The 72089-nt window shown below is 31.5% G+C and overlaps 6 protein-coding genes and 1 pseudogene across 9 annotated transcripts; all 7 read right to left on the reverse strand.

The window, feature by feature from the left end:
- Window positions 9173–11970, reverse strand: LOC109342431 (annotated as a pseudogene).
- On the reverse strand, window positions 15243–24134 carry LOC109343637 (kelch-like protein 8). Of its 2 annotated transcripts, none has more exons than XM_019582031.1 (12): window positions 24059–24134; window positions 22530–22701; window positions 22260–22441; window positions 21233–22147; window positions 21056–21133; window positions 20162–20462; window positions 19855–20054; window positions 19294–19370; window positions 17984–18085; window positions 16967–17153; window positions 16724–16814; window positions 15243–15407 (listed from the first exon to the last, which is right to left on the reverse strand). In XM_019582031.1, the coding sequence occupies exons 2-12, from the start codon at window positions 22699–22701 to the stop codon at window positions 15403–15405; spliced, it is 2310 nt and encodes a 769-aa protein (XP_019437576.1). In that variant the 5' UTR covers window positions 24059–24134; the 3' UTR covers window positions 15243–15402. The 2 variants fall into 2 exon arrangements, with proteins under 2 accessions (XP_019437576.1, XP_019437575.1); XM_019582030.1 differs by lacking the exon at window positions 24059–24134 and adding an exon at window positions 23914–23998.
- Window positions 33855–37383, reverse strand: LOC109343638 (cation/H(+) antiporter 15-like). The gene is made up of 3 exons (XM_019582032.1): window positions 36979–37383; window positions 35481–36479; window positions 33855–35225 (listed from the first exon to the last, which is right to left on the reverse strand). The coding sequence occupies exons 1-3, from the start codon at window positions 37282–37284 to the stop codon at window positions 34017–34019; spliced, it is 2514 nt and encodes an 837-aa protein (XP_019437577.1). The 5' UTR covers window positions 37285–37383; the 3' UTR covers window positions 33855–34016.
- LOC109343639 (wound-induced protein 1-like) lies at window positions 38297–39084 on the reverse strand. Its single transcript, XM_019582033.1, has one exon. It carries the CDS (start codon window positions 38829–38831, stop codon window positions 38496–38498), a length of 336 nt encoding a protein of 111 aa, XP_019437578.1. The 5' UTR covers window positions 38832–39084; the 3' UTR covers window positions 38297–38495.
- On the reverse strand, window positions 49716–55838 carry LOC109343641 (branchpoint-bridging protein-like). Of its 2 annotated transcripts, XR_002107240.1 has the most exons (3): window positions 53442–55838; window positions 50183–50683; window positions 49716–49931 (listed from the first exon to the last, which is right to left on the reverse strand). XR_002107240.1 is itself a non-coding variant. In XM_019582034.1 (2 exons), the coding sequence occupies exon 1, from the start codon at window positions 55751–55753 to the stop codon at window positions 53480–53482; it is 2274 nt and encodes a 757-aa protein (XP_019437579.1). In that variant the 5' UTR covers window positions 55754–55838; the 3' UTR covers window positions 49716–50683; window positions 53442–53479. The 2 variants fall into 2 exon arrangements, 1 of the variants encoding a protein (XP_019437579.1); XM_019582034.1 differs by having other exon boundaries at window positions 49716–50683.
- On the reverse strand, window positions 59739–62615 carry LOC109343642. The gene is made up of 2 exons (XM_019582035.1): window positions 62445–62615; window positions 59739–61710 (listed from the first exon to the last, which is right to left on the reverse strand). Exon 2 carries the CDS (start codon window positions 61635–61637, stop codon window positions 60033–60035), a length of 1605 nt encoding a protein of 534 aa, XP_019437580.1. The 5' UTR covers window positions 61638–61710; window positions 62445–62615; the 3' UTR covers window positions 59739–60032.
- On the reverse strand, window positions 63446–67722 carry LOC109343643 (alpha-soluble NSF attachment protein 2-like). Of its 2 annotated transcripts, XM_019582037.1 has the most exons (10): window positions 67681–67722; window positions 67438–67634; window positions 66656–66705; window positions 66474–66546; window positions 65674–65753; window positions 65323–65474; window positions 64708–64867; window positions 64580–64627; window positions 64313–64393; window positions 63446–63799 (listed from the first exon to the last, which is right to left on the reverse strand). In XM_019582037.1, exons 2-10 carry the CDS (start codon window positions 67580–67582, stop codon window positions 63719–63721), a joined length of 870 nt encoding a protein of 289 aa, XP_019437582.1. In that variant the 5' UTR covers window positions 67583–67634; window positions 67681–67722; the 3' UTR covers window positions 63446–63718. The 2 variants fall into 2 exon arrangements, with proteins under 2 accessions (XP_019437582.1, XP_019437583.1); XM_019582038.1 differs by lacking the exon at window positions 67681–67722 and having other exon boundaries at window positions 67438–67672.

Below are 72089 nucleotides of genomic sequence, written 5' to 3' on the forward strand. Positions count from 1 at the left end.
GGTATCAGAGCCGATGGTTCGATGGCTCAACAGAGTATTGAAGCGACAAATGGTTGGTAGATCCATGAGGGATCCTTGTGTCGAAAGTCAATTCACAATTGAGAGGGAGATGTTGGGTATTCCAAGTGTGAATGAAGAAGTCCCACATTGGGCAAGAATGGATGAGTTAAAGAGCATATAAGTGGATGGACCCATAGACCTAATGGCTTAAGGTTTTGGGTCAGGATGTGGTGTCAAGCCCACTTATATGCTTCTTTTACTTAGCCCATGGAGGAATGTTGTAACTCATGGATGAAGATCTCCCAACATGTTTCTCCTTACAAGTGTTGTTCTCAAGAATCGAACTTTTAACCTTTTGATAATGATCTATGTTAAGTGCCAAATTATTAATGAAATGTATATGACTTTTAGGACACTTAGTGTGTATTTATGTTGTAATTATGTACAATTCCCGATAACTTAGTTAATGTTGTATTGTTTAGGAATTTAATTGCGTTGTGTTGGTTTCATGTTAAGAAATGATGAACAAAGGTGAAAAAAGGAGAAGAATGGAGTTTCTGAACAGTACAAGCCTCACCCAAGCGAGGGAATGGTCGCCCAAGTCACAATTCAGAAAAAAAATCATCAAAAAACATTGATGTCCCTCGCCCAAGCGAGGGACTATCGCCCAAGTGATAATTGGGGCCCAGGCGAGGTGTTCAGGCGTGGGAATGACATCTTCTCTCGCTCAAGCGAGAATCCCTAGCTTGAGTGAGAGACTAGCAATTGGAACTTGATATAGGTAGTTACAGATAGCATGAGAGAGGTATCAAAGCACTTTCTGAAGCATTCTTGGAAAAAAATTGAGAGAAACATAGTGGAGATTAGGATAGAAGTTGTGGGAACAATTCTAATTCGTATCTCCTTATATAATCTTATGATTCGAGCATTGTAATGGCGAGGATGAGTGAATAGTTCTCGTTGTGGGTTTTGAAATGTAATCTTCTACCTTTGTACTTCTGGATTCGATTCTATTGTAATTGTTATTTGATTTTGAAATTGAGAGAAACATAGTGGAGATTAGGATAGAAGTTGTGGGAACAATTCTAATCCGTATCTCCTTATATAATCTTATGATTCGAGCATTGTAATGGCGAGGATGAGTGAATAGTTCTTGTTGTGGGTTTTGAAATGTAATCTTCTAACCTTTGTACTTCTGGATTCGATTCTATTGTAATTGTTATTTGATTTTGGAAAGTTTATCCCGTTCTTAATGCTTGAATTTACTTTGCTACTAATTTATTGTTCTTGGGTTCAAGTTTAATTTGGAAAGTTAAACTTGATACCGAATCTGGATCATCTTCCTTCAAACATCATTTCTCTAGGAATGGACAATGATGCATGGATTGCTTTTATATTGAACTTAATGCTAGTTGATCGGTCAAATATCCAAGGAATTGGTGTTTGAGTGATTATCTAAGGATTTTACACGCAAGGAATTGATGTGAATGATTTGAAGAAAATGCGCATCTGAATCAGTAACTTCACCAGTTACTTGGAATTGAATCTATGGATGTCAATGAGAAAGAACGATGCATTTCGATCCCAACTTATTTTAAATCTTTTTAGTTTGATTTATGATTTTTCAAAACCAATTACAAAATTTCACAAACCAACTCTTGTAAATATATACTCAATTCATTTTTATAGGAATTAGTGTAAATCCATTCTGCTTCTTGAGGATGATATCTCAGTATTTTGCCGGACTTTAGTACTTGACGATACGGTGCGCTTGTCATTCCATAAATATCTAACAATCTAATTAGGTCTTATACTACTAGATCAACACTTTATTGATAGTTATATCATGTTAATAAAAGCTAGCCTATCGCCAGTGGACATTATTTTGATTGTTTAAAAACCGTTAGATTGTGAGAAATAAATTACTTCAAAACAAAGTGAGGGTGATACCGATCAGAGAAAATAATATATATATATAATATTATAAAATATTTTATATGGTTAATATATCATTTAATATTTATAATAATTATGTTTACTAAAATAATGGATGATATACTGAAGCTATGTAAAAATGTTATGCTCATGATATAAAGATATAGAACTCAATAGATTAACATAATAAAAAAATTCATATAACCTGATTTGATAGGTGAACAAGAAATTAAGAAAGTGGATATTAGACAAAAGTTGGTAGAGTTGTTACTGACTTTATCACATTATTAAGAAGAAACACATGGGAAGTGCAAAATTGACACATTAGCAGAAAGCAATTCCAATTTTCTCAATAAATGTATTCATCTTTAATTATTTTTTACTTATCATCTTGGGTTGTTTTAATTTCGTGAGTTTCATTTTCATGGTTGGTCATCTTTGGAGAAACAATTTATGTTTCACTTTGGATCCTCGAGAAACTTTTTTTCCTTTAATTTTATGTGACAAAATTGTTATTTTATTATATATTACAGGGTATAAATGTCACTTCATACTGTTTTGTTTTTTCAACTACTTGTTATTCATTAATGTAGGAGGAACTATTTCATTGATCAATATTATTGGATATTTATTTAAATTTGAATTTCATTTTGTTCATTAATTAGCTATGGAGTAACACTGACATCTTAATTTGTAATCTATAATTGCAATGACAAACATAACATTATGGTTTCAGAAGTCTTCAGATAACATTATGAATGTAATTATAATTAGAATAAATTACACTGATACCCATGAGTTTTAGTGAAATTATATAAATTACCGCTCATTTTTCTACACCTACACAAACCTCCCTCATTTTTAAATAAGTGTAATTTTGTGAACAAAAAATGTGATAAATGCAATTAAGTTAAACAAAACATATATACTGTGGAGACAAGTCCAAATGATATATGAGTCGATACCTCTTCATTATTTTTGGTTCGTTACGATATAGTATAAGAGCAATTTAAACAATATTTTTTTAGAATTGTTGGTGCATTTTGTAACCAAAAATAATAAAAATACATTAATTTGTATATTATTTGGATTTCTCCTTGCAATATACAATGTTTTGTTTAACTTAATTGCATTTATCACATTTTTTGTTTAAAATATTACACTTATTTCTCATACAGTGGTGATCAGTGTAATGAAAGTATAAAAACTATAGGAGGTTTGTGTAGATGTAGAAAAGTGAGGGATGATTTGTGTAATTTCACTAAAACTCATGGGTGTTAGTGTAATTAACTCTTATAATTACACTAGCCATATTTCCCATAACTCTATAATGGGAAATATAAAAAAACCACTAATGGTGTAATTTATATTTCCCTATTTTGCCATTCACATATTTTTATTTTCACAACAAAAATCATATAATCATGTTTCAGTTTTTTTATATTCTTCTACAATAATTATTAGCATGGTATAATTTTCTCATTCCTATTTTACACTTAACCCTTTTTAATTTGTATGAAAAATATATTATCATATGTAACCACCACCAACGTATTAATCACATCTCACCTTACTTTGACAATTAATACAAAGATAATGAAATATAATATAAAGTGCAACAAATAAAAATTACAATATAAATTACATTTAATAAAAGTAATATTCTGATTCACCAAAATAAAATATATAAAACTTAAATCTTTAATATCTTGAAGTAAAATTGTGGACTGACACAATAAACTCAAATTAACTAATAGCAGCCACAATTTAATAAGACAATTAATATTATTATATATGTAAGTATAAGTTTTTTCCTTTAATTCCACTCTTACTGTTTTCACATTCTCAAAATAATTAAACCATAAACATAAGATAGAATATACTACTCATGTTTAATTATTATTAACTTTTAAAAAATAATATAAATGAATAGTAAATAATATATTGACTATATATAACTTTTTACACTAAAAGTGCATAGATATTAAATTAAAGATCCAATGTAGTTGAAGATAAATCCATCATGTTCATTTGAGAGCCACATGTAGTATCCCAAAGTTAGTACCATCATATCTACCCTTTTTATTTTTTATTAGTTAAAAAAATAAAACATAAATTTAATATATATTAATTAGATTTAATATGTATACACTGACAGTGTAAATGTTTTTTACACTGTCAGTCAATCATTCACTATTGATTTATTAACCAACGTTAACTTTCAAACAAAAGTAATACAAATTAATGATGGCTGATAGTGTAAAAAACTTTACACAATCAATGCACTGATTTTAAACTCATATTAATTTCATATTTTGTGACCAAATAGAATAAATGTACACATTGAATGATATACATGGGACAAAAGATTAGTTATGGTACTTATGTTTGTCAAATGAATCATTCTTAAAGATCACGCTAAATATATGCACTGATAATATAATGATTTATACACATGTATTTCATCATTTATTATTCATTTGAATTATTTTTCTTGAAAAGTCAAGAATAATTAAATATCAGTAATGAATAATGTAATGACAATTATAAAACTTATACACGGTATATTTTTTCTCTTTTACTTTTTGTTAAATGCACGTTATAGTAGTAATGAATTATGATAGGTTATGAGTGTGTCTTATAATAAATTGAATAAAAGTAGTGGACATGTGAGTTAGAGGTAAAAGGTCACTCTCATCATGTATACATGCACGAACCCACACGATCGTTAGTGGGGCACGTGCCCCACTATCTTTGAATTTTTGTATATTATATATATTTTATGTATAAATAAAATTTAACATTACGGAATTTATATATTTTAAAATTAAAGAGTATTTACCTTTTATTGATGTATCTCTAAAATAGAAGTAACAATTTATAAGAATAAATTATCATTATATATTTTGATCATTAAAATCATGACATATATCTTATTTAATATTTTCTATAAAAATATTTTTAAAAAGTAAAAAATATCATATGTGTATCATAATTTTACCGGCTAGATATTTATTTTCATAATCTATTTACTGAATTGAATAGAGAGTTGCATTGCATCATTTATAACACGTGCAAATCCAAGAGACTCATTTTCGAGGGAAGCAAATTCGTTTGATTCAAAATAGCCAACTTTAAAATTATTTTAACCATAAGTGTACAAGCTTTTATAGTTAACTTTATACTACTATTGGTAACGTATATTTGAAATTCATTGTTAATTACATGTTGCATATACATTTTTATCTTTACTAATTAATTGTTGTGGCATTATGCTATTATTATAGGATTTTTCACGGTTAACATTTACCATTTATTTGAATTATTTTTTAAATGTCAATAATAATTAAATATAATACATTATCAATACATATATTTTATTTTTTTAATCACATAAATTTAAATATATGCCGTCTTACTGTTTAAAATTCCTAGGTCACATGTTGTATAAACTTTTGGGCTGCATGCAACATTTTTTCAAAAAATTAAACAAACTTGAAATCGATGGAATTATGTATATCTCATTAAATTAGAAAATTCTGTCTGAATTACTATTTTTTTGGTACTACAGTCTAAGAGTTTCACATTATCCTATGATTAAGGAATTAATATAATTATTTTCCTAACAAATGATGCTATCAAGAATAGAATATTTAATATATTGATATAACAAATTTTATACCAATATATTGTTTGTCGTCTGAATTTGTATGTAATGGATTAAGTATATATGTATAAACTTTTAAACGTTAATGTTTATATAATTTAATAATTACTTTAAAAACAAATTACATGATTCCTTGGAGGTAATATCATACTAATATGTTTTAGAGAAACAAAAAATATGTTCTACTATCATTATATTATATAATATTTATATTTAATTATTATTGACTTTTAAATTTAAGTAATAAAATGAATAATAAATGATATGTTAATTGTATGTAAATTTTTACACCGATAAGACATAAATATTTCATTCTAATTATTAAATAATTTGTCTTATTATTATAATAAAATAATCAGTTTAAAAACAAATTACATGGACTCCTTGGAGGCATGACTGTAACACCCCAATTTGTAAATAGTAACATATATAATTTCAAGGTATAATTTACTAGATAATATTCAAGATAAAAGAAATTTGTCAAAGAGGTTTTATGATTATTCTTAATCCTCATAAAATGTTTAGTAAGTAAAATTCCTAAGTATATTAAACCATTGTCTCTCAATATGATATTAGATATTGTCTTTTCCAATAAAATCAGTATAATGTTAAAATACCAAGAAAGTGAGGATGTATCACCAACTAATCATGCTAGAGTATAAGGGTACTAATACAATTACACAAAATAAAACTAAGGCCTTTAAGAGTCATAGGTAAACTACACTACTTTAGCTACTCAGCTGCTCCACCTACAATTTTTTTATACATACAAACAACATAGAGGGAGTAAGACATTAAATCATGCAAAAGCGACGAAGTGGATTTATAAAGAATCATAACATTAGAGCAACACAAACAATTGCAATGTCATAATTAGACAATATACACAACAATTATTATCTCTACTCATAACAAATATGCACAATGATGAATGATGTTAGTGTATTAGTTATTGAAATGTATACACCACGATTAAGTAATCTCTCATGCTATGCTCATGCAATTCCACCAATCAATCACCATCATTGCTCGAAGGCCAAGACCCTAGTGAGAAAGCAACCGAGAGTACAGATATCCTTAACAACAGCAAGTAACAATATCAATTATTTTCCAATTATCTCTATCAGAAGTGCTTACGTGGTAAGCCCAGTCCGTTTCAGGATTCCTCTCTACCGATCATGAAATGCGCAAGGGGGTGTCAGAAACTACTTAGTTTGCATGTAAGACTATCCTGGTCATACGGTTTATAAGACCGGACCCTCACTGGATCATCCACCTAAGTAATCCCTCAAGGCTTCTTGACGAGTCACCGTTAATGCCGCCCCTATCCAATTCTCAATGATATTGCTATCATCGTATCTTTTCATTTTCTCCAACTCCAACTAAAAATGCAATGATGTATGCACACGGCTCAAAGTTAGTCCACTAAGTCTTTTTTATTAATATTATCTCAATTTCAATTTCCAATAACATCACCTAAGTTAGTGGTCTCAGCCCCAATGCAATTTTTATCATCTAAATGTCCTCAGGACGAGCTCAAGACATAACTTGGTGTTCAAAATAAATGGGTAATGTCCCAAGGTCACTATACTTTCAAGTGTGTGGATAGCCATAGTCTCTCAAGTATCTGCAAATAATTCTCATTCACATATGAATTTAATCATGATCACTATCACCATAGTAAGTCAAACATATACATTCAATACTAATTGTAGTAGTCTAATAATATTATAAAATCATATCAGTAAGCCATCAATATCAAACATATAATCATTCAATCAAGACACAATATTTTAATATTCATAACTAAAATGACTAAATGAGGAAGTTCATAACAATCACGACAATTGACCCCTCATTAATCATTTTAGTCTAAGGATCCTCCAACTAGTGAGTATCATTGGAGACCCCAATGCTACATTCTAATACCACTATGTCTAATGTTTCTCCCTCACCTGAGTTTACGTAAGCTCATTTGTCAATAAATAAACTAGTTCCCTTGTCGTCTCCTTCAATCTTGGAATCTTTTCCCTTCAACATGCCAATCACAATCAAGACACAAATTAAATTCTAATTTACCTAAAACTAACGACTATTCTATTATTGATCAACAATTTTTAAAGCACAGCACACACATATGGGATTTAACTGTAGAACAGTACAAATATATAAAGATATATAAGTACTATAATGTATTTGCTTTAGAACTTTATACCAAATAGTACCTAAATAACAGAATAAATCACATTCGTAACCTGACATTTGAAAATAAGCTTCGTTAAAATAATTGCACTATCATAGACCACATACATCATGAATTTATTCAATATAAATCAAGAATTGTTTTGGGATAATTAAATGCAAACTCTTAGTACCGAAGTTGAAGAAAAACTCAGTCATATATTATAGAAAAGGAGTTAACTTTATACAATGGGAAAAGGGAAAGAAACAATAATTGTTTCCATACGTATCAGTCATGCAAACATAACAAATTCATGAATTATTGAATTCAAGGGGGTTGCAGTATGAAGAAAAAATGATTACCTAGTTAAATTCTCTTTCTTCTACCGATTGCAGTTATGATAAAGATTAACCAAATAATTATGGGTTGACTATTCACAAATATATCTATTTTCGAATTAGTTGAAAATTTGTGGTGTTACAATGACCACACTATAATTTTTTTATTAACAAAATTAGGGATTTTGTTGATATGACACTAAGTATTAAATGATTTTTTGGGTAGGGTTAGGATAAGGAATGATAGAAGTGCTAATAAAATAGACTATAATATTTATAAAATATCAGCATATACACACTTAATATATTATTTATTTATCATTTTTAATAGTAAATGATGAATAAACATGAATTTTTTATAACGTAATGATAATGTATTAAAATCATACAATGTAAGTGCATATATACTTTTCTCTCAATAAAATATGGAAAAAATTAGGAGTAAAATATTTATGCATTATCAGTGTAAAAATTTATACATAATCAATACAACATTCACTATTCTTTGTATTTGTGTTCATTTATATTAATTGTATTTAAAAGTCAATAATGATCAAATATGAATGACACTACAACAAATTTTGTATTTAGTGGAGATTTTTTTTTTGCGATTAGCGGATGTTTTTAAACTCCACAATATAACTAGCTAAAATTTCAAAAACCTCCACAGTTATGACCGCTAGAAACATTTTGTGGAGGTTTTAAAAAACCTCTGGTATCTACACCTTTGTAGTAGTTTATTTGTGGAGGTTTTTAACCTCCACTGTTTGCGCAGGTTTGTAACCTCCACTTTTTGCGAAGGTTTGTAACCTCCATTGTTTGTGGAGGTTTTTAACTTGCACTGTTTATGGAGGTTAGAAACCTCCACTATTTATGGAAGTTAAAAACCTCCACTATTTGAGGAGGTCTTTGTAATGTTTAGTTTCATAATTTTCACAATTTAATTTTATAATTTTCACAACTTTAATCTCATTAATTTATAATTATTATCTAAAAATACATTACTAAATACAAATGTTCTTAACAATAATAAAATTTCATTGGAAATAATCAAGGTAGCGTAACATAGTTGAAAGAGTTATAATCTTTCATTCATTATAAATCTAAATACACCATAAAATCTCAAAAAACTAAAAGTAGTCTCATATGACACTTTAAAAACAAAATACATAACATAAATCCTAAATGTTGCTGGATCCAGATGATTTTCTTGCACCCAAAGATCTATCAGGCATATTTGCATCATCATTTTCCTGAAATAATAAAATGAAAATATTTAGTTGGAACAATAAAAAGATATTGTTAATTACCGCATCATTATATATATTTGGTTCATATAATATTGCATGTCCTATGATTATGCACACTTGAGTAATACATTTCTATAGATGCAATAATGTTAACAAAGACAAGATATTATATCTGCAATATGAACTTTCTTCTATTCAAGTAGAGAGTGAAGTTTTTTTCTATTTTATTGTGTGTAAGTATATGGGTTATAGGTTAGATAAAAAATCAAATAATATAAACAATCTGGGTAAAGCAGCCTAAGAAAAAAAGTTACTGAACAATAGTTTATAGAGCTTCTTAGGAGATTCAAAACTAAACCAAAAAATATGAGAAAGTTGATTCTCCAATTATGAGCTTTCAACAATAGCATATTCTTTGAGGTTTGACCTTATACCAATGAATACAATTGATCAGGGAGGCATATGCATAAACAAGTTGAATGCAAGAAGAATGGTTGGATTATGATTCTTGAAATCTAATGCAACAACATATTATCTCCTATTTATATACCAAATTTCATTATATTCAAATTAGGAAAATCAAACAAACAAACAAAATTCTGAATATAAAAATGATACTTGCACATACATGTGTAAAGAAGTTAGTCAATTCTTTAGGGATCTCTCCTTCTTTCATTACGATGTAGAACTTAAATGTTGATTCCAAATTGTTGCATCTCTCTCGCCAATTGTTAGAAGATGAAGATGCGACAACAAATGATGAAGAGTGGCTCAAATCAGAAACTCGAAGTCTAGTATTCCTATATGTATTCGTAGAAACTGCTCTCATGCCCATGATTAGCACTCTCCCAGAGTGATCTGGTCCCATCACTCTACCAACTGAATCATGGGGAGAAGCTTTAGATTCATCAATGTTGGTTTGAGTCAAAGCCTCTTGAATTTGTTCCTACATGCATGCAAAAATGTTATGAATTGTAAAAAATTGAAGATTAAAATTCATTGCATGCAAACAAGATTACTTAATTAGATTGAACTTACAACTACATTCCTTGCCGCTTCATTTACAAATGTTCCATCCTTCCTTTTATGAGTGGCAACATATAAGTTTCCACGACCTGGTGGTTTCTCATTCACCATCTAAAATATAGAAAACTTAGTTCAAAATTGAGCTTTTCTAAATAAATAAAAAGTAAGAAGTGAAAAGTCTAAATAAATAAAAAGTAACATCATAATGTCATTACCATCTCACGCCTTCTTCTTGAATTAGGCTTAGAACCACCAATATGTAGAATTACTTGTTTCTTTCGAATTTCTTTGTTTTTCCTACAAAGTTCCTATGAAAAAACAATTACATATTCACACAGTAATCAAATAAATAGCTATAGAAAAATTCAAATAACCAAAGTAATGTCAATTTATATACCATAGTTGATGGTCTGAGACGAGAGTGAACGAAACAATTCCATTGATCTATGTCTACGCCAATTGGAACATTTCTTATGATTTCATCTCTAGTCTTGGCTGGATCAGAGAACTCATCCCATAATATTGGCCTACTTGCACACCATTTTCTCCCAAGACTAAGTTTACAATATCGTCTTGAAATGCGTTCACTAGTCCTAAAACAAAAGCGAGGCTTCCAAAAAGTGACATGAATTTGTCAATATCAATTTTACATATAAACATAAATAATATTAGAGATAAAAATTTACACATGTATAATTGTTATACCTTTATGATTGTATCAAAACACTCTGTAAAATAAGTAGAAGGTATACCACTACGTCCACCAAACCACTTATCATAATCTATTGGAAACAACTTCCAATCAAATGCCAAAGTTCCAAAAATCCAGCAAGAAGGTCTTGCACATCACCATAGGCTGCACCTTGCTCATCAAAATCCAAAATGATACGTAGCCCGATAGGTAAGTTATTCACTTCTCTAACTTTGACCTTAATTTGCTTGACAACTCTTTCCAAGTCTATAACAATAAAATAGAATATCATGTGAGATGTTAGATTATTAACTCTTGAAAATGAAACCTATATGAATGTAAATATATTATATCTTTCACTTTCTTTGGTCCCATCCTCTGTTATGGACCAACTAGTTCATGCTTTTTATTGCAATACATATATGCTATAAATATTGATAATAAACCAAGTAGTTAGATTGTATTCTATGTGTAAATGTTTCTAATTTGAAAGACTTTGGAGCTTTAAACAGTCACTAACCCCACTACAATAAATACAAAGTAAACATGATACATAAATAATAAGCCTATTATTATTATAAATACAAAGTAAATATAACACTTGTACTTATTGCCTCGACAACCCAATAATGTGTACACTCACGTCCAACATGATCTGTCAATGTTTCAACTTCTTCTGGGACTTCCGGAGCTGACACATCAGGAGCTTGTAAGGAATGCACTGGTGGTGCAGTGTCATGTGTCGCTTGGGAAGGAGCTTGAACTGATGGTGAAGGGTCTGTACGATTTATTGTTGATGAAGAATGAGTTGGATCTTCTATTGGAGATGCAACACATTGTGATTGAGGTGTTGATTTTAATGGATTCTGAAAACATTTCATTTTTTGACATGTCTCTATATTCATGTGAAAAAATAGAAAATGAGATAAAAACAATTAGATAATAATATGACATAATAAGTAACATCATAAAGGAAATGAAATAACAATAGCATTAACTACGTAAAACAATTACCTCTGAGAAAGTATGATAGTAAATGATGCATTCAAGAAAGAGTGAAGTTTTCTAAACTATATCATCAATTACATGGTTTGTTGCCAATTGCACATATTCATCATTTAAAGTACAAAATTGGTCAAGGTTTTGCTCTTGGTATGACTCATTTTCATATGCATTATGTTCTTCTTCTTCTCCCATGTCATATAAGTCTCTCGGCTTTAGGTGCACAACAACACTCCATCCTCCATTGACCATATCATCTACATAATACACCGTTTGTGCTTGAGATGCTTCAATGTAAGGTTCATGTTCTTCACGATCACCATTATGAATTAATCTATCAAAACTAACACAATTAAAATTCCAATTGTCCTTTTTATACCCTCTATCTCGTGTAGTATTTGCCCATCTACATTTGAAAAGTATAACCCTAAACTCACCATAATAGTTAATCTCAATGATATCTTCCAAATTTTCATAATATGGCAAGTCTGCTTGCCTTATGTTCCCATTAATACTACTTGAAATACATGATGTGTTAGAGGTTAAGAAAATGCCACTATTTTGCGTTCTCATTCCCTCTTCTCGAGCCAAGGTTCGAAATTATAAGTAGTAAATCTTCTTGCAATGTCTAATAGGCCACATGCTAGAAACTTTAGATCCTTAGACATTGAATTTATTGTGTCTAGATTCATAATCTAAGTTTTAAAAAAATGTAAGTTAGAATTAAAAGTTACTATGTATGGCAAATAAAAATATAACAACAAGTTGTTCACTCATCCTCCTTCGAAACCAATCAACAAATTCTATGTTGACTCTCTTCTCTATATCTGTAGTAGAAGGTCTCCTTCCCCTTGAACTCCTTTTTATGAATTCTCTAAACTCACTATTTAAAAAATTATGTTACAATCAATGAAATAACTATTATATTTCAAGTAGTAAATCAATTCGATTTTATCTCATTTACTGACTCCACAAATGGTGTGACAATTGCACAATTTAGAAGCACATATCGATGAGCTTGAAGTTTTTGCATCGGAGTTAAAGTGAACATTGAGGAATCTCCTATTGATTTACCAACTTGTGGGAAGGTAGAGGACACAAACAAATGATTTTTATCACTTAGGTCATCACAAACACGTATTGGTCTATTGAACCTTGTCTCTATATCCTCAATGTATCGAGAACAAAAATTAAGAGACTCTTTTGCTAAGTAACCCTCAGCTATGGAACCTTCTGGTTGCGTCATGTTTCGGACAAAGGATTTTAAATGACCCAACTCTCTATAAGAACGATGAGTAATTAGAGTAAAAAAATGATATTTATAATATATATGAACATAATGTAGTAATGTTTTACCTCTCCCAAGTCTTGCTTCCTCTATGAGATGAACAGTTAAGTGAACCATAACAGTGAAGAATGATGGTGGGAATAACATCTCCAAGTGACATAGTGTAACCACAATTCGTTCTTGGAGTGTATGAAGTTCCAAAAGATTTAAGCTCTTACCACAAAAGACTCTAAAAACGAACTGAACTCCACTAAGGTTGCAGTAACATGGTTTGGCAACAAGTTATGAATTGCTAGAGGTAGCGATTGTTCCATAATAATGTGGCAATCATGACTTTTCAACCCAGATATTTTTTATTTTTCTTCATCAACACATCTGCAAATGTTACTTGCGTAACTATCTGGTACCGTAACACTCTTCAAGACTTTGAGGAATAACTTCTTGTTGTCACGGGTTAGTGAAAACAAAGCAAGGTTATATCTACCATTATCAACCGGCCAAAGATCAGACCTTATGCCTATTTCTTTCAAATCTTTTCGGGCTTTAAGATTGTCTTTTGATTTAGACTTATCATGGAGCAAAGTATATATGATATTGTCAAAAATATTTTTTCAATATGCATAAAATCTAGACAATGATGCAACAAATTAAACTCCCAATATGGAAATTCAAAGAATATGCTTCTTTTATTCCATTGCTTAGGTTCTTCTCTATATCTTTTTTCAGTACCATTCAGATTTGCTTCATTCCCAAATGTAACATTAATATTTTCCACCTCCCTAAGAATATCATATCCTGATAATTTGGATGGTGGATTTCGTTCTTCAGTGCTTCCATCAAAGCGAGCATGAATCAATCTAAATCTGTGATTTCTACTTAGAAAGTGACGATGATCCATAAAACACCACTTACTACTATGAGGAAGACGACAAGGTTCTGCATCAAAGTTACAAGTAGGACAAGCTAAACCCGTATGCATGTTCCAACCAGATAAAATGCCTAAACCAGGAAAGTCACTAATTGTCCACATAAGAACTGCCCGCATTCTAAAAGTTAATTGTAATGGGAAATTGATAGTGGAGGTTGAAAACCTCCACTAATTAAATAAAAACCTACACTATTCATTTAGTTAATTGTGTGGCACGCCTGTTTGATTTATTCGTGGAGGTTCCAATATCAAAATTTGGTATACCATGGTAGATTATACAATAATTGTGTAAAAATTTCGTGCATACAACTTTTTGTGAAAAATTACATGGGAACTCCTAAGAGTTTTATTTTTTATTTTTTAAGCATTCTGGATTTAGTTGAAGGAGCAATAAAGTAGTGGGAGAAACATTAGAATTGGATGAACATTACTTCTGCCCTTCTGGGGAAGTCCCATACATTCAGGACATCTTTAATAACAATGAATTTAGTCATCTTAAGGGAAACTAAAGATCTATTGATTTTTTTTGTACTATCAAAGTATCAGGAGTATTCCTCACCTTAAAGGTAAAAAATTAATCTCTTTCAAGATACATAACTACTCTCCTACTAATCAAATTTTTGACCTTCCGATATTTCAAGGAACTAATGGAGTATTACGATCACTATACCGGTAAAGACCTATTGGTCTGAGAAACAATTACACTCTGTTATTGAAGAACATACTTTGTATACTAGTTGCTTAAATTGTATTAAGTTAGCTATTCAAAGATTATGTATGCATCTTAGTGAACATAAGCAATCTGGCTTTACATATACTTGTAAGTTGTAACAAAACACTTAAGAAAATTTAGAATGAGCGCCGGGTAAAATAATTCCATATTAATTCGAACTAATCTATACGATCCGATTTTTAATAAGATTCCGGCTAAAAGCATAGAGGTTGTTTTCTAAGATATGTGAACCAGAGAATATAGGAATGCAAATCTCAGATCCAAATACAAAGCTAAGTCATATAGAATTATAGGAATCAAAGGTTGTCTTCATCACCATCAATTGTAACAGGAGCTGAAAACAATACCAAGCTTCCCAAGATTTATCCTACAGTAGACAATCCATGGCATTAGTAATTACATTGGTTACAAAGAAAAGTAGGTCTTTCAAAGTTCAAACCATTGATAACTATAATTTTAACACATTTTCTACTACCGAATAAATATCTGAGAAAACCTCTATCTCAAATCATGTCTCATATGTTATTCCACACCAATGAAAATGAAGCAAAAACAACATTAATAATGAAAATTTAAAAAATTTAATTGACAATGCATGATTTCATTGGAGTGGGACAACATATGAGACATGATTTAGGACAACAGATCTCTATTCGGAAAAACTAACTTAGCTACCACATGTTTGGTTGCAACTTATGCTACTTATATTGTAAACATCATGTGTTAGTAGAAATTAACTAAATGTATTATCCTCTAGTTAAGTGGTAGATGTCATTTATGTATACTTGTTAGGCAAGTTAATTTCTATGTGCACAAAGCCATTTTTTTACCAATCCACTGAACGTTTTATCAAAAACCCTTACCCAAGACAGTTTTGTTTTCCTTTCAAAAAGCAATCTCCCCCAGTATCATAAAGATATCCACCATATTAGACGAATAAATTGTGAATGATATTGACATAGGTTAACATGACATTTTGACATGATAAAAAAGATAGTCCAGTGCATGTGGATCCAACATAATGAGATTTGGGTGGTAGATGTACGCAGTTTTAACCTCGCTAATAAAGATAATAACGAAAAACAAAAAATGAATCACTAATCAAATTGAAATATTCTCAAAACTAAATGACTTCCAACCATATAATTAGCATTAGTTTTTTTATAAGCTATAATTAGCATTAATTAAAAATGAACCATATGCAAACCTCATTAGTCATTAATATCCTATGAGAATAAAGCTTGTGAATAATTGATGAGTATAAACTCTGTTCAAATACTATTACTTTGAAAATTAAGCAGTTAAATTTGACATACTTTGATATTTTTCCAGCAGAAACAAACACTTAAATTTGGGTTTTGCTTAGGCAGTTAAGATGGTAGTTCAGAAAGATACCCAGTAGTATCTAAGTAGTATTAATGACTTTTCAATATACCAACTTGAATGATGACAGAATGACCAAGAAGTTTATATACCAACTGGAATAACAAAATGCAGGGTTAAGGTTGCGTACATCTACCCTCTCCAAACCACGCTAAGTGAGAGCACCATGCACTGGGCCACCATTTTTTTTAATGACAGAATGAGCAAGAAGTTTATATACCAACTGGACATCGTGTGAATTAATCTCATTGGCAGCATAAGCAAGATACATTAAAGCATACTGTAAATCCGTAATCATACCTGATAAGGGCACAGCAGAAAATTTGCATCTTTTCCCGATAGCTTTCAGACAAGTGGGTTGCCAGCCATGAGCCTCATCGTAACGTTCAACCTACCATAGTGATCAAGAAGTATCATTCATGTTATTATTAATACGTTAGAGAAAGAAAGATAGTAAATCACTCATTAGAAACAATGATATAGTATATCAGAGTTATGACGAAAGAATCAAAGCTGTATGAAGGTGATGGAGATATTGCATACCGTGTCTAAAACAACACCAGTATCATTCACACCGCCAATGGCGAAAATTGAATTTCCAATTACAACGGCAGAAAAATATCCTCTTGAAGTGTTCATGGATTCGCCCATCATCCATGAACCAATACGAGGGTCAAATACCTCGACTGTTGAAACCATCTTTTCTCCATTGTAGCCTCCAATGGCATATCTGCAAAGAGCATTGTGTGTATAATTCTTTTGCATTTTTTACAAAAATAAAAGTAAATATCATGCTTGTGTGGCCTTGGTAGAAGCTTCTCAGCACCTTTACCTGTTTAGGCGCTAACACATGTTCCCTAGGATGGGTCATTCCCTTGTTAGGAAAGTAAAACAACAAGATTAGACTTGACGCAATGGTAAGATTGCTTCTTAGTGACCATGAGGTCACAGGTTCAATTGTTGTTAGTAATGGTTAGCATGTATTGGACTTTTTTGGCTGTAGCCTATAGGTCAGTCCGATGGACTTGTCGCAATGATAAGGTTGCTGCTTAGTGACCATGAGGTACAGGTTCAAATCCTGGAAATAGCCTCTCCGTATGCAGGTAAGATTGTGTACAACTACCCTCCATAGACCCCACTAAGTGAGAGCGTGGTGCATTAGGCCACCCTTTTACTAACATTCGCACTATTTTATGATAATTGCCCTTTTACTACAGCTTCTGTCCTTGTTTACTTACCAAGTTACCATATGCCCCCTTCCCTCTTCCAAAAAAATAAATACATAGATAAGTCCTTATTTGATGAGATGACAAGTCGGTTTCATGCAATCAACAAACTACGACATAGTGGCATGTCTATGTCCACCAAAATACAAGCACGACAAGGGCATTTTCCTTCCCTTTTTATTGTTGCATGCTATGAAACTCTTTCTTGCATAATTTAGAACCTAAGATGCTATTAAATGGTTTTTGAACTCACTTAGGTTCTAGTACTATTTGGGTGTCAACCTGATAGCCATAACATATGTACTAAACAAGAGGAAATAGAATACTAACTTACAATTTATCATTTAAGACAGTTAAAGAGTGGCAGCCTCTCTTTGTGGACATACTTTCAAGTCTAGACCATGATTTCTCACGGGGATCAAATCTCTCCATTGACCTGAAATAAAGGAGAACTAAGAAAACTGCTTCACAAAATTAGACACGACGAGGTTAATAATAGGAAGGAGTCAAAACCGGTACTCTAATATAAATGCTAAAGCTCTTAAAGACAATTTCTAATCTTATGATTCCATCCTTCAATGCAGGAGATATTAAAAAAGTTGAGAATTTGAAGGAAGGGAGATAAGGAACTGAAATATGATATATATATATATATATATATATATATATAGTCATAGTTAAATGTGAGAATCAAAGTACTCTACCTATATTTTCATGATTAAGAAAAGGAACAAACAAATATCTATCCTAAGTATAACAAAATCTTAGTAATGACCTACAGGCTACAGCTGAAAAAGACACAATTGTTGTTGGAATTTAGAACCAAACATAAACTGTACCATAATAATTGAAACACATGTTCTCTAACGTGCGTCCATGAAAATATGTTTAGGAATCTGAAGGAAAAAACAAGTTTTTATGGGAAAATTAAATATATCATCCCTCAAAATGATAAATATATCATTTCCTCATTAAAAATTGCAAGTTTGGGAATCTGTAAAATGTGCCCATGGACACAAAAAGAAAAACTCATAAAAATGATCATGATATGAAAGAACTTGAACATAATTTATGATAGAGCATTATAGCATTGTTCGATCCATGTAGCCGACCCCTCCTAATATGTACGAAAGAACTTGAACAAGGTTGGTATCAAATAAGCCTTTAGTAATTTTTGAGGAAATGACTACATAAGCATCCGTATCACAGTCATTCGAGAAGAAAGGTTATTAGCTACAATAGATCTGATTAAAGGTATCCCCAAGAATCAGCTCAATTGGTAGAGTTGTGAGCCATAAAGTATGAGAGAACACTTGGGTTCAAAGCCTGAATTTTCCCCGCCCCATAAAAAACATTGCTTATAAACAAAAAATATTTGACTGAAGCTTATTTTGTGGGAAACATAAAATTTCATTTCCCTATCAGTTTAATTCAACAATCATATATAATCACAGAAAATATGCCAATCTGTATCAAGTATGGGTATCATGAGATCATTTTCATTGCCTTAGATGTATACAACACAACTGTTTAGTGTTGGTAAAAATTACAATATTAGACTGGAATAACTCTAGCACATTGATGACAGTAGGTCTAGAAATTAGATGATAATCAATTGTTGAGAAAGAGTCAATAGATTCTTACTTCAAGTAATCAACTTCATCAAATCCACCTACAACATATATCATGCCATTAATTTCCGCTGCAGCTGGAGTAAGTCTCTGGCAGAAAAAAAGTAAAATGCTTAAGCACCAATTTACCATAGTTTAGCCATTGAAATGCACGAGCATTTCTGATAACTTATTAAATGATACATTGCAATCTACAAGTTGCACACAGTAATCTTGACATACAAGAAATCTGAAAATGCTTAAGGTTTTTATTTTTTAAGGTTTAAAAAACTGAATCACAGCATATTAGAATTTGATATTTGCAACATACAGTTCTAAGTAAATTTTCCATCACCAGCATTCCATGTAAAGTAGGGCCGTAGGGGTGAAAATTTCAGGGTAAAACTTTGTATCAATAATTGTATGACAAACTCATCTCAGAATCTTCTACCCCCAATAAGAGGAAACAAACTTGATTCAAAGAAGTAAAGGCATGGCTTCAACATCTCTAAAGCTGTATATTTAAGGAATAGATTATGTGCTTCTGGCACCAAATGTGACCAACACATAGTGCTTAAGAGGTGGACAATTTTACCTTATTCAACATTGACTGTGTGGGGATCCACCTTCCTATATCTAGATCAAATACCTCAACCTCAGAAAAACATTCTACTCCATTGCCACCTCCTATGGCGAAAACCTTCTCATTCAAAGAAATCCCAGCAAGACTTCCTTTCTTTCGATTCAGAGAAGGACGAGTGACCCATTGATTTTCCACCAGGTTGTATGATTCAACTGCAAAATAACAAAATCAGATCTTCAACACTTTAAGAGAGGAAGTATTAAGTTGAGCACAAAGAAGAACACAAAAACATCTCTATATAAAAAGGAAAGAATTATACCTGTGTCATGCCACAAATTATCATCTAAGCCACCAATAACATAAACTTCATCATTTAACTTCACGGTAGAGGTATATGATCGTGTGGAATTCATTGGACAAAGGGGTACCAATAAATCACGTGAAGGACAATAGCATTCCAAAGCTGACACATCGAATAACCCATTGAAACCTCCTATTATTAGAATTGATTCATCAATTTTTGATTCAGATTCTACAACACCATTGGTTTCTTGAAATGAGATATATCCTGATGTCTCCAATTGTTGTTTCAAGTACGTTATCTCTGTTCTTGATAGAACCTGAATTTCCAAATATATTGCTACATGAACACATAGGTAAACTAACACTTGAAATATTACAAACCATCCACAGCAACCTATGACATCCGCCCGCCCCCCAAAAATGGGGAGGGACAATTGGAAAGGTGAGGAGCAGAGGTGTTCCAAGGATTTTATTATAGGGAGGGCCAAGATTGAAGAGCACATGACATAAGTAAAGAAAAATGTAACTAACACATGCATCTTTATATGAAACAACCTTGATAGTCATTAACATTATCTAGTATAGACTACTTCAAACATCATAGAAGTAAAAATGTAAAAAGACATGAGAAAGATAAATATTACTAAGATTTGTTTACCTTTCAATAAGTACACTACCAATACTTACAAATATTTGAAATAAGGGGTATCATATAAAAAAATTATTTAGTAAAATTAAGGGGGGAATAGCTGGGGATGACCATAGCATAGACATGTCACCCCCTGCCGCTGCCACTGTCGGCTAGGATGAGCATCTTTATAGGGAGGATGCATTCAGTGATATTAAAGAAAGAAGTCAATCAAATGGAACTATTTAGAGCTATAAATCTCAATAATAATAAGATGCATACCAATTGCTTCCCCAATGTACTGATTTTCTGTTCCTGTTTGAACTGCTTTAGCTTCAATGTGTTAACTTCTTGTTGTATCTTTACAGACAACAGTGCACAAATGATACTAAATTAGTTGGTTAAAACACCACGATTATAAAAGTTGTAAAGAAAAGGATGGCAAGGACCGTAAGTTACCTTGTCTACAACAAAATGAACATCAGAGGGTAATTTGACATTAGAAAGCGAGTCTGGTTCAGACAAGCAACAATTTTCTATCTCAGGTTTGTCTGGCAAATAAGTATCACCCTCTGAAACTCCGGTCTCCAAGTGTTCACCTTCGCATGCCGCATAATCAGTGGGCAGAGTCTCACATAGAAAAGATTGAGGTAAGCCAGAATTATCTTCTTCTGCAACAGATGAGTATAGGTCCTCCATTTTCTGTTGCAAGCACTCAAATTGTTCATCCAATCGTTCAGAATCATCACTAACATCTTCTGAAGAATTGATTTGTGCATTCAGACCATATCTAATACAATGGGACTCCCACGTATTCTCCCACGTACTTTCCCATGTACTCTTAAACTGATCATCGGTAGGAAGATTTGCAATTTCAACAGCTTCTTCTGATGCTTCTTTATTGTCTTTTTCACTCAAAGACACGTGTTCCTCAGTCAAACCATGGGTATCTGAGGAGCTCTGCTCAGTGTGGACATGCTTTACATGACCACCATTTTTCAAGACAGATGAATACGAAGGACCACAATTATTTTTCAAAATGGACGAATAAGACAAACCAATACCACCGACAGAGGAACCCCCATATATGTTAGCCTGCTTTTGGCTAGCAACATTCAAATCCGAAGCAGGTTTCTCAGTAACGCCATCTTTTTGCCTTGAACTAGACACCAGAGTGCTCTTCTTTGTTATACTTCCTGGGAGATAAACACTTGAAGTAGCTGGTGAAGATGAAAACAACGAGATCAACTTATTTGTTTGATCCTCGTCTAATTCAAACCGAAAAAATGTTTGTGCATAATAGTTATCAGCAATAATAGGAGCAAACTGATTTTCTGACAAGGGCTGGCACCACATCCGAGTCTTGAACTTCACCTTAAAATTTTACGACAGAATAAGATAAACAAAAGTGACTTATAATCATCGAATACAGCTGATGCATGAAATTACAACCAAACCGAGACAATGACAGAACCCCATGCCATACCTGCGCTGGAAAATGAGTGCTACCTGAACCACCCTCGGTCCAGCAATGAGGATCAATGTTCCATCTTCCTGTACTTGCAGCTTCAAATATACCATATAGTTTCCTATCACTATAGTTGAATAAAAACAGAGGCAAACCAGTACTTATATTCTTCACATAAGAGATATGTCCATTTGGTAGACCTGTTCAAGAATTAAAAAGTTAATTTTCGGGATATAATGCAGTTTTGGGTCCAAGGTGATTGGAAACTTGGGGACATGATTAACTAACCGAACAACTGTTTCTCAAAGCATTCCTTGATTGTGCTATGCTTGCACCCGAAGATAACTCCACCTAGCTCGGATATCTTCAAATTCCTAGCACTTACGCTGAAATTCGGCGTTGATACAGGTTGTGACTTTTCTGGCAATTTATATGACTCAGTCTTCCTTCCAGCACCCATCTATTAAGGCAGAAAGAAAACACAAGTTTCAATTGTTACATTTTGAAATGGATTTCCATACAAAAAGGTATGAAATATGAAGAAAATTACATGCATGAAAATTTAACAACACATCTCAAAGTAACCCCAAATCATTAGATAATAAATTGAATCCCCGAAAATCAGCACAATTGGTTAATTTGCGAGACACAAAATGGGTTAAAACCTGAAATTAAGTTATGAATCTCTCTCCCTCTCGTTAAAAAATGTAAATAAAAAATGTTTGCTAGTAAGACATGAAGTGTGATGGCTCAAATCTCGAAAATGCGCTATGATCCTTTCACCTAGGCTCCTACGGCTCATAATGAATCGAACTAACTCGACATTCTTTCAGAACTTAACTCATTATTCAGCTTAATAAAGTTAGTTCATATAACAAATGAATTAAACCTTAACCAAAAATCAAGTTATTTAAATAAACCAACCGAACTTGATCGAAGTATAGTTCGACTCATTCAGTGTGATCAAATATGCAAAAGCAAGTTATCTATGAGTAAATAAAAATGCAAAGAAAGTAAGAGACATAATAAACTTTCAAAATTAACTTCCAAAAACATTCAGCAAGTGTAGAACAAGAGATAGGGACGAAATGAAATGCAGAATTACGAGTTTAACTTATTGTTTTTTGGTACAACCAAGAGTATTCTAACTTTTTGGGTAAGAAACTAATTTTTCCGGGGTTCGTCACTATCCTCCCAACAATTGTCGCCCCAGGAATGGATGTCCCGTGGGATCTAGTAAGGCTTCACACTACTAGATCAATGTCTTGTTGGTTTACGACTTTTGAGAACGTGTTTGTTTCTCCAGCAAATGAAAAAATGACGGTTTGAAAACGAAAACACACAAAAACAATAGTGATTAACAGTAAATGCGTACAATCACCGAAAATCAACGCTACAACATGAACAAAAAAATAAACAAACAGCATTTGAAATTCAGGAACTGATTTTCATTTTATTTTAAGCCATTAAAAAATCCCGAACAAGTATACTAACAATAAATATTTAATGTTGTCAGGTTGTTGTTTAGTGACCACGAGGTCACGAGTTTAAATTACGGCAACAAAATATTTGTTGCGAGTAAGACTAAGTGAGAGAGGAATATTATTTTCTTATATTAAATTTGTACAATCAGAAAGAAAATAAAAAAGAAAGAGGTTCAAATAGTGTGTACAATGTAGAGGAAAATAATGGGGAAGTGAAAGAGATGATGAAGAAGAAATTTTGTATACTATAGTTTTGATGAAGAGAGAGTTAGAAAAGATGAAGAGAGAGTTAGAAAAGATGAAGAAAAAAGAAAAGTGTGTTTAATTTGTTACGTTATTTTTTATTGGAGGTGTTTGTTTCAGCGGTTATTTGAGAATGTGAAAGAAGAGAAAATGGTGTGAGTGTTTGGAATAGTGGACTGAACACACATGCTACATTGCAGTGAAAGACTTGCTATCATTTCTAAATATGTATGGCATGGCTATTGTAGGTTGTCAAGTTACGTTTTTGCCCTTTTCCGTTAATGGAAAATTGTTTCTTGAAAAATTGTTTTTTGGTTTCATATAGGTATCCCGGGGAGACAATTCTGTCCGAGCTGGAAATATTCATAAGTACGTTAAGCTAACTCTTCCAGGCATTTTTTCATCCACAAGACTCGAACCTGAGACCTTGCTTAAGGAAAATTAAATATGTAACACTTAAACTAATGACAGTTGGAGTTTCTTGAAAAAGTTGATTCACTGTTTTTTTTTTTTTACTTTTTTATTATTTTCGGTAACATAGTTTTTTTTATTTTTTTGTCTCAATCTGACATTAAAGTAGAAAAGTTATATATTAAATTTAATTAGTTTAAATGGTTAATTATTCGATTGGATTGGTTAATTTTAAATATAAAATTGATATTTTTATCTATAAATATATAATTATATATAAATGTAAAACAAAACATTAGAATAATATTTTGTTTTTTAAAATTTCAAGTAAATCGTCTGGTTCACTGTCATGCTTTTCTAGTTTAATCGGGTTTAACATGTTTAGATCAGAACTTTCTTGGTTTATAATGGTACAACTACTCATATACTTAAGACCGCAAACCAAAATTATTTTTAAGTTCAGTTAGCGATCAAATTTGAATGTATGAGCACAGTTCACCCTTTAATTTGTAGTAAATGAAATTTGGCATTTATCAAATTTGTACACTATTAACATTGCTATAAAATTTACCTATTTTGGATACCTATGAGATAAATGACATTTAACATGATTAATTGTTTTTATTATTTTAATTTAGAGAAAATATATATACATTAATAATTTGAAAAAAAAATTCACATTTTTATTTTATTATTTATCATCATATTTAATTACTATTGACTTTTACAAATAAATAATGTAAAGAAATAGTGAATTATATATTGAACATATAAATTTTTATAATAACAATATATACATATTATACTCTTTATTTTATTAAGTGATAATTATTTTTAGTCTCACCTTGTATCTAATGATTCCTTCACTATAAACTTTGCATTGGGGAATGCACTTTTTCCTTCTCCTCCAATTCTCCTCTTCTAATTTTAGTTGCTTTTTTTTCATGGGTAATGCAAAAAAATTTGTATATGACATATCATCACATTATCATGAACAAAATATATGTTAAAGGGGTTAGAATCTATTCAGTCCTGCAAAGATAAGTATATGATAAACAATATGAAAAATATAGTATATGATAATTTTATTTTTTATATATAATGATATGACATTTTTATCATTTAATATAAATATAAAAATAAGGACTTATCTCTTAGATATTGGAGAATATTATAATTCTTAAATATCATTATATAAATTTAACAAAATGAATATCATTATTTGAATATGAACATGGGAAACATGTTATTTAGCATATTCTTGTACTAAACTTTCCAACAAATCCTTGCCGAAAGTAATATATGTTAAAATTAATATTTTATTATTTATTAATGATTAATTTATAAGTTATATATATCATTTCCTTGTTCCTACCAGAATTTGTAACATATGTAAAAGAAAAATATAGCATTACACTTCTCAAAAACTATATCTTTTATATCATGTTGATCGAGACAGTAAGTTCTTAAAAACTATATATATTGAAGGATTTAGTATTACTAGATAAATCTCTTAATATGTCACATAAAAAATATCGAAGGGTTCAATTTTTTATTGATTTTTAAATTAAATGATATAATAAAGTAAAAAGAATTATTTCCTCATACAACCCAATACTAAAAATGTATCCAATTCATTTTCACCTAGCTAAAATCATCCTCTAGACTCTCTAATATTCAAATATGAGATAAATGAGAATTTCAAAAAATTTATTTAAAAATAATTTAAATTTGATTAGTTAAAAATAATTTTGTGTAATATGTTACCATCTACATTTAATACAGGACTGTGGTACTTCAGATAATCTCACGTCTACTAATCTTTATTTGAATTCTATGGATTCACATCATGTTGTACAATAAATGTAAAGCTGCAAATATGCAACAAATTTTCATGTATTGTCATTCAATAAGAATCTTTATTTTTTTTGTTTTCTACATGTATCTTCGCACTAGAGACAATCTTATTCAATTTGGGAACATCCACAGATATGTGAGACTAACTCTCATAACATGTATTTTTCATCCACAAGACTCAAATCTAAAATTCTACTTAAAGGGAATCAAACATGTATCACACGAATGTGTCCTATTTCCCATGAAAGCTAATGGAGAAATCCAAAATGTGTTGTATACCACTATCACACAATACTACTATATTGTTTATTTATAACATAATAAAATGGATTGTAAAAGGATTAATTCAATTCCCTCTAATATATTGGTGTACAAAATATATACGCATGATATAGTTGGTGTAGGAAGCATCTATCAATAATTTGTTGATCAAGTTGTATAAAACATTGCTACATTTTTAATATAACTAAAAGGTCAAAGATCAATTTCTGAAAATAACATTAGTTAAGAAAAATAATCACGCTTTTCGAAAAAAATTAATTTCTTATTCGATAAAAATACCCTTAAAAATATTATAAAAAAGAAGTGAGAAGCATGGTACAAAAGTTGAAAGTTTGCTATTATTAGTGTGTCAAAAATAAAAGCTGATAGATGTAAGATAGCAGACATGACATTTGAGGCAAAAATAAAAGTTATTTAGGAGTCGTTACTGCGATCCACGATTTAATTCATGTTGCATCATATCAGTAATAAATACAAAAAGGTTTGTCAAAAACGTATTTTTTTTTCTTTTACTACAAGTTTGGCATAAATTTTCTATAAGGAGAGAGAATATTTATTGTCTTCTTATATGTCACCGATCATTATCAATCTCTTTTGATTGATCAAAATATTGTTAAAATGGTAGGAGCTATACATGAATAAGAAAGAAGGAAGAAAAAGAGAGAATCAAAGTCTTTATTGAAATATAATATTTGTCATTATTATCATTAAATTGAATGAATAAGAAGTAAATCAATATGACTTATTTATACAAAAGAAAAGAAGGAAAAAAAAGCTTGTAAGACAAGTAACTAACACAAATCTAACTAGTTAACTCATAACTTCCTAACCAACTATTATCTTCCAGAAATATCCTCTAATATATTTTTAATATCCACCTCAAGCTGTGAGTGAAAATTTTCACTCTACAACTTGGAATTGATTTGAAGTAATAACAACACTTATCCGCTCATGGCGGAAGCTATATTATTAAACACTTAATCATCCATGACAAAAGCAATATCTTTGCTTAACCACTATGGACAAAAATTATTCATCTAATGCTTAACTATCTATGACAGAAGTTATATTTGAGTTTAACCATCCATGACATAAATTATATATGAGCTTAATCATCATGAACAGAAGCGAATCAACCGTTGATGATGAAAGAAAGAGAACAGATCAGAATCTTGACCCTAATGAGATGCTTCAATGATGAATAAGAAAGAGGGGTAAATGATGAAGAATAAGAAAAGTATGTAATCTTGCATAAGATAAATTGGTTATGGTACTCCATTCTTGAATAGCTTGGGAACATCAAAAAGCTAGCTTATGTACTTGAAAAGAATTCTAATCTAACTTGATGAAAGTGCACTTGGTACTAGCGGCTCCTTGTTTGCTTAAGTGTTCCTTGCTATTTGAATTGGTGATATTGGCTAATAAGCACCAGCATATATTTCTTTTGATTTTCGACAAGACATAATGATGGTGATGATGATGAATGATCATAAATGTTGAATCTTGGAATGATAGAGCCATAATCGGAAGCATTTCCTTGTAAAAGACCTCCTTGAATATAAGCAACTAGTGTTAGAATTTCTGACAATTTATGGGTCACAAATATAATTCTATAATTGTGTTATGGCCATTATGTAATTAGCCAAAATATAAAATGACCCTCAAGAATTAATTTGGTGGCTAAGGACATATGTGTCATGAAATAATAAAAGTGTAGATACCTTCAGGCAATTTCTGATTTGATGAAGGGACTGAATCAGAATTATTGCAACTTAAGCAATAACCGTTTCGATTACTTTTATGGGTTATGGTCCCTATTTGTAGAGCAATAGGTTTTCTTGAGTATCTGATGAGGCAATAGGTGTGTTAAAAACAAGGACTTGTCCATAAGGAAAACACACTATAAGAATTGCATAAGTGAATTAAGAATCACTAGAGCATAAGACTCTCATCATCAGGAAAGAACACTCAAAACTTTGGCATTCTCATTCCCCTCTAGAGAAGCAAAAGGAGAACCATCAAGTGCTCTAACATCTGGAAGATCATCACACCTTCATACCTTCGAGATTCCAAATGGCTAATCAAGGTATGTTCTTCTTCTTCACCATGAAATCAATTGGGGTTTCTTCGGTCTGGATCATGGTTGTTCTATTTGGGTTTATGTATGGGAATAAACATTAGATTATGGGAACGAAGCCATTATCAAAAGGATTTCCGAAGAGGAAGAAGAGGAAGAAGAGGAAGAAGAGGAAGAAGAGGAAGGAAGAAGGAAGAAGGAAGAGGGAAGAAGGAAGGAGGGAGGAGGAGGGAGAGGGAATGAGGAAGGAGGGAGGAAGAGGAGGAAGAGGAGGAAGAGGAAGAGGAAGAGGAAGAAGAGGAAGAAGAAGAAGAAGAAGAAGAGAGCATTATTGGTGCAGTGTGAGAGAATATTGAGTATTCTTAATGATCTTCTTGATGGTTTTGTGGAGTTGGTAGTGGTGATGAGTGAATTGAAGGAGTTTGAATGGTTCTTTGGTTCTTGCATAACAAAGAAAAACTTTCATCGTGTCTGCAGAGGAGACTCCATAGAGCAAGATTCCACAACTCCATTCGTTCAAAGCGGAAGCGATCGAATAATTACACTATAATACCATGTTAAAATGGTAGGAGCCATGCATGAATGAGAAAGAAAAGATGAGCAAGAAAGAAGGAGGAAAAAGAGAGAATAGAGAATCAAAGTCTCCATTGAAATATAATTTTTCTCATTATTATCATTGAATTGAATGAATAAGAAGTGAGTCAACATGACTTATTTATAAAAAAGAAAAGAAGAAAAGAAAGATTGTAAGACAAGTAACTAACACAAATCTAACTAGCTAATTCTTAACTTCTTAACCAACTATCATCTTCCAAAAATATCCTCTAATATATCTTTAATAAATATTACCAACTTATTAAATATACAAATCAACTATTATTATATGAAAAGAGATGTATGAATCAAAAGTGTAAGATTTTCTATATTGTTATTACATTATTTATTATTCATATTCCAAAATAAAAGTATGATAAATAAATAATGGATAATGTATTAATTGTGTATAAATCTATAATGATAATATATAAATATTAGACTAAGTCTTTGTTTGTTTGACAAGAGAAAATGAGAATGAGAGAAATCCGCGAGAAAGAAAAAAATGAGAAAGAGAAAGAAGAGAAATAGATTAGATTTTTGTGATATTTGGTATAAGAGAAGAATGAGAGAAAATGAATAAAAATAAATATTTTCTTCTCTTTCTCTTTTGTTTGGTTGGATAGAAAATGAGAAGAAAGTGGTGATATTGTGGTTCAAATTACAAAAATGTATCTAGAATAGAGAAAAGAGGGAGGAAAATGTTGTTTTATTATTAATTAAAAATAAATGTTATAATTTTAAATTATAAATTTTATTATAATTTTAATTAACATTTTTAATTGATATGGTTTGCGACATAGTTTAGGACACAATTTGAGACAACAGATCATTGTCCAGCTAAAATCTTTCTTTCTCTTCTCACTTTCTCCTCATAAGTGGAGGGAAAGAAATTTTATGGGCTCACCACTTTTTTCTTCTCTCCCTTTGTTAGATGCCTCTCATTTCTATGCCTTAAAAGAATTTTATGACTATTTTATGACTCTCTTTAATGACATTTTATGTCACTTTTATGGCTTTGTTTCCAAGCATCCAATGCTTCATATCCAAGATACCAAGACTTTGCTTGCCTATAAAAGGACACATATAGAGAGCTTCAAAATCATCTTCACAACACACAACATTTCTTTCATTTACACATATATTGTGAGTGCATTCTTGGTGAGAATTCTTGTTCCATTTGAGAGAGTATTTGTGAGAAAAAATATTGTCATTTGTCCTCATCATTATAAGAGGATTTCTTGTACTCTTCTTTTTTACATAGTGGAATTTTGCTCTTGATCGCCCGTGGTTTTTTCCTCTCACACTGAGGGGTTTTTCCACGTTAAATCTTGTGTGTTATTTTCTTTATCCTTTACTTGCTTCTCTTTTGTTCTCAATTGATTCAATCTTGTGCTTCCGCATTGTGCTATATCCTTAACACCCTTCTTTCTCCACTCTCAACCAAAGGGGAGAAACTCCCAATTTCTCTTCTACTTCTCTCTCCTTATTTTCTCTCTTCTCTAACTCTACCCAACCAAACTCAATCAAAAGGAAAGTATGAGATTGAAAGAAATAGTGTGGAACATGTGATTTATTCTACTAGAGACTAAGCCACTTTATTTCCTCTTCTACCAACCTGTTGGAAAATAAATTAAAATTCCTAAATCTCTTCCACAACTTAAAAGCATTCAAGATACACGCAACATAGTTTTGGGACAGTATTGAGAAGATAAATGGGTCTTTTATTAATAATGAATATTTATTAAGTAATTAAATTTACCAAAGAATTTCTAATCAATATACAGAAGTTGTTGCTTAGTTACTTTTTTGGTGGAAAATATTTAGATAAACTTAATTTTTTACTCAAATCTTTTTTAAATAATGATATGACCTTTTTTTCATTGTTTCCTAACTCCTCCTAAGTGAGTTAATTAATAAACTTTATCAAATGTTTATTCTTTTTCTTTATCTGTAGCATTCATTGGTCATTACTCATTACTGAAGGAAAAGTTAGATTATAGTTGTGTTGAAGAAAAGAACAAAAAAGTGTGATGTGACCAATTACCAAAAGTAGATGGTAAAGTCAAAAACACTTTTGGTGGAACCAATTTTACATGCAAAAATGGAAATGGATTTCAAACATGCGTGAAGACATCTAAATTGTGTTTCCCAACAAATATAACTTAAAATAGAAAAAAAATATATATATATATATATATATCATAATATATGAATTTTATACATTATTATTATATCATCCATCATTTAGATTTTATCTTCAAATGAATAATGAATAGTATATTAACATTGTATAAATTTTTATATATTTTATATGTTACACTCATAATATAAACTATATAAACTTTTATGTTTATTAGTTACTAGTGGACCACAACACATAATTTTCCTCCATTGCTTCTTGAGGATAATTTTCTCTTCATCCTATCATGTGTATTTGAGGAAACCCACTATCCATAGGTTAATCAAATAATAACAAAATATCTTGATATATATAACCTTGTATAAGAGCCTAGTTAGGCCATTATATTTTAAGATGTAAAATTTTAATTGTCTTACATTGAAAATATATATTTAAATGATTTAACATTTATTTTTAATTTTAAGATATAGAACATATTTTTAATAAAAAGTGTTATAAAATATTTAGTTAAAATAGTATATTGCCTTTAAGATTTCACATATGTAATTATAAAAAAGAATTAGTAATTTGACAGTTTTTTGGGGTAAAATCACATTTTGATTATGTAGTGAATAATTATATAATAAACCAAATATATGTTAGTAAATAGCTAATTTGATGATTATAGACTAAGTATGTAATTATTGAAAATATTAATAAGTAATGTAAGGAATAGCTACTAGATACAAAATGAGATCAATGATTTTTGTGTGTCATCATTTATATGTATATATATATAGTTGGTTTTGATATGGAATCTTATATTATACCTTATAACTCAACTTCTCGTACTTATGATTGTATCAATACTTTGTTTGATGGAGGACACCAAGTATAACAAATGAAGTTTTGTGATGGATATAGACAACTATATTAATGTGATAATTTGAGTTATATTTCTCAAAATTTGTGTTCCATGCACCAATAGATTGATTGCAAGTTAGAAAGATAAAGTGTATTATTAGAGTATGTTTACTCCTTTATTACATTTTGATTAAATTAATTAAGAGTTTTAATGAAATTATAAAAATTGTTTCTTTCTTTTTTGTATTATCCTTATTTATATATATACATTACACCAACTACTGGTGCACAAGAAATAAATATGATCTTTTAAACAAATGAGTAACGAGATTAATTAAGTTAAACAAATCATGAGTGATTCACTTATTCCAGGAGTAAGTTTTAAAAACTTACTTATTATCTTAGTCATCAATTCCAGGGAATCCAATGGTTTGAATCAGTACCATTGGATTTCCCTTGAATTGATGGCTAAGATGTGAAATAAGCTTTTTTAAACTTACTTTTGGAGTAAGTTAATCCCTGCCAAATTAAATATATTGTTGACATAAGTTCAAATAATATAATAGTCAATGTCTCTTCAATATTTTTCGTTTGTTACAAGATATATAAATAATTCCAAGCAGATGTCGTTTAAATGACTCTTATACTATAGTGTGACGAACCAAAAATAATGAAACATATTAACTCATATATTGTTTGGGCTTGTTTCTATAATATATCATACTTTGTTTAACTTAATTACATTTATCATCATTTTTTTTTAAAGATTACACTTATCACACCCACTATTCACTTTTTTTTTTATATTTTTTTTATAGTAATCGTGCTTAACCGTCACAATAACCCTTTTTGGGTTTTGCTTCTTAACTTTTTTTTATTTCTAAAGAAAATGTGTTTGTAGACCACAACTTTATTTTTTTTAATGTTTTAAAACTTTTAAGTAAAAATTACAATAATCTTATACAAGAGTAAAGGTTAGAAATTTATATCTTAAGCAAATAGTTTTAGGTTTGAACCAAACTAAGGCCCAACTTTAGTGTTAGTAAAGTTTGTTATAATTATATATTGTTTATTTTACTTATGCACAGAATAAAAAATAAGAAAAATGTGGTTATCAAACACGATTTCTTTAAGAAAATAGGGGAAAACACCAAAGACAAATTCAGACAATGGAAGTCGTCGCTTGCAGAAATGAGTTTGGTTAAGGACAAATTTTAAAATAAGTAATCATGATTACCAAACGAAAAACAAAAGTCGTGAATAAGAGACACAACTACCTAATGAAAAAACAAAAGTCGTGAATAAGAGATACAACTACCTAATGAAAAACAAAAGTCGTGAATGAGAGACACAACTATCTAATGAAAAACAAGAGTAGTGGCTACCCAGGATGAGTTCTATCATGAAAAGTAAAATAAAAAATAAAATCCTGGCTCACAGCCATAATTTACTAAAATTGCACCAGTATAGTAATAACTCAAAAATTTACACCAAAAAATCATGATTATTGTGTTGTTAGGTAACTTAATATTTTAAATGAAAAAACTATGATTTGATTAAATTGCTTGTTATAAAAAGAGAAGGTCAATGGAGAAAAAAATAGAGGAAGAAGAGAATAAATAATTTCTACTAATATACACAAGAAGAAAAAAGAAGGTACAATGCATGAGTCTCTCACTTAGTAGAACCGAGGATAATATATACATGCAGCCTTACGAGTTACACTCGCAGGTGAAAGTGTATGTTTCCAGGATCTAGGATTTGAACTCGTAACGACAGAAAATAGTAATACGATGAGACTCACCAAAAGACTAACATATACATAGGGAAAATAAATATTCTCACACTGAAATAGCAACTGATGATCTTGGTGCTGCATCATTTGGAACATTGTATACTGTGCAATCTCTTTGATTTGTCATTGGAGTCACAGTGTGCTTAATAAGCTTCTTTCTTACTCTCTGTTGTTGCACCACTAACACTGATGCTTTGGTCACAAAATCTTGTGAAGCTAACATGTCTCCAATGATTCCTAACTCTTTACACTCACTCCATTCATCATGCCCTTGAAGCAAAACAGATTCTGAATGTTCCTTCCCTACTATTACTAGATCAAAATAATCTATCAATCTTCTAATAGTTGTAGATATCTCTACTCCATCTCTCACAACATGTTCCATTATATCGAATCGGCGGTTTGCAGTGTTATAATACCTGCACTCGTCTATAAGATCGCTGTCGTGCTTTCTGTCTTTCGAGTTTTCTTCTCCAAATAAGAGGAATCTGATAACTGTTACACTCACACTTGCATGCCTAGCCATTCTGGTTGTGTAGACAAGTGCTTCCGCATCATCTGCGCCCCCAATGAAGAGCACGGCTACGTTGTATTCTACTCGACCGGATAAGAGTGATGGAAAACCACTCAAGATACTTCGATCAATTAGTATTCCTACTGAGCAAGGTGCTCTATCAAGGACTCTAATGTTCATGGTTTGCATGCTTCGACTAATTACCTCGACACTACCATCAATTTCCCATCTTTTGTGGAAGGGTATGATCAAAATGTTGGCTCCCATTTCGAGTGATATTCGGCATATGTCGCCATGCATTGTGTCATATTCTGACATTGAAGTGAAGGAATAGACCGATGCACAGCCTTCGTTCTGCCGTGCGTATTGCCTTAGCGCGTTGTCGATTTGAGCTGAACTGCATGAGGCTGACCGCAGGATTTCGTGGTGTTGGTGAGCGACAAGAAGAGGCCTTGATCTCCCGAGAAGCTCGTTTAGGATTAATGCTATAGCCACAACCGAGCTCTCGCTGCTCGCATGGGACGCTTCTAAGAGGTTGATAATTGTAGGGATATTTTCATTGTTGTGAATGCAGACCATTACTCGCAGCTCGGATTCGTTCTTAGTGTATTGAATCGAACACCTTCTCACAGAATTATATTGTTGGAAAGGGTCATAAATGAATCTTAACAGTGGTGTTAAGATAGCATTTATCACTATAACGGAGACCACCAATAAAGTGAACTCTTTTTCTGTTAATAGCTGCCATAGAGAAGAAAAGAAGTCAATATATAATTACACTTGTAGCTTCGAATCTTATCGACAATATCTACGACACCGAACAGACACTAACAACTTCTCTACCATTGATTTTAAACAAACTTTGTAGTATAAAAAATTCAAATCTATTAAGAAATTTATCATGCTCACAGAACACAATTAATGCTTGCTTCAGTAATGATATCTACCATCAATTCTAACAAATTTGCATAAATTTTAAGTCACTAATTTACACACCTTACTGCTCTTCCAGACATTGTACATGCAAAGCTCCGGCGCACCTCTTGTATTCAGAATGAGACCCATCACACAACAATCTTTCATGGGTATATTGTTATAATACCCTGCCAACATAACAGCGCCGACCTTTGTCACGCAAGAGGTGAGAACTATGATACTCACAATCCACAAGGACCGGAAATTGATTTGGAAGACATTAGTTTGCAATCCACAAACAGCAAGGAACATTGGATAAAGAAATACCATACAAAGTGTCTCCAATTTAGTTAACAAAGCTGTTCCTAAGGGTGGTCCTTCTGGAACAGCCAAGCCTAAAATTATCGGTCCCATAACGAAATGCTGGCCGACAATTTCACTCAAAAATCCAACTATAAGAACAAACACAAATATACAAATGATGTAGAATTCATCAACTGGCTTTCCAGTTGATTGCTTTAGGAACCATAATATCAACGGCCGCATTACGTATATGATAAGTAGGAAGATTGCAACTAAAGCTAGAATGACCCAAAGCAATGATAGAATTTTACCACCCTTATTCTGCATTATGCTAAACATAACCATCATCATAGTAAAGCCAATAACATCAGCAGACAATGCTGAGTTCAAGGCAAGACGACCCGTATCGGTGTTAAGGATTTTAAGCTCACTCAAGAGGATCCGAATGCAGATAAATACTGTCAAGGCTTGTGAGATAGCGATAATTGTGATAGAATCTCTGAGACCTTTGTCCATGTAAACATATTTCTTCAAGAGTAATGACAATCCGGTAGGAATTGCCAGTGTGAATGAGAATACCGAAAGACCAATAGTTATGGCTTGTTTTTCTGTCTTGATCAATGTAGCAGGATCCATCTTCACACTCATTATAAAGAAGAAAAACATTAGACCAAGTGATGCTATTGTTTCAAACACTAGAGCACCTCTCATAGGGAACAATACATCCTTCAGCGCCTTTTCGTGACCCAAACCGGACGGTCCGAATACCATTCCACCCTGTTATCAACCATTGTTTGTTAATACTAATTGCTGCATCAATCAATGATCTATCTATCTATCTATCTTTTTCTTACTTTTTCTTTGATATATACATGACCAACAAATCATATTTTTCATTATTGGTAGTGCATAGTACTTATTATTAAAAGAACTAATCTCTTTCGAGGTGCATGACTATTTCTACGTGACTAATCTTACACTACTATATTAACGCTTTGTTGGTAAAGTTCACCTAGTTGTAATGACAAAATCATGCCTTTGCTTAATATTGTAATTTGGAATAACAATTTGTTCCAAGATTTCTCTTGTAGTTTGTTGCTAGTTTTTTATTCAGGATGACATTACCATTAGGTTGTTGCAACGTAACATTGTTGCTTAGTAACCATGAAACCACAAGTTCAAATCCTAAAAATAGTCTACTAAACAAGGTATGTATTAGTATTAATATTAATGACGATTGGTCATAGAACAAATTTAGAGAAAACATAAAGCTTACAAGAATCTGAGACACAAGAGAGGATTGTCCTAAGGGCTTGAGGCAAAGATCAATGCATTGTGAAACTATAGCAGTCAAAGAAATCTGCATGAAGAGAAGACAAGTAGGAGAAAAAAGAGGGTTGCCCAAGTGCCATATATCTCTGTCATGATTATGGCTATGAGGATCTTGACACACTAGTATTGTTGTGCCATTTGGAAATGCAGGACCAGGAGCCATATTTGTGAATGAAAACAAATGGAAAAGTTGATTGTTATGGTTGTAAGAAGATGATGAGGAAAATAGAGAATAAGAGGATAGCCTCATATTTTGGATTTTGACATATTTAATGGTTTGCCTTTAAGTAAGGTGGTTATAAGATGGCTACCATTCACTCTTTCAAAGGTAATGGAGTCTACATTTTACAACTTTCGAGGATACAAATAATATTATCATACTCTTTTCCAAATGCATATCATTTCATTTCAACAATAGTAAAATGTATACACTGACAGTGTAAAGATTTATACACATGCACTTCATCATCCACCATTCATTTGGATTACATTTTCTGAAAATTCAACAATAATAAAAAATTATTGGTGATGATACAATAACAATATATAAAACTCATATATTGTCAGTGTATACATCTTTTCTCCTTTCAACCATTACCAAGCTTTTTTCCACTAGGTAAATTTAGTACATGAATCTAAGGAAATTGTAATACATGTTTCTACCATAAATTATGTATATTTAATTTTTACTTTTATCGTGGTCAATATTTTTCTGGTATTACCAAATGTATGTTTTCATATATTTTTTTGGCTAAGAAAATACATATTTTAAGGTTTGTGGTTGTCCACCAACAAGTGTTATTCCTAGGAATCGAATCATCAATCCAATAAGACTTTACATTATTAGAGAAACACTTTATTAGATTTTATCATAGTCAATATAATAACAATAAATAAATTTTTAAAATATATTTAATAAAATATTATATTATTTAAGAATGGGGCAATATTTAATTATCTCAGAGAATCATATAACACAACATAAAAATTGACGAGATATAAATCATAAAATGATATCAACAACAATAAACTCAATGTAAAATAAATTATAATATTATGTTGGAATCATTAAAGAAAGTTAATAGTTCCTATTATAGAAAAAATAGGATGGCATGACAACCTTATGTGTGATACTATTAGAAGCTTAATAATGAAGATCCAATGATTATAAGAAATAAACTAGATGTTAAATTTTTTTATCAATAATATAATGATTTTTGGCTTCTTATGAAATGCAATTGATTCTTTTGATTTGGACATATAGAAACATTGATAGATATTGTTATTGCATCATTAAAACACCACATTACTCTCACTCTCACACACTCATCACCATACAATAACTTGGATAAACCCATTCTAGTTCCACACAAAGACAAAACACAAGAATATCAATAACCAGAAACCAAACAAGTCTCTAACATTTTTTTCGCCACGTGTCACCAACCAAACTATAAATTTTTATATTGCCAAGACTAGACCGGGAACCGATTTCCCAACCCGGTTCGAAACAGTACTTTCCCAAACACAACGAAACCAAACCGAGTCAGAACTTGAACCGGAAACCGAACCGGATTCTGAACCGGAATCAGAATCTCCGAATCGAGTAACGGTAAGGGAAGTGTTGAAATATTCCCTGACCTGAGTAATTATCCCATCCGTGACGGTCCACGCGTGCACCCAAGAAATGTTACGGTTACCGTCACAACCTTCAACGATAACGGTGTTACCGAACGATACAAGAGATTGTGGAACGAAACGGAAATCGTTGACGGTTTCGCCGGTGAGGAGGAGCATCAAGAATTGGTGAGAAGGTGGACCGTGGAACCACCGCTCGAGATCGGAGGCGACGGTTTTGACGACGGTGTCGGAATCGGAGGAGTTTAAGGCTTCATATAAAGTGAGAACCAGCTTCTGATTGCTGGAATCAGATTTTACAGAAGAGTTAGCCAGATCTTTAGGGTTTTTAGAATGAGAGAAAAAAGTGATTTTGGGAATTGGGATTGAATATTCAGAGAGATTGAGATTGTTTGAATGGGAGATAAGGAATGAAAGGGGTTTTATAGGAAGAGAAAAACTTGCTTGGATTTTATTCAGTGCGGTTGGGTCTAGATGGAGTTTGTTTCTCAGGGCATTGAAAGGGGAATATGATGGGGTGAGCATGTGAATTATTGTCGACTTTAAATATTATTTGAGTTATTTTTTTAAACCTAAACTTGATTTTAGACTTGAAGGTTAACTCGATTATAAATGTCGATTGAGTTATATTTTTAACTCTAACCTATATTTGGTTAAATATAATATATATATCTTTTAGAAAAAGATATTTTAATATTACTTATTATTCTTGCATCTAATTTCACATATGAAATGATACATATGTAGATATTTTGTTAGTTATGTATATATGATGGAAAAATTAGAGAATCATGTACCTTGGGTCAAAGAGATGTTATTTTTTTGTACACGAATAAATAGACACATACAATTATGACGAAAGGGTGATCACGAAATGCGTGACGTCAGATCATGTTTGTCCCTATCCAATCCTAAATATTGATCGAATCTAATCTTTGAACTTAAATTCGGTCATAAAACCCAATAAAGTTCAACCATATTCATATCCGATAATAATCGGGTCAAACCAGTTCGGTGGATATAATTAGATCATGTTCGCCCTTTAATATATGACACTTTTGAGTAAACTTTGTTACTCATGTTAGTATTTTTTCTTTATCCAAAATTAATGACAAATATCAAATACAAACCTCTAAAATTAAGGATTAAAAAGGGTTCAGAAACAAGAATCAAAATTCAACATATTTATAAAACTTAAAAACATATGTAGTCTAATGGTATGAGGTTTCATTAGATTCTCAAATATTATATTAGATTAAAGTTTAAAAGTTCAGTTGACATGAACAATATTTATTGGGAAGAATACTCAACATTCTAAAAAAAATTAGTTCATTACCTTAGATGTGACAAAATTATTCACAATCCACAATTCATCTAAATCCATTCGTTTGAACTAATGGATTTAAATGGATATAATATAATAGATAGTTTTGATAATGGATAAATTCAAATTCATTCATTATATCCAATGGATATTCATGGATGTATCTATTTGAGTGGATATCCAATCCATCCAAAAAACCAAAATTATAAAATGATTTTCTTTGTTTTGCAATTTCATTTAATATTTAAGAAAGCTAAATTCAAGCAAATCATCCATGATTTTCATTCTCATTTTTAATATTTTATTAAATTGATATCAATTATTGACTTGTGTATGCAATTAATATTAAAATTTTATTCTTATGTATATAACATATATAAGTATAAGAAGAAGAAAATGTATGCACTAAGAATGTATGAGTTTTATATACTATCACTGTATCATTTACCATTTATTTAATCATTATTGATTCTTCAAAAAAATTAATCCAAATGATGGTGGATAATATAATGATTTATGTATAAATATTTACATTCACAATGCATAGATATTACACTCTATAAATATTTGTTAAGTTTTTTACACGTAAAACCTTAAACATTACATACTTACATAATATAGAGAGAAAAAATCTATAAAAGTTCAAAAAATTAGTTATTAAAAAAATTGATTTTTAAAAGTGTTGTATAAATGATTTTAGAAATGTTTTTCTAAAAGGTGATTTTAAAAATGTTTAGTTGAAATAATAATTTTTAAAATAATGATTTTGTCAATAGTACTTTTATTTTCAATAATAAAAATCAAATGAACTGAATATTCATCCATGAAAATGGAGTTATGAATAAATTAGAATTCATTGGATATGAATAAATTTAATAACTTTAAATATAATTTAAATAAATTTATATGGATTAATGGATGACTTTTTATCCATCCATTAACATAAATCCAAATCTATTTAAAACCATCCATTATCACTGTTAGGTACATGATTAAAAAACAATTTGGTATTTTGTAGTTGCATCAATGGACGTTGATTCAAGTGGTACATGTTTAATTTTCCTTAAGCAAATCTCAAGTTTGAGTCTTATGGATGAAAAAATGTTCGCCGGGAGAGTTAGCCCACATACATGTGGATGTTGCTGGCTCGGACATGATTACCTCTATTGTGAGGATACGTGTGAGAAACAAAAAAAAAATGGAATGGAGAAGTGCACATCCATGTCAAAACACTAGTAGAGTAAAATATAGAGTTGAAAAAGGTATCATCTCTTTATTAGGTATATAATAAGAGGAGACCAATGATACTTCTTAAAACATGAATTAAGTCAATTTAAACTCATGAGGACTTGCACTATGCAATATAATATAAATTCTATATAGCTACAAAATACTTTCTATTCTACACTAAACGTTGGAACGAGATATTTCAAGTTCAAAACAATAAAAATTAAGTCAATTTAAATTGATAAGGACTAGCACTACTAGAAGGGCAATATAAGTGTATAACATAACAATAATAACATATATGAATGGTGGAGAGGGATAAAGCATTGACTAGGATTTGAGACTTTAATTATTAATCATGGACTACATAGTTACTGGTTCTAGATATTTTCCACACTAAACCTTCGTACTAAATATTCAGTAATAAAAAATCTTTATTTATTTACATTTAAGTTGTGTGTTAAATATATTAGAGTAAATTACTATTAGGCAGTGTTGTGAAACCCGAGCCGGACGTCAAACCGGCAGAGGTCCCGTATTAGGTTTAACCGGTTGTAGTAAAACAAAATATTAGAACATTGTCCCATTTTTTTTATTTTTAAGTGAGCCGTCCGGTTTACTTCCCGGGTTAATCCGGTTTAACCGGGTTTAACATGGTCGGACCGGATTTTTTCCGGTTCAAAGCGGTCCAACTCTCATTCGGTTAAGACGGCAAACCAGAGCCGTTTTCAAGTCCGGTCAGCGGTCAGACCGGTCGAACCGTCCGGTCCGGTCCGGTTCCAACAACACTGCTATTAGGACTTAAGGAAATGAGAAAAGTTTAATCAAAAGGCTAGTCTATTAGGTAGGAGAGTCACATGGCTTAAGTATCACATTGAGTTTTTTGTTCTACTCAATATGATACTCCTAACATTGTTGCTCCCTTTAAGGGTCAACGTCCACGACGACTTTCACTTTATCAACACTGACCCAATGGTAATCCTTTCTCTTTGGTGGTTTTCACTCACCTATCAGTATTTGATAATGTACCTTAATCTAGCCTATAGGTACCTTTTATGTAACACAACTCTCAATGAAAGCACCAATTGTTAGGATTTAAGCACATGATAAGAGTCCAACACAAAAAACTAGTCTATTAGGTGAGAGAGCCTCATGACTTAAATACCACATTGAGTTTCTTGTTCTACTCAATGTGTCACTCCTAACAATTACACTCAACTTCATGAGTTTAGTGAAATTGCATAAATCATATACTTTTTCCTATATATGCATAAACCCCTTAATTTATATACATACATTACATTAACTACATTTGTATGAGAGATAAGCACAATATTTTAAATAAAAAATACTGATAAATACAATTAAGTTGAACAAAATATGTTATATTGGAGAGAAAAATTCAAATAGTATATGAATCAATACATCTTCATTATTTTTATTTAATTACAATAATATAAGAATGATTTAACCAATATCTCCTTAGAATTATTGATGCATTTTGTAACGAACCAAAAATAATGAAGAAACCTTGATTCTTATATTATTTAGACTGTCTCCACAGTATATCATATTTTATTTAATTTTTAATTACAATCATCACATCTTTTTTGTTTAAAAAATTACATGTATTTCTCGTGCAAATGAGGTTAGTGTAATGTACGTATATAAATATGAGTGGTTTGTGTAAGTACAAAAAAGAGAAGGAAGATTTGTATAATTTCATTAAAGTTCATGAGTGTCAATGTAATTTATGTAAGTATCATAGTGCGACTAAGAGGGGGTGAATTAGTTGTCTTAAAATAATGGCCGTTTTTTCTGCAAAATCAGAGTTAAAGTGCAGCGGAACAATATGCAAAAAAACAATATGAAATAAAATGAAAGATATAAGGAGAAGAGAGTACACAAGGAGTTTTATACTGATTCACTTTCTTGTCCACTGAAGGCTACGTCTAGTACTCTTGTCACACAAGAGATTTTCCACTAAGAATTATGAGTTGCAATTACAATATCTCACCCCGAGATCTCTATGTACCTTACACACTCCCTAATTCTTATACCATTGGAAAATACCTTTCCAAGTGAGTCTATTCGCCTTTCTTTTCACACCCCGTGAAAGAAAGAATTCTTTACAAGAATGAAGAATATTCAACTATGGCAGATTGCCTTTACAAGTATGAAACTTATGTAACTTGCAATCCAAACTCTGAATATATATAGAAGTATATAATGCTCTTTGTAAAAGTCTTTGAAACACTTGAAGCAACTTTGCAAAATTAACTTGAAAGTTTAAGAACAAGTTGCAAAATGTTCAAAGATAAATTCTAAGAAAAAGTGTGAGAGCTTTTGAGGGTTGAGAGAAAATTGTATGAAAGTTGTGTGTATTGTTTGTGTGAGAGTGTATGAGTTTCTGAAAGTGTATGAGTTGTTTGGAGTGAAGAGATTTCGTTTGGAGTGAAAACCTTTCACTCTGAAATCTGAAAAACACTTCCAACGGCTCTCAGTAATGGGTTACTCAAACTTTCTATCCAACAGATGCTTAAAAATTATTTTGAGTAATCGGTTACTCAGCTTTCAAAAATCAGTTTTTCAGTTGGATAATCTTTTCCCACACATGTAACATGTTACTCAATGAAGTAACATGTTAACACACTATTTTTGAAAGTCTTTTAAAAGTGTCTCACATTTTCTAAAAAATAGTTTGAGCAATTATACTTGTATATATTTAAGAGTTTAGGATAGAAGTACTTACAAAGACTTAATCTAATGTCTTGAAGCTTTATCTTCATTTGTCTTCATAAGTCATCTTCCTTTTCTTCTTTTTGGTGATGTTGGTGTCTTCATCAAAACCGTATCAATGTCAGGAGCAAGATCTTCTTCACAATTTACTCAATATATTAACAATACTCTCCTTTTTTCTTCTCATTTATTTTTCCCAATAACAAACCTTAATCCAACTAGGTTATGTTAATGAACCAAATTACATCATAATATTCTATTATAAATTATATTTATTAATAAGATATTAATTTATGAATATTTCTTAATTATTTGCCCTTTATTTTTCTTTGGTCTTACTCTTGGCTTTCTCTAGAAATTAAAAGACTATGAAATTATGTTCATTATATATAATATTCATCTCTTAGTACGTATTTCTTAATTGTTTTGGTTATGTTTTTCTCAGGTCAAACTCTTAGCTTTCTCTAGAAATTGAAAGATCATGAAATTATATTTATCAATAAAGTATTAATTTCTAAGTATATATTTTGTTGGATCTTACTCCTAGCTTTTTGTAGAAATTAAAAGACCATAAAGTATTTTTTGAAACACATAATATTTTACTTTCTCAACAACCTTTAACCACATTGTGAAATATAAAACAAGTCCTCTATTTGGTTGAAAGGTAATACAAATTCATATGTTTACCAAAATAAAATCTGTATATCTCGTATTATTATTGACTATGTTGGGTGTGATTATACTAGTTGTAAAAATAATAATCAATCATTTGCAAATGATTTCTTATAATAAATTAGGATACGACCAGGTTTATTTATCAACATATTATTTGAAAAGTAATTATAAGATAACATTTTTTATGTCAATTGTATACAAAAATCGTTTTAATTAATTAATTGTAAATAATACTCCTAGCCTACCTACCATACTTTTAAAAAATAAGATGAAATTATTAGTTTCAGCTATAATCTTAATTCTCAAAATTAAGCTGAAAGTAAAAAAAAAATCTAGTGGTAAGTTACACAAAAGATTAAATGTTCAATTATGAGAGAAACATTTGTTAGGAGAGGCAACCACGAATTCTGAGAATGATTAGTTTCTTATTTATAAGATAAAAAATATATTTGATAGTATCAAAAATCTAGTAGTAAGTTTTTTATTTATCAAAACACTAATTTACAAAAGAAAAACAATTTTTCTTTCTATTAAAAGTTATTCGATCAATAATTCACATAAACCAAACACTAACTATCAAACATGTAGTTCAATTGATGGATAATTATTCTAACTTGAATGAGTTTTATTCTTTTATATGAGGAGTATATCTTCTATCTTATAATGTGCAACATTTTATATATCATTTGTTGTAATTAGTTAAAAAATATTTAGTTTAAATATATATATTTTTCAAGCTATCATATGAAATGACACATAAAATGACTCACTTTTTGGGACAAGAGATGTAGTCCTCCTTTGAATCGAACAAAAAAACAAATTAATATGATGTTTCATTCGGTAAATTGAGTCAAGCAAGCCAGGCTATCTCATGCCCTGTTTTGATGATCTCCGCAATACTTTTTGTCCCAAAATTTATACTACATTATGTATTTTTTATTTTTATTGGTCATAAAAATAAAATAAGAATTAAATATAGATTAATTTTATATTTTTTTCAATAAAAATAAAATAATATAGAAGATATGTTTCCTCCGACAATACCCAATTTTAAGAACCAGTCAAGGAACCCGTATTTTCTGGAGATTTTATAATATAATTCTAGATATAAAAAACAAAAATAAAAATATTTTATGTCGGCTGAATCACAACATAATAAAATACTATAAGGTTATCTCTCTCATCACCTAAACTACAGTTTTTTTTTGAAGGAAAAAGAATTTATTAATAAAAACTAACTTAGCATCAAAGTAAATATCCTCCCACCTTCCATAAATGATTAAAGATAGAACATAATAACCCGATTCTAATTTATAATAAAAAACAATCCAAAATGTAAACATTTATTTTGAGGATTTTATATTTTTCTCATTTTCACAATGATCCTAATTATTTATGTGTATAATAGATATATATTATTAGTCGATGATGATAAAACATGAATGGTGAAGTGAAATATATAGATTGTTAGTGCATATTTTTTTTCTTATTATTTATTTTTAACAAAAAAATATATACAATAAATGTATATGATTCTTATTAATTATTGATTTTTTTAAAAAGTAATGGAAATGATTAATAATATATTAACTATATATATAAATAAATGTATTTGAAACATGCACATTACTATCGATGCCTATCACTATCTGATTCTGAGACACATGAATGGTGTCCAGCTAATATTTGAGGGTTTTGACAAAGATGTACAATTTTATCACTGTGTCTACTCGAGCTACACATATGTTATCTTATGGTTTGTGTTACTCCATGTGCTATAGATTTGTGATTGGTGAGAAAAATATATTTAAGTTAAAATTTAATTATTAAATATTTTTCTGACTAATCATAAGCTTATGACATATGAATTGATACAAACTATAAGACATCAAATATGCTCTCATGTATGGGTGTCATGTTGTTATGGATCTTCATGTACCAAATAAGCACTACCCCATATGAATCTCTTCACTCTCTCATACCTATAATGTTCCTTTCTGGCATGACCTTTCTATAATGCATTGTATCGCTATCTACTTTTAAGACTAACTTTATTTTCCATAAGAATTCTTTATGGTCATTGGTAGCTAGCTCCTCATTCCAAGATTAGGACCTAACTCAAAGGAAAATATTTTAAACATGGGCTCACGATTAGGACAAAAACTATTATTTTAAGATTTTAGGAGTCATTAAAATTATATCACAACTACCATTGTGGATGCATCGTCCAAGTGTGCTAATAATTATCTAAAACATTAAAGTTGAGAAAAACCTCATAAGCTCAGACAACTATTTAAAACTTTGAAATTAAACCTTCATTAAGATATCACAACAAAATATTTAAATAATAGTTTCGGAAACTTTGAAAACCTTGATGTTTCAGACATTTGGAGACATCTCTTATCAACTTAACCACAATTACGACCATAGTATAATTTTAACCACTCCTAAAACCTTGTCATATTTTAACCACTCCTAAAACCTTGTCATATTTACTTATTCATCGTTGCTATTCTCAAGGCCATACCTAACTCTGGACATTAGATTGGCATGTCTCCAAACCTCATAGGCAATTGGAAATAGTTTAATAGTTAGAAGATGGCATAACAGAATCCAAGGAGGCAACCTTGTCTTTTGAAACATGCATATGATTAGAAATCAGCTGTCTTGAATAATATCTTATTTCTTGCATTGAGCTAATTAAAATGTTACTTTTTATTTTAAAAAATTTCTTTTATTTATGTGACAACATATAATTAGTCCGAAATAGAAAATAAAACATCGTTGAAAACATATGATCTCTTCTAAGCACATGGCAATAGGAAGAGAACGTGGAATTGAATGATTGATTATTGAAATGAGGAATACAAAGACAATTTTTACTATTGAATCACTAAATATCCTACACCGACTATTCGTGTGGGTGTCATTTGAACTTCACAGTGACTTATCGAGGTTTGATGTGACAATTACTTGTTTGGGTTAAAGTCATATTCTTTATTATTTTCAATAATATATACCAAATGGAGGGAGTATGACTCAACAAAGTGAGAATTTAAATACTTTTACATGTATATGTTCTATTTTATATTATTTGTACAGAATATTAATGTACATTATTTTTATTAAAGAATCAACAATTATTAATATATAAATGGTGTGTAAAAATTTTATTGTAGTATAAGTGCATAGCATATTTTCTATTATAAATGCTAAATAATTTTTTAAGGAGATGGGAGAGATAGTGTGCTCTATAAAAACTTATTTATAACTCCATGTACTTTTGATACTTAATCTAAAGAGGATAAAATATATTCTCATACCAGGAGAAATTTGTCTCATATGTCTGGTAAAAGTCTGACAAATCTACTATTTTGTTTTGTTTTAGAAATATTTTTATTGAAAATGATTAAATATAAAAATATAACACATATCATAATTTTAATAGCTGGAGAAGATAATTTATCTCTTTATATTAAGAGATACTTTATTCTCTAATCTAAATTATCTTTTGATCACCAACAAAAAAAAGGTTTGAACCCTAAACACAAGTATTTTATGCCTCACAACTCTAACACATTTAGTTGGATGTTAATGACATAAAAGACTGTTAAAATAATATATAAAATAATGTATGAGGACCAATCAATTTAACTCCTGACCGACTTACAAATGGCACCAATTTGCACCCTTAATCGAACAAAGGTTTGTACAGTGAAAATTCTCATCCAATAAGGTTAACCTAAGAAGCAAACCAAACAGTTCACTTGAAATAAAAAATAAGAAACATCACTTCAATGTCAATTATACATAATTATTAATTTTATATAATATTACAATTAATTATAATTATATAATTATAAATTATATACAATATCATTCAGTCTAACCAATTAACATTTTTACAAGATATCTTCATATTTGATGTTAGGCTCCAACTATCAATTTCAAAACAATAACAAGTAAAGTCTTAACTTAAGACTAGAGTCGTAATTTCAATGTGTTTTAAGTCTTAACTAAGTCGTTCAATTTCAAAACTGTTATAAGCCTTACTTACCAATGGACATGCCAATTTTTTCCCACATTTTTAAAGAGTTTTATATAATAATACAAACTATAAAAAGACTTAATAATATGATGGAAAGTCTTAATGATCTGAATGTTGATGTTGTAGGATTTTAACAATGTGAGGAAATGCGGGTCAATGTCATTAAAAATATTTTATATAAATACATTTTTGGAGGTAAAAAAGACTTCGAAAATAATAAAAAATGGCAACAGTTAAACCAGAAAACATTTTTGTTGAGGTATAGAAGGTTAGGTTGTAGGTGAGTAAAACATTACTCTATTCATAGAGTTTTTATTAGAATTATGAGATGTTAGATATGAGACAAGGAAGAAGAAAGATTTTAATCCCTATTTTTAAGAACAAGAGAAATATAAAAAATGTGAAAACTATATGTGAAGAAAAACTTTAGAAGCACTCAGATAAGTAGAAGTAAACTTTAGATATCAATCTTTTGTTAATGCACATGATTTACAAGAGAACATATGAAGTTGATCGATCAATTGTTGTACACTTTTGAGGCTTACTAAAAACTAAACCATAAAAAATGAGAGAAAAAGCAATTTACCATGAAAGATTGAACCACTTCTGACTTGATAAGCAGGAATTGTAAGGAACATGGACAGTAATAAGTAACAACTTTGTCCATAGTTCTCAGCATTCTCAGTCTAAAACAGCCAAGAAATTCAATCCAGGAACACAGAACAGTAACTACAAGTACCTGAACTACCTTCAATTCTAGAATCTGAAAGACCTAACAGATTCTAAGAAAGTATGATCTTCCTATTTCTTTTCAAAGTTGGAAACAAAATGACTCAACACTTCATATGGGAAAGTACTTATAAAATTGAGTGCTACTACTTTTGGAAGCATGTCCATGAAAATAAGTATACTCTCTTATTTTCCCTATTCAGACAAGCACATTAGTGAACTAGCAAGGCTAAAGGGTTTTTCGACCACGATTTAATTTTGCATTGTTGAATTAGAAAACTAAAGATATCGCTAGCGGACAGTTTGAACAAATGTTTGTTTCAATCCAAAGCGAGCAGATCCAGCAGGAAAATAAAGAAATTTTCTAAACAATTCTATGATCATACTCTATCTTCACCCAGCAAGAGAGGTAAACGAGTTTGCAGACAAAATCACTATCAACAATCATTTTGATCCGAGCCTTCGGACGACATGATCACTTCAGAGTTCAGAAACAAATGAGGAACTTGATAATTGCCTGTATCATCATACAAGAACTTGGTGTTTATAACACCATGTCAGCTAAGAATTAATTGAGGGAAAATGTGGAAATGCCACCAAAGTCTGACATCTATCATGTCAAAAATAATCAAATGTTTGAACTCTTTTACCTGCCACATTGGAACTGTTCAATACATTTTAAACTTTAATTCTGAACAAATAGTTATGAAAATTCAACTCTCTTCTACCAACCCGAAATGCCTGAAATAAATGGCAAGGCATGATTACCTTCGGGACAAGATGGTCAATTAAAGCCATCTAAAAGGCAGCTTCGGCAGCAAGCTATTCGGGCCGTCAAACAAAGAGATTTAAGCTCATTATCAATACTAAAAATAAGTCAGAACTCTGAATGAACTAAATCAACTAAGAATAAGAACAGAAATGTAACAACATGAAACACCAGAATCCAGCTGCCATAAAAGTTCAGAAAAACTTTCAGCAAGAAACATTAGCAACCAACCATTACTGTATAAATCAATAAATACCATAGAGAAAATAATTGAGATGGTGTTAAGTCCTACACAATAAAAAAAGATCAATAATAAGCACAACAATAGTGAAGCTTGGATGCTGGATCTACTGCATGAAGACGGTTAACAACTTCTAGCCCAAATCTCTGCAAATTTTACAAGAGTACAGCAAGGTTAAAGAAGTGAGTCCCAAACTTCCAAGAAAGACAATGCAAGTGGTTAAGAAATCAGGTTCACAAGAGCTCCACTAACATCAGGCCTGCCATAATGTTACATCATAACAATGAAGAGTCAAATGTGGCAAAATCATAATAAATAATTAAAAAATACTAAAAACTACAATAATTAATTTTATACAAAATAAAAAAGCATGAATATAGACACTCAAGTAGAGAAACAGAGACAGAGCAATCTTTGAAAATGTAGACATAGAATTTATGGATGTAATCTGCAAAACAATGCTTTCAAACATCCATTAGCATATAGATATCAACAATCAAACTACACATAAAAAATTACAATGTTCACACTTTTTGGTTCATTATTCATATTATAAAGGATAGGGATCCTATACCAGAACCATAAAAGTCTTAACTAGTTTCTGTTCAAATGTAAATCATAAAATTAGAAATAGGTCAGAAGCCATCAGTCATTACATCAAACCATGAGTTGGATGTCAAATAAATCCAATAACAAAGTATACGCGAGTCTTACCAGTTTGCCCTTTCTTCTGCAAGGGCTCTTCAAATATACATAAAACCAGGTGGAAAACAAGTGTAAGGAAGTTATACATAGAAAAGGGAATAAGTAGCAATATACATAAAATAATGTTCTTTTGGGGGTCATAGAATTGGTAGAGAAGCTTTTGAAGCCAACCTTGCTCTCCATTTGCAGAAAAACAAACTCCAACAAAACAAATACCAAGCTAATAGAAAAACATGTTAAAGAAAAAAGATACCCAAAACTGAATTAAGATTTAAGAGTGAAACCTTAAATTTATGGCTAAAACATAAATAACCCTCTTAAACTGTATCTCGTGCACATTTTACTCCCATACGTTTAAGAAGGTTTAGCTGACCTCTCAATGTATATCGAAAGATCTTAAAATCCTCACTCTTGACTCTTCAATGCTATTTAAATAGTTACTATGATTTCCTGGGTGAGTGTCACCAATTAAAACGATTTGGAAAGAGACCTACCAGCTTGATTTCAACATAATCCATCAGCCATCGGGAGAAACACCCCCAACCGAGCTGAAGGCAGAAGGATTATATTTGTCACAGAGCAAGGGACCTTGCTGCAAAGAAATTGAAGACACTACCCTATGCTTCAAAGAGCTGTGATTGTGGATTTCATATAAGGCTATTGTTCCTATTACAAAATATAATAAGAAGGATAAGGAGTTCATGTATGAAGGAGGGATGAAGGTTTTCCAGTTGTACGCAGTACATGCATTGAGCACATTTGTAGTCACTTCCTACACATTATAGGTGAGAGACCAGCTTATGTAGTCCCAAGTTAGTACTCTTATAATCACCATTCTTAGAATTGAAAAAGAACTATATACGTGTGTGTGAACACCTAATTTCATCCGGGGGTAATTTTGAATAGTTGTGGGTCTGTGTACAATTAGACACATTCCCAGGACCAAATAGCCATTACTCTAACCTATACCCTAATTCTAAGGAGTTATACAAAGCCCCAATTAAAACTAACCTACCCACAAAAAAGCCAAAAAAGAAAGGATTATCCAATAGCAAAAAAGAGAGAGAGATACAGTAACGAAAAAAGGAGCACAAAGTGCTGGTTGCTGGAAATAGAGGAGGAGATGATGACTCCTTATGCTGGTCATGGTTTTGAAAGGGAATATGAGAATAGTTGCTGATAGAGGTAAAGAGGAGAAAGGTATTAGAAGCTCACTGTATATTTCTTTCTGACTGCTGCCTGTTTTATGTGTGTGTAGGGTTAGTGCCAAGAGGGATTTATGTAGCCCTTTAGAATTAGGGCTAGGGTTGGAGTATAGGTTAGAATAATTGTTATTTAGTCCTGGGAATGTGTCTAATTGTACACAGGCTCACAACTATTCAAAAATTTAAAAATTACCCTAGACGAAATTAGGCGTTCACAATATATATACATATATATATATATATATATATATATATATATATATATGTGCGTGTGTATGTATGTATGCATATATGTATAAATATATATGTATATATATGTGTGTGTGTGTGCAGTTCAGAATGGAATTATGGAGGAATGTTGAAACTCGATAAAATCTAACGGATCTGAGAAATAAAAGTGGCCATGATAGAGGTTTGCAGAATGGAATTTTTTAAGTGTTGAAATGAGATTTTGAGTTTTAAAAGGCTGGCGTAACTACGTCAAATATTTGGAAAGGGTTTACATATGAGGGATTTTAAGATCCATTGTCAAACTTTGAGGAGTTAATCATACTTTCTAAAGTCTGACAGGGTAAAATGCAAATGATGCAAAACAATTGTTGTTATTTCTATTTTACATGCAATTTAAAGATGTGCTAATGAACACAACATAAATAAGAAAAAAACAACAATCAATTCCTGATGAAAATCCCAACCTGCAAGTAAAGGCAACAGTACGCAACTATGAACATAAGCACACCAAAAGTTAATCTTAATAACATTACTTCATTAGGACCAACTAAAATCCAGAAAAGTCTTAGGCCCACCTGTTTCCAACTAGACCAAAATCAGAAATAACTCGTGGTTTTCAAAGACTGCTCATCAACTGAAAAAACTCGTAATTTGGTATTAATATGCATGGGTAATAACTAATAAGTAACTTTTTCATGAACCTATCTCTTGTAATCAAAGAAATTGTGATGTCAGCAATTCTAAAAGGACTATGTCTTGTTATTAAATCAAACAATGCTTTATGTCAGATGTGGAAGCAAATCATCATTTTTTTATATCCAAATATAGCATGCATATGTATGCAAGGCATAAAATAAATAAAGATGAAAAACTCACTTTTCTGAACTTTAAGCATGACTTCAAATGAAAGTAGATCATTTCATCTCTGCCATGAACTTCTCATACTCTGAATCTGCACCATATGATGATGTCTTTTCAGCTAATGCAGCAAGAGGAGGCCCTGGTGGATTAGCAGCCCAAGGCACATTTCCAATGCCTTGGAGTTGATCTTTAGATGCAGTAGGAGGGGGAACCGGAGGATTACTGGCCCAAGGCACATTCACAATGCTGGGGGATTGATCTGAAGTCGAGACAGGAACCAGGGGTGGAGGAACTACACTGTAGTAGGGTGGATAACCATAAGAAGCAGGATACGTAGGCAGAGCTGCTGGTGGCATTGAAGGTGTCGAGTTCCCATATATATTGGCTGGTACAGAGTGAGTAGAGGTGCTACTGTCAGATTGCACTCCAGGAGGGTAACTCTGCTGCACTTCACTAGAAATTGCAGGCTGTGATTGGGTACCAGGGGGTCCTGTCTGGATAGGAGGATATTGAACACCATAAGGAGGCATAGGTTGACCTTGGAAAGGAGGATACATGGTTGACCCAGGTGGAGGTGGAGCATAAGGAGTGTATGGAGGAGGAACAGGGGGTCCCCATGGAACTGCAGCACCACCATAACTCCCGGGGATAGCACTCCCAAGGGGACCACCACCAGCATATTGTTGGGATGGGTAGGCACCAAGCGGCTGGCTTTGAATAGGATAAGTAGGGACAGCAGATGCAGGTGGGCCAGGAGGTACAACAGGCTGAGGAATTATACCAGCAACTCTCACTGCTATGGCCCGACCATCAAGACGATAGCCATTCATAGCCGAAATTGCATTGTTTGCCATTTGAACATCAGCATACTTCACAAACCCGTATCCTTTACTGAAACCTGTAACTCGATCCTTGATAACTTTTGCCATGACAATCTCACCGAATTGTTGAAATAATTGGATTAGACCATCATCTTCAAGGGTGGGTGGCAAATACCCAATGTACAAATTTGTATCATCAATTTCCTTTTTAACTGCACTAGCCCCAAATCCAGCTTGTGGTGCATCACCAGCAGAGCCAGAATATTTTGAAGCCCAAGGAGGATTGGTTCCAGAACTGCCTGAACCAATTGCCAAAGTACTAGTTTGTTTTAATGCAGATTCAGGAACTGAACCTCCCAACTCTGCAAGGAAGTTCTGATACTCATCATCCATCTTTTTCCCGGTACCACCCTTCACAGGACAATCTATAGTTGGATGACCACCATCCCCACAATGCTTACACACAACTTCACTCTTAAACGTTGAAGTCCTCGTAGGACATGCATACTGGCGATGACCAGGCTCACCACACAACCGGCAAAACTCCTCATCCCTAATTGTCCCATTCAACGCTGCAAGTTCCCTAAGTTGTTGCCTCTTATGCTCATTCAGCACCTCATCCACAGGATGCAATAGCTTCTCCACCATACCAGCAGCAGCATCTACCGCTTCCTGTGTGTCCGCCTCCACTAAAACATGCAAATCCTCATTCTCAGAAGGATCATGTTTCAAATCCCTCTTCTGCTGCAATCTACCTTCTTTCACCGACCCTTTCCCACGGATCACAATTTTCGCACCAGTTTCTTTCTCCATCCTCTTCTGTGTGTTACCTCTCGGACCAATAATCAGCCCAATGAAATTATAACCAGGGTACTCTTTCATCGGTATATAAAGCTTCTTCTGAACCTTAGGCGGCCTATAATCCGCAGGCGGTTTAAACGCAGGGTTTTTCTTTATAATCTGAGATATAACTTCTTGCTTCTCTTTTTGCAATCTCTCGCGAGCTCGAAACTCTCTAGTATTAATTCTAATTCCCATGTTATCATAAACCGGTTCGGGCGAAGGTGATCGAGCACCTTCGGGTCTATCATCTAAAGGTAAACCTGATTGCAACATTCTACTAATTTCTAAAAGCCTACTATTCAATGCTTGAATTTCGGGATCGAATTCGATACCTACCATGAATCCAGGAAGCTGGATCACCGGTTTCGGTTCATCATCCGCCCAACGCGATTTCCTCTTCTTCGTCGTTGTTCCGGTACCGGCCGATTCGCTGTCAGAGTTGTTGGACTCAGGCGGAGGGTCCCACCGGGATTTGCGGCGGCGGCGCTTGCTTGTGGTCTCTCCCTCGCCGCCGGATTGATCCTTATCGGCGCCGCTGCGAGTGTTGCCGGCGGTATCGGATTGGATCGGGTTATCGGTGACGTGGCACGTCTCGGTGGCGGTGGTGCCGTTACCGTTGGTGTTTGGAGGAGTATCGGAAGGAGGGTGAGGATTTGAATCCATGATTTGAAGAGAGTTAGGGTTCTGATTTCAGAGAATGAAGAGGAAGAATAAGAAAAACTGGTTTTTGAAACTGTGGGGAATGAATGAATATTCACTGTTTTGCTCAATTTATAAATAAGCACAAAAGATTGACACTACGTTCTTATAGTGCCATTGATCAGAAAAATACTTAATCATTACTTTTTTTAACTTAAATACAATTTTTATTTTTATAATCAATCACAAGCAATGCCACCTGAAATGACACACTTTGTGATATAGTAGATATGCTCCATTAATAAGATATCATATTATTTTATCTACCTTATCTTGTTTAAAAAAAATATCAATACATTATTTAATATTCATATCTATTTATTATTAATTATTTAAAAAAGTTATTCAAATCAACAATCAATTATTATATAATGAATGTGTATATCTTTACACATTGATATTACACCTCTATTCTATTTAAGATTAGAAAACAAATAACAAATAGTAAATAGTAATTAAGTAACCAAAGGAGTAGAGGAACTTGTACTAACCCCTCAAAATTTAGTTTTAGTCAAACAATAATGATTATTTTTTTTTTGTAACTAATGAAACAATAATGATTATATCTTTTTTTGCAACTGAGAAAAATATGTATCTAAATATAAGAGATTTTGCACTGTTGTCAATCATTAATTTTAATTATTATTAATTGTAATATAAATGAATGGTATATTATATAACGATTGATTATAAATTTTTATAACCAGTAATGCATATATAAGTATTACACTCCATATGTAATTCCTAATTTTATATATACATTATACTAACTATCAATATTGTGGAGGTAAAAGTAAACATAATCTTTTATGTAAAAAGAGGCTTTAGTTGGTATGAGTGTAGTTAAGCTAAACTTTAGGAATGTTAATGTAATTTGAGCTTATCTTATTACTCAAACATTAGTTATTTTGTTGGATAAATACCTTTTGAAAATGTTTATATAAGAATTTAATTCTTTGGACTTTTTGTTGGACCTTGTGGTGAGTGAGTGAGTTGGTGAAGTAATAAAGACAAAAATAATTTGTTATTTGGTCGTTAAATTTTAATTTATCCATTAAGGTTTAAGAAATAATCATTGTCGTACTTAATAACATAATATATGTCAATTGTCAAAATTTATCTCGTTATCATTCCAAGATGATGGGTGACACATAATACAAAAGGGAAGAAAAAACTTAGTAAATTATAAAAAAATTCATTTTGCTTCATTGCAAAATGCAGAAATAATTTTAAGAAAATATTGCTTAAATAAACAAAAGATAATAATGAATTCATAATCAAATTTTATCTGCATTTACAAATCCTCCATTTATTATAGCTATTAGCCTAATATACAATTAATTAAGAATAAATTACACTATACTTTTTAGAGTGTAGCTTAATTACACTCATCGACTTTTTTGTTTATAAGATTACACTTCCCCCTCTAAGATAGTCAGTATAATATAGGTATAAATTAGAAGTAGTTTATATAGGTATAAAAAAATCTGATTTGTACACTTTCATTATATCTCAAAAAATATCGAGATTTACGCGAACATGTATTTTTTTACTCTAAATCTCACCCTCTAGATTAAAAAATAATAGCATTAATAATATTAGAATTCAATATATATGCATTGTTAATATAAATATGTATACATAGTTATTATATCAACTATCATTTTTATCTCATAATATAATTCCCAAAGATATTATTTTTTAATATAATGTTATTCTCAATCAATATGAGTCATCACATCAATATTAAGTTAATTATATGTTAATGAGATTTAGATTTATTTGGCACAACAATAATAAGAACTCTTGGTAAGGAGATTAGAGTGGTTGGACAATTGGACTTAATCGAATTTCCATCCTTCAAAAACTTGAACGTAATTTCGATCCTTCTTATGAGGGTTTCTACTAGTCTCCTTTATGCTCTAAAGTCCAAACAATCTAAAGTATGATTCTGTCATCTTTTATGGAACTAATCCAATTTTCTCATTAGTACATTTATTTCTAACAGTGAATAGACACTATTTATCTTATAAATATTATGAATTTAGAAGTATGGTATGTCATGTTTATAGTTGTTGCCCAAGTTGATATATTTATAATAAAAATAATTGTCCAAGATGCATATGATTCTTCTGAAGCAACTTAATAAATAGATTTAAGTTTTTTTTAGCAATAAATAGATATCATTGCAATTGCTATTTTGAGAATCTACTCAATGGAATCGCAATCACATTTTCTAGTTTTTTTTTTGGCAAAAGCAATATAACTACAATTTAAAACGCTTAACACGATTTATGGTGGCTAAATTTATTAGACCCCTAACTCTTATATATCTTGCATCTTTCCCTAAATTATAATGTTGAGGGGTTAAGACATTCCAAACTAATAAACTTACAACCCAATCATCACTTAATTAGGTTGTGATGTTGTTCATGTACATTACAAGTGGAAGACAAAAACAATGATTATATTGATTAAACTATTCAAATGAGGAATTATGAGAAATTAAATTGAGGTACCCAACACCTTTCTCTCTTTTCTTCTCTTTATGTTATGTTTTCCCCCACTTCTCTCTAATATTTATAAAGCTTAAAATTTATACATTGGCAGTATAAAGTTTTTTACACTGTTATCATATTATTTACCATTGACTTATATTATTTTGTATGAGAGTCAAGAGTGGTTAATAAATCAACAGTGAATGATTTATTGACAATATAAAAAACTCTTACGCTGTCAATGTATGCATATTAAATGTTATATTTATATTGCAATATGTATACTATTTAGTGACAATATAAAAAACTCTTACGCTGTCAATATATGCATATTAAATGTTATATTTATGTTGCAATATGTATGCTATTTCCCATCCACACTCTTTATTCAATGATCCTATATAGTGTCCTTAGTTTGATTGACTCTACTTTTGAACAATGTATTATAATAATGTTATTTCATTTCCTTTTTCCTTTTCATTACGATGTTTTGACTTCAACTCAGTGTTTAATTGCAGTTACAGTCGTGATTGTGGTTGTAGTTATGAATACTGTGATTGTGGCCGTTATGATATGCATTACAATAGCTGCGGTGTGAATTATTTTGTGAGTAAAAAAATATTTTTCAAAATGATGTGGTCTGATGCAGTCCTATGTGGTTGTGTTGCGGCCTAATGCTACCCAAATACGGTCACATTACAATTCAATGTGATAATATCATTGTGATTCAATATCAATCCACAATTGCATGTGATGTGATTATGGCGGTCACCACAACCCAAATATTGCGGCCGCATCACGCCCATCCAGAATTTGAACCTCTACCGAATGCATTCATGTATTATATATTTGAAATGCTTTATAGTTTATTCTCTTTATGCAAGTGCATCAAACTAGAATGCTATTATATTTCCATATACATTAGTTTTTCTTTATTTACACATTGTTGCATATCCATGGGTACAAACCCACGGGCGTTGGTTCAAGTGATACATGTTTGATTCTCCTTAAGTAAGAGCCCGGTTTGAGTATTGTGGATGGAAAAATGCTCGTTGGGAGAGTTAGCCCCACATACCTGTGGATGTTCCCAGCTCGGACAGAATTGCCTTCAGTACGAGAATACCTATGGAAACCAAAAAAAAAATATCGACAAGTACAACCCATAATATTATATATTATAAGAAGAAGGAAAACCAGTTAAGAATGTAAAATTCTCTCTAATATCATTTCATGTCTATGGTTTTACATGAATTTCAAATGATTTTCTTCAATAAAGAATGCATTGAGATTTGAGGGTTTTTTCTTAAGATTGAAACAAAATATATAGTGTTCTAACAAACAACTACTCAAATAATGTGACACAAGTGTGATTTGAGATTTCTTGTACTGATTTCTTTGTTTAGATGCAGTGAAATTTGACAGTTTAGAGTCTGTTTGTGAGTTGGGTTTAAGAGGGGAAGAAATGAAAACGGAAGGCTTCAGAGTCATCTTACTAGTGTGATTCATGGCTCTGAAGCCTTCATTTTCTGTTCGTTCCCCTCCAAAACTCAACTCGTAAATGGATCCTTACATTCCCATATCCTGAAATTTTTAGAGAAAAAACATTAGAAAGCTCTCAAGACAAAAACTATTGTTCTAGTCATTGCAACTTTTGTTCATCAGATTCAGATGCTGTAAAAACTCAAGGGAATATTCTATTAACTAGCAACCACAAAAGATTCCTTTACACTTTTTCCATTAGGGGACTAAGGAGCTTCTCTTTGTATTAATGATGGAATAGGTGGAGTCATTATTCCATTTTCATCACTTTGAGATTGTTCTTCTTTTAAGGTAGATAGTGGAATAGCCGGACTTGTGCCGGATTTGGTTGACACAACATCTTCCCGAGCCAAAGGTCGAATCGACGGTTGGTCAGTAGAATTAAAGTCTTTCCTGCATACCTTTTCTTCTACGAGATCGTAGTGATCCCCGGTCCGTGCTTCTTGAGCAAGGGAGCACCAGCAACAACACAGCCAAAGTGTGCAATCAGAGACTGAAGGTTTACCAAAACAGAAATCATAGGCAGGCAAATTAAACCTCTTTCTCATTAGGATCCGCCAAAAGCCGCCATAAAGCAAACCGAAAAAACAAAGAATAACTCCAACAGCTATTAGAGGCTGTCTAACATCGTCGTCATCGATATTAACAGCAGCCAATATAAATATCCAGAAAGGAGCCATACAGAACAACATGAAAGTTGCAATATGAACATACATGTTTCCGAAGCCGAGTCTCTCCATATTCCACCCAAAGACACAAAAGCTGCAGAAAAGTGAGAGATATGCCAAAGAAATATCTTCCCAAATGTCAAGTATTCCACCACTCCACTTTGGTCTATTTTCGATAACCCTTCGTCGATCTTTGGTTGCAAATGAATATTTCTTCTCAAATGGTTTCTGTCTCAGCTCTTGCCTTTGAGCTGAAGTAATTTGAACCTGTGCTTCCTCGTCCATCTCGGAATCGTAGTCCTTTCCAAGTGGGCAAAGAATGGTGTATAAACCAGCAACTGCAGGCGAAGCAATCGAGATAGATATACATATTCCAACTCCTACAGCAGGCCTATCCGATCTTTTATATCCCAAGTTTAAACCGCAAAGTGCATATTGAGAAAAACAATTCAGATGAAGAAGCATAACCACTACCATCATGTGTGCCCACTCGTGCGGCTTATAAGTACCGTTCTTGCAGTATAACTTTCGGAGCGTAGAAATGTCACTTGGTCTCCATCTACACAGAAGAACAAGGTGATGGAACCTTTTTGGATGTTGGTACAAACACATAAGTGTAAACAATGCATTGAGTATTTGGTTGTTTACTTCAAACCATGTGTTCCTAACAGATTTTATCGGTAGCACAGAATTCAGCATCCCTGTCATGACAAGGAACAGAATCGCGCCCGAAACACCAACACAAACGATCCATGCAAAAAGGGCAATGTTGATTGGGTTTCTAATCCATTCCATGCCCATCTTCTTCACTTTACCCCAATCAAGTTTCTCATCAAACATGCTACTGAAGCTTGCTTTTAGGCAATGCGGCTGAGGACTAGGAGAAGGCACGGATTGTGAAATCTTGTCTTTCTCAGTAGCAATCCGCTTGAAATTGGCGGATGGTGAATCAAACTTAATCAGGTTGATCCTATTAGGAAGAGAATTCGATGAGCCGCGAAATTTCGTCTGAGGATTTTCACCGCTCGTAGATGTTTTCCTGGAAGTTGAAATATGAACAGAAGCAAACTCATTTACTTCACTTCCATTAGATTCCTCGATTTCATCTTCGAGGTTTCCAATCCGGTTATCAACCGAAACCATTCTGATACAAAACTCTAATCTTTCTCAATCAAAATCAGAACCATATCACAATGGTATAGCCACAGAACAATTACTGCAAAGACATAACAAAAAATGAACTAAGATTCCAATGAATTTATAAGAAGAATGAATGGTACCTAATCAAATAAAAAATCACTAAAGAGAATTGAATTCTTAGACTATGTAGCAATAGTGGTATAAGGCCCTCCTAGATTCTCAGGATGACCAAAAGATCAAGGGTTAGATTCCTGGGAGCAAACATTTGTTGGGAAGGGCAGACACGAACCCCGAAAAAGATTAGTTCGTTACCCAAGAGGTAAAGGGTACCCTTGGTAGTACCAAAAAAATAACATAGTAGATAAATTATTATGAACTTACTAATGATCAAAATCAACAATTTAAAAAGTAGAAATTAGATTAGAAGCTACCCAAAATTGAAAAACCTAATACCAACAACTTAACATCACAGAACAGTTATAAAAACATCAAAGTTGAGGTTGTCATTTGTCATATGATAGGAACTCAGAAAGGTCACAATTTCAGAAAAAAAAACAAACTTTTGCAAATGTCTATAGAAACATATAGTGGGTACCATCATACTTTGGACCCTTTAATGGTTACAAAAATACATCATATAACCACAACAAACCATGCATAATCTCACTGCTACATGATGAAACATACATACAGAATTATATACCAAAGAATAATACAACATGAAGTCATATTTATGAAAGAATAAAAGCTGAAAAAACGGTATAGATGAAGGAGTTAATGTAAAGTGAGTTAAAACATAACATAACATACATGTTGTTAAGAGAGTAAAGTTGAAGAAGGTGTTAAATGCATGTGAAGTGAAGATTGATGTGTGTAGATAATATTGCTAAATTTGATTAGAAGAAAGAGAAAGACATGCAATGGAAAGAGGTGGGAAAACAACAATGGTTCATCGTACTTTTAGGACTCACAGAGTAAAAAAAGAAACATTGTTTCTTCAACGTCCAATTATTAAACGTCCAATTATTACATGTAAAGAGCTTTTAATTTGTTCTCTTAACTAAATACGACAATTTTGGATCTTGAAGCTAAGTAGATAATTAACTTAAAATACAAAAATGAAGAAAAGCTACTCCAATCTCAAAATCTTCTTGTTTTCCCACCTCAAAAATGAAGAAAAGCTACTCTATGACATTATCCGTTCCGGTAAGACAATTTAACCAACTGAACCCTATATGGAATATCTTCTTGTTTGTTATCAAGCTTGGATTTCAGAACATTTATCAAGACTTTAATATTTTTATATTGTCAATTGTATCATTCCTTATTTATTTATATTAATTATATACAAGAGTTAAAGATCATTAAAATTATGAATGATGTAAAGAGCTCTTATATTATTATTGTATATTAAATGTTTATATCAATAACATATAAGAATCTGAAGGTGTGTTCAATAAGTAACGAAAGTGTGAAAAATCCATAAAAAAATTATTCACATATAAAGTTGGACTTTTTAGTATGTGCAGTTGGTACTTGGAACACTTGATACTATACCTTTTCTATGTGTATAGTTGTTATCATTTGCATGATAAGATCATCGTTGTTGCTATAAAGTAGTTATACACAGTCTCACCCTCACAAACAGATATATTATTTGTAAGTTTTGAACTTATAGCTTAATGGTCACTAAGCAATAGCTTTCCCATTGCATCAAGTCTATTTATTTTTTGAAAATCAAAGAATCTATGTTCATAAGATTTGGATGATTAAAAAAGCACTTATCATCTAATGAAAATTAGTTATCCATCCAAACAAGCTCCTTAAGTAGACATACATAATACACATCATTAGTAAAGATGCAGTGACAGTGATATGTAAATCCAATAAAACTGTATACACCAGACTCAAGCAAAAAACCTCTTCAAAAATTCATCTCTCCAATTCAACTGAAAGTTTGAAACCAATGCAGGTACAGTATATAAGTAGATACCTATGACGAACAACGGAACGGACACACATAGTACAAAGTAAATCATCAAACATGAAGTTCAATCCAACAGAAGACTAAGGTATGGTGCAATTTAAGTAAGATCATCCTCCTCAAGTTCTTTGGCTTTCAGCTTTTCTTTCACCCTCAAAAGTAGGGTAGTCTTCCAAGAATCCTTCATATGCAAACAAAAGATATTGATAAGCTACTGACACTTATAGTTATAGCTACTTAGGGTCTGTTTGTGAGTTTGATTTTAGAAGGAAAAAGAAGGATTCAGACTTCAAAGTCATCTAACAAATATATTTTATGGCTCTGGAGCCTTCCCTTTCTCTTCATCACCTTCTAAAACTAAACTCGCAAACGGAACCATTCGGGAATATAAAGAGAAAAATAATCAGAACAAGTCCAGACTTTTAAGTCACAAACAGATCTTATCTCATCCCAACAAGTATGACTTGGGTACAGAACTATGACCACAACATCCCCTGTTGCAGAAGCAATGATATATGGCACATAAAACTAGCTAAGGAATCAAATGATGGAAAGTTTTTTTGACTTTCTACCTTTCATTCCTTAACTAGTACCTAGCAAGACCCATAATAAATTAATAATTTAAATTTAAATACATAGCTTTTTGTTAAATACCAACTAAAAGTTGTGCTACTTTACAATTTTTCAAGCTTACCAGAGGGGTCATGCTATCAAACTCCTTGACAACATCAGTAAAATTTCCAATATCTTCTTCATCAAGTGCAGCAGCAATATCCTAAACACCACCACCCCAAACAAAAAAAATGTCGGTATTTCATCCAGCAAATATTTGAGTAATGACATAATAAATACCAAGAGGCAACAAAACAAAATGATAGAGGTGGCTATTTAAAAAGACATTCTGTTCCATTTGACTTGTTCATTAAAAACTAATAATGAAATTCCAAAACCAGTGACCCACCGCCAAAAATTTATATTCACGTGTTCCCGAAAACGTTGGATCCAATTCCTGCAAAAAATACATATCCAAAGAATTAAGCAGGGAGTAAGATATCCAGTCTCAAGATGTAAATGGTTGAAATCTTAGACCTGGTATCTCTCTAATGCGTTGGTGATAGCAATGACATCCCCCTTACAGAGTTGGCAAATGCCAGCATTCAGAAGATGTCCTTTGACTCCGTATTTCAGCAAATTGTTGTTGAGAGATTGGCGAGCTATCTCTTCATAAATCTCAATTGATTTCTGATATCTGAATAGTTATCATAAAATAGAAACAGACAAAAATCAATTTATCATAAAAAGATGGTCTTGATAAGATCATCCTATTTTAAAATTCAAATTTGATTTCTTTATATTGTAGCAGTGCCTGCTCTAACTAGAGCACATAACATAAATTAACATATAACTGAGACCAAATGCAGCAAGGGACTATTTTTATTAACACCATCTAGACAAGTTGACTATTCAACATGATATGGATTTTAGAAAAAAAAACACTAGACATTCATCATGATTATATATATCATTTAATAAACTCTTTTAAGGAAACAACCTACAGTGACCCCAGCAAATGTAAATCTGAGAGGGAAATAAGAGCGGGAAATCCCAGAATATATTACTAAACACAAAGAAACCATGTTGAAGAAATGTCATCCGGGCCAACATTATAAGACTGATAAGAGATAAAGAAGTATAAGATCTTACTGTTCTAGCTGAGCAGCAAATTGAGCAACTTTTTGCTTGCACTGGTTTGCAGATGTTGACACTTCTTCATTTTGATAAAAATCAGCTGACCTTTCATAGTAAACAACAGCTTGCTCAATATTTTGTTCAGACTCGTACAACTCAGCAATTTCCTGCGCGTATATTAGTAAAACCTAGTTATGAAATGTTCACGGTGATTCGTCAACCTCATTAGCTACAATGTATTCAATCACACATAAGAGAATACCTCCAGTTCTCCAAAAGTATAATGTATACCATAGATAACCAAATATGCATTCCAAGCCATTAATTTAAAAGATCATACTGAAATAAAAATCTAAAGCAATATACCTTAAGATACCTAGCAGCCATGGAGAGTCTTCCAATATCACAGAGAAGATTAACAGCATGGTCTAAGCAAGATACAGATTCTGTATTCAAAGAGAAAAAATAAGTTTAACATTAAAAATGCTATTGTCTTCATAGTTCATACTAATGCAATTTATCACAAGCTAGACTGCTTTATAACTTACTACAGCTTAGCTCTGTAACGTAACTAGTGAGCAAATAACAAATCAAAATATGACATACAGACAGTCATAAAAGATGGAACTCAAACGTAGGTGACTTAAACCTCCATAGATGCAAAAACTAATTTCATTTCTGACTTAAAAAAATCGATGAAATGATAGTATGAACCCCTACCTAGAGCTCATCTGCAATACATGTGAAGCCAAGTATTTGACTTATATACATGGAAAACTTAAGGAATGGGATACCACAGAGTTCTCATATCACTTAATTATCCACAAAGGCCATAATTGTTTGCATTATTTTTATTAAAACAAGTATAAAGAAACACTGAGGCTAAAACGAATTTACCATGCTGCATGAGGGAAAGAGCAATGTTAAGAGAACATATTGGAAACCCAAAAAAGAAGATAAAACACAAAATGATTAAGAATTGACAGCACATGTTGTGTTCTCTTGAAGTGGATGGATCAATTCAATAATATTGATTATTTTTATTCCATGGCGCGAAGTTTCTTTTGAACAGGATTTCAACACAGTAGCAGGTTCAAATGAAGAGACTGCATTGCCAACCATAAAAGAAATCTATGTAACAGTAACCACATTTCAACATCACATACCAGTTATATTAGTCTTTTTGTAGCTATGTGCAGCGTCAACATAAGCTTGTGCAGCTTCATGCTTGCTTTCCAACTACAAGCAGAAGACAACATTGTCATTACAGGCTTAAAAAGCAAATAAAGAACACAAGAGATACAGCACCATGGGGATTGATCACGTGCCAAAAATTCAATCCGGTTACCTTCAAATGACAATTAGCTAACTTGATGTATGTTGATCCCGCTTTGTCCCCTAAAATGCCACAAAGATCAAATCAAGAACAACACACAGAACTGTTTCGTCATCAATTCTAAAGTTAAACACATTTAACAAAATATACTAATCACTTGTCAAAGTGAAGGTTAGCAGCCATAGATGTTAAAAATGACGACCCAATGCACAGGCTGTCATCTACAATATTCCCCTGCCTTTTCATGCACCCACTTAGTTTCTTATAGGCACATAAGATGACCTGACAAGTAGTTTTTAAATCTGAGTCTACGACTACTATAGACACCGATATGTCAAGATTTTTGGAGTAGCCAAGACTATATCCCGTCCGCAATTGTGGCCACATCGAAGGAAATGCCCACAAATTTCCAAAACTTCAAGGTTTTCGAAACTGGTGCCAAAACTGTTATTTAAGATATTGATTGCGGATATTCCATAAGATGCTTAATAAATTCCTCCTCCTAATAAAAAAATCCAAAACGTTAACAAATTCCACAACGTCACAAATTCTGTGATTCTAATTTGTTTGCAACAAATTAATCGATCAATGAAAATCACGTTAGTTAAACTTATTCGCTCTAAAATCGGATTAAGATCATACTTCAACTTAACAGGAAAAAAAATCAAACCACGATTCATCATTTCAAATGGATAATCACTTCTATCTAAAATCACAGGCAACAATAATTTCTAAATCGAAATATCAAATAAACAATAAGAAATAAAAAAAATCAACAAAGAGAAGTAATAAACATGATTTAGCGAGCTTGAAGGAATTTGCAGCTTTATCGAAGAGATCAGAAGCATCTTCATATTTGGAACTAAACAATCCCCAACCGGTTAACTTTTTCTCAGCTTTTTTCTCGAACTCTTCAGCTTTCGCTAATTGATCAGCCATAATTGTTAAAATCGATTAATGAACAAATCAATTTTTCATAGATTAATAATAATTTCGAAGCAAAAATAAGAAGAAGGAAATTATGATGATTAGAATAAAGACTTTGTTGACGACAAAGTCCAAAAGTGAAAAATTGAAGGAATAAGGAAAATGAAAAAAAGGGTTTGAGAATTTTCAATTTTTGGTTTTCCTTTTCTTCTTTGAAGAAACACGTGTTTGGTGTTTGTTTGTTTCGCTGTTTCTGATTAGTTATGGGCTTGGGCTATTTATTATTGGGCTTGGGCTATTCTTGGGCTCGGGCTATTCTTGGGCTCGGGCTATTCTTGGGCTCGGTTCGGTTATTTTGGAAAATCTGTAGGTATAACTCCAAATTCATTCAAAATTCAACTTTGTTTCTAAATAAACAAAGGTTATATGACTTATTAGATTATTGAAACTGCTTGAGTTATATATAAACAAATACATAAGTATACATATCAGTGTTGTGAGAACCAGGCTGTACCAGACGATTCGACCAGTTTGACCATTGAACGAACTTGAAAACAACTATGATTTATAGTCTTAATCGAATGAAAGTTAGACCGCTTTGAACCAGGAAAATTTTAGTCTGACTATGTTAAACCCGATTAAACTGAAATAACCCGGACGATTTACTTAAAATTAAAAAAATGGAACACTACTTTAATCTTTTTTTGTTTAACTCTGTCCGAATTTTTTTTAGAGATGTTATTTCAATATAATTATAAAAAAAAATTAATTTTATATATAATTATATATTCCTAATAAAAAAATATTAATTATATATTAAATCATCCGGTCCGATCAGACGGTTCGACTGTTTAAACCAGTTAAAGCTTATACATAACCTCTTCCACTTTGATATATATATATATATATATATAACTATGTAAGTAATATAAAGATATTGAGAAAAAATGTATATACTAACAATATATGTGTTTTATGTAATATCATTGTATTACTAATTATTTATGTTTAATCATCATTTTCTCTTAAAAAAATTCATGCAAATAAATGGTAAATGATATACCAACTGTGCATAAATCTTTACAATGACAATGCATAAATTTTCACTCTATTTTAAAAATACTTTTTTAATTATTATATATATATATGGAGCGACTCAAGTGACAACATTTCTCATATAAGAACTGTGAGAATAATGATTTTGGGTCTTTCAACCAATCATGGATGATTATGATTAAAAATTAGTTATTGGTCACATGATAGTTATGTACATTTATCTTTTAAACTTGATTATTCAAATAAGACCTAATGATCCATATTAATTTCTCACAATATCGCATTGTTCTCGCGTGAGTCACTTTCTTTCTATATATATATATATATCAATGATTATTATTTGACCTAATAAATACTATAAATTTGAGCTTGTTAAAGTGGTTCATGATTTAATTAAGTCAATCTTGAACAAAAAATAGTATGTGTGAAGCTCAACTTGAATCAATCCTTAACATGTCGATTTCATTCCAAATCGACTCATTTCCACCTCTAATTATTACGAGAGTCAAATTATAAACATTTTAAAATTATGAGCCCCTTGTATTTTGAAAATTTCTAATAATGTCATTCCTATCTCATTTTCCTCAATTCTCACCATATACTTTTTAGGTGTCAAAATTACATTAATTTATAAAGCTAATTTAACACCTTTTGATTCTAAATACTAACTATATGCAATTTATGTTTATCAGTTTGATAAATTATCACATAATCTTATGAATCGAGTTTCAATGAGCAAAACTGAGCAAGGATTGATATCACTAGGCCCAAATCAATTTAAGGCCATTTTCAGTTTACCTATGCCCAACACATGAGATGTACCAAACGCAATTGCGCTAAGTGAAAAAGATGTGTCAAGCACAGCTTAGCTAGGTAAGAGTTGAGCTAGACGAATAGATGCGCTCAGTACACCTCTCCTACACCTAGTGAATGGTGGCCTAGCCTAAAGTTTGCATATATTTTGTAAAACCAAATGAGAAGGGTAGCCAGATTAAAATGCCACAAATCAAAGAAATATATGCTAGGTATTTTAGCAGTTAAAAGATTAACATTGTGAACATTATAATTTTTTAATTGAGGCATGGTATTGAGAGTATAAAGTTCATTGGAAACCTTATCATTTCCAATCATCTTCAAAGTAGGCATATCGTGAATAAGACAATTGAAACTATCAAAAATTAATCTGAAATTAAGAGATGTAATAAGCTTGTGACAAGAAATGAGATTATACCTAAAGTTTGGGACAAGCATGACACTATGAAGGATAAGTTTGTTAGATAAGATCACTTTCCCTTAATGACCAGTAATAATAGTTGATCTATTTGGAAGCTTTATAGTAATAAGCTTAATGGATAAAAAATAGCAAAATTATAAAGGATGAGACTTGCATTGTTAGAGGCTCCAATATCCAATAGTGTGCATTTCCCTTCCATTGTAGGTGGAAATTCTTGTTGAATTGCTCTTGAAACTCCATAATTACCTCTGCCAATGAATCTTTCTTTTCATCTATTATTTAAGCTTCCTCTAACTAGTACAAATATGGATGATTGATCTTGTTCATTGGCATTGAACAACATATTTGATTCAATGAATTTACTTCCATTATGCTGTCTCCCAGCTAGGGCCATATGGGAGAAAACCTTATTTATTGAAGGCAAAGATTCCATCAAAAAAATCTAAGATCTTGTTGTTTAGTATTGATCACTCAAACCTTCAAGAAGCAAATAGCATATTCTAACTCTTTTTAGTTCTTCATAGTGTTGTCGAATTTGCGATTCATACATTCTACAATGCTTAATAAAGTAAGCATTATTGAATGTATATTCGCTTATCATATTTTACAATGTTTACTTCACCTAACGTTGTTGATTTCATCCTGCCTATCATTTAACATCATTTTACAAATTGGTGTTATTAGATGTGCATTGTTAAATGTGAATTCTGGCATAATGAGATTAGAGATATTAAACTAATCTCCTTTAGAGAATCAATCCTTCAAGTCTTTCCATAAATCGTGGGCATTATCAACGTATATGGCACTTTGTGCAATTTATATGGAAAGCTTTATTATAATCCAAGAAACCATCCTTGTATTGCTTGATTTTCAAAATCACTATTCTATATGTTGGATAATTTTAAAAGAAAAGAGATACTTGATGTCTTGGATGATGATGAAGACTTTAAGAAAGGATAGAACAATGTTGATTGAGATTCTCAATCAACCAAAGAAATGTTTAAGAGCTTGGAGCCTTTATCAACGATACTGAGCGTGCCACCTACAGCTTAAATATCCCCTGCATTATTTTATTTCTCACAAAGGGGAGTCTTCTGCGACTTGAACTCTTGACCTCAGGGACAAATCGTCACTATTTTGCTACTATTAAGCTACTGTAGCTTAATGGTAACGACTCACGGGAATAATGACTATTTGTCTCCGAGATCACATGGTCTAAGATGTCACATGTCAGAACTGATATATTACATGCTACAATGTTTAAAACCTACTATTATCATCCATAAAAAAATGCTAAAGTAAAATAAACTCCATTCAGTTTAAACATTCCACTTCTTTTACCCATATCTTAGACAACTAGAATTCTAATAGTTCTCATGGAGATCCCCATTATGAATACAAATTTTCATCCCTACTAGTAGCTATACATTATTATTAATCTTATAAAAGCTTGATGTTTGATATTATGCTCACAGGTCTATAGATTAGCCTTTGTAGGCAATGAATGATATAGAAGAGAACAAAGGTGTTGTCTAATATTAAATAAATATCAAAGTTGATACTTATAGACAATAATATTATACCAGATAGAGAACAAGTTAGTATAGTTATCCATTGTCCAAAGTGCAAAGACTATACTTTATTATATATAATTAATAATTACATAGTTAACTCTCTCTTGATCAAAGGATCAAGCTTAGATCAACAAATCGTAAATTTATAATGCATGTAGATATAAGGGGTAATTCTATAATTATATTTTTATGTATAAGAAGGTAAGAGTGTGACTCCTCTCAATGGAGAAAGAAGTGGCTTTTTTCTTTGTTTTTAGGGGCAAAAATATAATCTTATTTTAAATAAAAATGATATAAATATCAATGCATGTAATCTCACTCAAAAGGCAAGGATATGAACCTGATATTCTCCTTTTATGAAAAGGTAGAGATAGAAGTTAGAAAATGTATTAGAGTAGAAAGGGAGAATGACTTGTTTATTAAAAAAAAAATAAAGAAACAAAGAGAGTGAGTGCTTTTCTTGATACATAAGAGAGTCTAATAAATTTCACATAGTTATAGAAAAGACTTTATCTTTTCACATGTTTAAATGAAGAAAAGGGTTTTGAATCAGACAAGGTATTTTTCATTAAAATTATTTGAATTACCACATCTAGCTTAATTAATTTGAGTATTATTCTACTTTTTAATTACGAGTGTTTTAAAATTATAGTTA

The sequence above is a fragment of the Lupinus angustifolius genome, chromosome LG03 (genome assembly GCF_001865875.1).
Source record: "Lupinus angustifolius cultivar Tanjil chromosome LG03, LupAngTanjil_v1.0, whole genome shotgun sequence".
Taxonomy (NCBI): Eukaryota; Viridiplantae; Streptophyta; class Magnoliopsida; order Fabales; family Fabaceae; genus Lupinus; species Lupinus angustifolius.

What these genes read in the sequence shown, in the direction of transcription:
- LOC109343637 (XM_019582031.1), bottom strand. Translation starts at nt 22,701, where the DNA reads ATGGGTGCTGGAAGGAAGACTGAGTCATATAAATTGCCAGAAAAGTCA. An exon ending in TAATTTGTGGCATGACACAG is followed by an intron (nt 20,055 to 20,161) that starts GTATAATTCTTT and finishes GTTATTTTGCAG; the next exon opens with TTGAATCATACAACCTGGTG. An exon ending in CTGGTGTTGTTTTAGACACG is followed by an intron (nt 16,815 to 16,966) that starts GTATGCAATATC and finishes TCACTATGGTAG; the next exon opens with GTTGAACGTTACGATGAGGC.
- LOC109343638 (XM_019582032.1), bottom strand. Translation starts at nt 37,284, where the DNA reads ATGAGGCTATCCTCTTATTCTCTATTTTCCTCATCATCTTCTTACAAC. An exon ending in CTCTTGTGTCTCAGATTCTT is followed by an intron (nt 36,480 to 36,978) that starts GTAAGCTTTATG and finishes GGTTGATAACAG; the next exon opens with GGTGGAATGGTATTCGGACC. An exon ending in ATGTCTGGAAGAGCAGTAAG is followed by an intron (nt 35,226 to 35,480) that starts GTGTGTAAATTA and finishes TCTCTATGGCAG; the next exon opens with CTATTAACAGAAAAAGAGTT.
- LOC109343639 (XM_019582033.1), bottom strand. Translation starts at nt 38,831, where the DNA reads ATGCTCCTCCTCACCGGCGAAACCGTCAACGATTTCCGTTTCGTTCCA.
- LOC109343641 (XM_019582034.1), bottom strand. Translation starts at nt 55,753, where the DNA reads ATGGATTCAAATCCTCACCCTCCTTCCGATACTCCTCCAAACACCAAC.
- LOC109343642 (XM_019582035.1), bottom strand. Translation starts at nt 61,637, where the DNA reads ATGGTTTCGGTTGATAACCGGATTGGAAACCTCGAAGATGAAATCGAG.
- LOC109343643 (XM_019582037.1), bottom strand. Translation starts at nt 67,582, where the DNA reads ATGGCTGATCAATTAGCGAAAGCTGAAGAGTTCGAGAAAAAAGCTGAG. An exon ending in TGGCTGCTAGGTATCTTAAG is followed by an intron (nt 65,475 to 65,673) that starts GTATATTGCTTT and finishes ATATACGCGCAG; the next exon opens with GAAATTGCTGAGTTGTACGA. An exon ending in ACGCATTAGAGAGATACCAG is followed by an intron (nt 64,628 to 64,707) that starts GTCTAAGATTTC and finishes TATTTTTTGCAG; the next exon opens with GAATTGGATCCAACGTTTTC.